Source organism: Triticum urartu, chromosome 6A (genome assembly GCF_056163025.1).
Source record: "Triticum urartu cultivar PI428250 chromosome 6A, HENAU_Tu73, whole genome shotgun sequence".
Lineage (NCBI taxonomy): Eukaryota > Viridiplantae > Streptophyta > Magnoliopsida > Poales > Poaceae > Triticum > Triticum urartu.
Window position 1 is genome coordinate 325,998,705 of NC_141878.1, and position 72,089 is coordinate 326,070,793.

The window sequence follows — 72,089 nt, forward strand, 5'->3', positions numbered from 1 at the left end:
GCACGATTGACCTGACCACGAGGGTCTATTTCCTGCAAGCAACGAAGAACAAGCAAGAAGTTGAAATTGCAATCTGGATATTGCGAATATAAGAGGAAAGCTTTATTGATGAAGGTGGGGTTCTGTGATGTCTTTGTCTGGTCGTTGAACACAAACGAAGTACGCGAAGTTGCAGCTATGCTGAACTTTTAATATAAACAAAACCCAAAGTCTAAACGACGCCCTCAGGGCTGTATATATGGAGGAAGAGGGGGGAATTTCGTGGCCCTTGGAGGAGGGGTCCGAAACTAACCCTATCTATTGTTTCCCCACACATACAGACTCTAAAAACAACCTATACTTAAGTATTTCAAAAATACATGGGCCTGGCCCAATAATAAGGTGACACAGCACCTAGAATAGCCTCTAGACGAAATTTATGAAGTAGCATCTTGTATATTTCATCCAAGGCTTCATGCACTCCTTATGGTGGCTTCAAAGTCCTGAAATCATCACTTGTAACTCCATTCTTGATCCCCTTGTGCATGCCATCATCTCCATGCTTGGTCTTGCTTAAGTGTTCATCCCTCTTATCCATGCCAGGCCCTTCATTTGTAAGCAAAACAAATGTATCCAATTTAGGCAGCATCATATTCTCATGAACATTATAATCATTACCAAGAAATGAAAGTACCTGATAATTTAATTGGCGTGCGCGAGCTCTAGTAATTGGGTCCAGTATGTATAGCATTAGGGGCTGTGGGTGTAACAATGGTATTGATGTCTTCATCAGTTATTGACCACGCCAGAGCATGATCAACCTGACCACGAGGGTCTATTTCCTGCAAGCAAAACGAAGAACCAGAAAGAAACTGAGATTGCAATTTGGATATTGCAAATATAAGATGAAAGCTTTATTGATCAAGGTGGGGTTCTGTGGCGTCTTGGTCTAGTCGTTGAACACAAACGAAGTATGTGAAGTTGCAGTTATGGCGAACTTTTAATGTAAACAAAACCCAAAGTCTAAACGACGCCCTAAGGGCTGTATATATGGAGGAAGAGGGGGGAATTTCGTGGCCCTTGGAGGAGGGGTCTGAAACCGACCCTAACACTTGTTTCCCCACACATACAGACTCTAAAAACAGCCTATACTCAAGTATTTCAAAATTACATGGGCTTGGCCCAATAATAAGGTGATGCAACACCTATAATAGCCTCTGGACAAAATTTATGAAGTGGCATCTTGTATATTTCGTCCAAGGCTTCACGCACTCATTATGGTGGCTTCAAAGTCCTGAAATCATCACTTGTAACTCCGTTCTTATTCCCCTTGCGCATGCCATCATCTCCATGCTTGAACTTGCTCCAAGGTTCATCTTTCTTGTCCAAGCTAGGCCCTTCAGTTGTAAGTAAAGCAAATGTATCCAATTTAGGCAACATCATATTCTCATGAACATTAGAATCGTTACCAAGAAACGGAAGTACCTGGTAATTTAATTGGCGTGTGCGAGCTCTAGTAATTGGCCCTGTATATGTATCAGTAGGGGCTGTGGGTGTAACTTTGTTAGTGATGTCCTCATTAGCTAGGCACTCCACGACGAGAACTCCGGCGGTCCAAGATCCGCCGGAGGTGGCCGGAGCTGCCGGGGCGAGCGCCGGGGCCACGCCCCTCCCTTTGCTCCATCGGGCGCTGATGGAGGAAGAAGGAGATGAAGGCCAGGCGGCCCCCACCTCCCATGGGACCACACGTCAGCCGCACGGGGTGTTGACCCCGGGCGCGGACATGGACAAGTTGACATGACTTTCGTGGAATACATTTTCCTCTGGTGAAAGCGTATGTTGCTGCTCCTCGAACGAAAATGTGCTTTCAGTTCTGGAAAGTGTATTTGCTGGTATGCGCTTTTTGTTTTTCCAGCCAGGGGCCTCTTTGTGAAGGTTCTTTTATAGATTGGTCCCTGCACTTCATCCACTCATATCTTTTTGCTCACAACTCCGATTCATGTGATTACAAATCCCACTTCTTCATCTCGTCGAGCCCGTTCTGTTGGTATCATTTTCATGATGTTGTCACATTCTGAAAATTCCTATTATGCTCTTGCCCTTATTCAGCCCCCTCCGGGAGAGAAAGATTTCCGGCGATTCTTTTCGTGAGCTTCTCGCACTTCTTCCCGGTGAATCTCTCCACCCTAGGAAAGCCACACCCTCCATTTGCATGATTGCAATGCAATGCCATGGTTTTAATTATTTAAACTTATTTAAAATATTGCATTAGCTATGTATGCTTTGTTCATGGAATTTCTTGGAGTTGTTTTGATCTTGCTATTGCCGTGATGTTGCTTGGACTTCTAGGACTAATATTTTGCAGTTTATGAGGATGACATGTTGCCATTGGATTATTAGTGGCTATTATGATTATTTTCATGATGGTATTTGATATTATGCTCTGGAGTATTATTTTGGATATGATGTTATCATGTGGATCTTAGGTTAATACTTTGATCTTGTTATTCGATTAGTAGTGTCATGTTTCTTGGATTCATCATGATCTTAGTTGATATGCTACCCTCGGAGTATTAGGTTATGACTATATATGGATTATTTGTTGGATATTGCTATGACTTGGATTACAGGTTGATAGATGATATTGAAGTATCAATTATCGCAGATCTATCGTGGGGATAAATTCTGTCATTTCGTTGGTCAAGTGCCACCGAACCAGGCTTTTCCAGTGCAACCACATTTGCCTCTATGGGAGGGCCCTAATATAGTCTATTGTTATGCCTCTCGCCAGTGCCTCCAACTAGGGAAGGTTATACGCGTGCGCTATCCTGATTAGGTAGGCCGATATAAGCCTTGTGTGTCCATAGTTTATAGGGCCCTTTGTCCCCGTTTGGGACCATTTTTGTTTTGCCACAATGGTGGCTGTTGGGGGTTAGGAGGTGACATCGAGGCCACCCAGGACTGATCCTCAAGGGGAGTTGGTCGGAGTGGCCGGGAGAGTGTCATTGCAGTAGACTGGTTTTGTCGGAACGCCGTTGGTTCACCCGAATGGGAGCACGAGGCCATGGGTTCTGTGATGTGTGTACAGTGTACTAACCTCTGCAGAGTGTGTGTTTAATCTATCGATAGCCGCGTCCTCGGTCATGGGCACAAGTTCGTACTATGTCACACCGTTCGATCAACACTCACATGACAGAATGACTTATAAGTGATTTATATGTTGATATATTTGAGAAGTACAATTTGGCAGAATGACGATGAGGATATTGGGATGATCTCGAGGATGATCATTCAGTTTGTGATGTGGTCACGCAATGATCACATGGAGGTATTGATCACGAGGTGATCGAGGTGATTTATTGCTTGGCCAGATAGCTAAGAGTGAGATGGTTCTTGAGATGGTGTTTCAACAGTAATTCTAGTAGTATCATATCATGCTTAGTTATTGCTTCCACATCATAGTATTTGTTAATAACTTAACCTATTAAATGCTATGTTATTTCTTGCCTTGATGCTTTTGGTTGTTGTGAGCTTGCAAGTACATTCAATGTACTGACCTGGCGTGTCATGCCAGATTGCAGGTGATGCCGTGATTGATTGTTTGTCGTGGTTTCCGTTTGTGTGAGCTAGATCGTGTCCCATCCAGAGTCCCTGCGGAGTGGAGTTCACCACCTTCGTCGTTGTTCCACTACTAGAACTAATTCCACTGATAGCATAGAGCTACCTTAGCAGGCGTAGTGTCGTCGTGCTGATGTGATCCTTTGTAATATTAGACCCTTCTACCTTATCCTTTGTAATAAGAGCTGATTTGTTCTATGCTGAGCAGTGTCGTATTCCAGAAGACTTACCTCGATCTCTGGGTTGGAATATGGGGTGTTCTGGTTCCTCTCAGCCGGGGTGCCACAAAACAGGTCTATTCTCCGGTAGGTTTTGAAGATTTTGAACCTCCAGAGTTGCTTGAACTTCTTTTCTGGAACTGTCTCTTCTTATGGAAATGTTGGAATCCCTTTGTGATCAGTGTGAGATCCTTGCCGAGTCGTTCTGGATCATCTGAATCTTCTTTGGCATTTCCATCAGAGGAGGAATCAGCCACAACCTTGAGAGCATGGTTTTTGCGTTGACAGATCTCTCTTTTATTATTCTTGTTCTTCGTGAGTGTTCAATCTTTCCATAACATCAGTAGAGTTGAGGCTCTTGAAATCGGGGCATTCACGAATCATCAGAACAAGCGTGTCAAATGATCTGTCAAGGGAGCGAAGCAGTTTCTTTACAACTTCATGGTCAGTGATTTATTTGGCGCCCAGTCCTTGAAGTTCATTTTCCATGTCACTGAGGCGATCAAAGGTTTGCTGACAATTTTCATTTCCAATGCACTTGAAGCGATTGAACTTCGCCTGACGAGTATCAATTCAAGCTTCCTTTTGAGTTGGCACTCCTTCATTGATCTTTTCGAGGACATCCCATAGTTCTTTTGCAGTCTCACACTGTCGGTACCGAAGGAATTGAGCTCGAGAGACATGGCCACCAATTTCATCTTTGGCTTGAGCGTCTAGCTGAATGAGCTTCTTTTCTTCATTGGTAGGTGCTTGAGGAATAAGAACTGTGAACCCATTGTGCACGACATTCCACATATCATCATCTATAGCTCGAAAACGGATCTTCATTTTCTCCTTCCAGAAGGGATAATCCGTCCCATCAAATATTGGAATCTTGAGATGCGACTTGTAGTTCACTGAAGACATACTTAAACTCCAAAGTCATTAGACTAAAATGAGCAGAGTCAAGGAGTACCTTGCTCTGATACCAATTGTAGGAATGAAGCATGTCTACCAAAGGGGGGCGGGGTGAATGGGAGTTTTAAATTTTCTTCGGAAAACTTAAATCTCTCAGAACCCAGAAGTGGAATAAACAACAGACAGACTAATAAGAACTACAACAAATGACCGAAGGGAAACTAAAGCATGCATTAAAGTAAAATACATGAATAAAATGCATTGAAGGTAAACTTGAGTAACAGAGGTAATCGAAGGTGCTCGATGGCGACAAGGTATTTGTTCGACCAGTTCGTCCTTCTGCACAAGGACTACATCTGATCGGAGGGGTTATGACTTAACACGGAAGATAAACTCTCTTCACCCTATTCTCCTCGACAATCAATTCGTCAACTAATGTCGATCACTTGTGGTAGATACTAGAAGGCGAAATCCAAACCTTTACAGACTTCTTCTTCGAGAACCACAATTACTCTTTGTCTCTGAAGAAATTGGCACCTAACCGTCTAAAGAGTTTGCAGCTCTCAAGAGTAATAGGCGAACCGTACTAAACTTAGATTCCAGTGATGCTGAACCACTATCTAATTCTTCGGCTCTAGGTTTTTTCTCTCAATGGATTTTAAACTCAAATCGCTCAGAGAGAGGGTTTCTCAACAATCTTCTCAGAAATCAAACGGAGCAGCCGCCAGACAAAGCCGGCGTGGGGTGGCTATTTATAGCTGCATCCAAGCTGTCGGGACCCCGATCCTAAGTTACACCGATCTAGCATGTAACACATCACATCACTTTGCGGCCTCACACACGGTATTCCCATGATTGCAGGCTTACCTAGGCCCGGACCATTTGCGCCTTTTGGCTCACGTATATGATTGTGTCGCTAGCATCCATATGACAGAAAACCCATGCCGACATGACTAGTCGTGAATCCAAGGTGGCACAAATTTACAGGGACATGCATACGTAGCCCAACAATGAACGTGCCGGTCATCAACATATGAACCCAAGTCGTAGCAAGCTACAAGGACTTAAAGGAACAACGTGTGACATTTCCCCGGAGGGATAGACACAAGAACAAAGAAGGATACATGCCGACCAACCTAAGTGTGTTCTAGAGCAATAGTGAACTACCATGGCTCAGTGGAAGCACTAGGAGACATTTCGCCATAAGGAAGGCTACCAAGAATAAACAACTAGGTGTCGGATCCCACACATACTAAGCATTTCAATAACATACACATAATATGCTCGATATGTGTAACTACAACATGGCATCACAACAAAACCATATGACTCAAAGTATTTATTCAGTAGGCTCCGAGGAGCCATATATTACAAACATGGGTCTCATGACCGAGCATTCAAGTCATACAAGCAACAAGCACAAGCGGAAGCATAAACATGTCTGAGTACAGACATATGAAAAGAGACAAGGCTAGAAAGCATGTCTATCTACAAGACCCTCCAAAGGAACCAGACCTCTGTCTGGGATTCCCAAGCTAATCATCGAAGCCCACGTGACACTACTAGTGAGACTGAAGTCTCTCTGCAAAACATAAATTAAGCAAACATGAGTACAAATGTACCCAACAAGACTTACATCAGAACTAGCTACATATGGGGTGGTGGAGTTTAACTGCAGCAAACCAACTTTGACTCGGTGGCTATCCTAAACTACGATTGCCAGTAACTTCTTTGAGGTGGCGCACCATAACGATACACCACTATGGATCCGCTCCCGTCTCCCTACGGGAAGGCCATCCATAGCACTCATGCTTATCTTGTGCATTTTAGAGTATCCACTTCCAGTAATCTATGAACAATGTAAGCGTTGTAAATAGTCCATATCCGCGGACGCGGCTATTCGAATAGATCATTTATAACCCTGCAGGGGTGTACTTCTTCACACAGGCTCTCACCACTTACCACCGTTTGCACGACTTGTACTCGGCAACCTTCAAGCGGAAGCCCAGCGCGGGTGTCAGCCATGACCTGACTAACCACACAAGTCTCTAGTCTAGGTTTATCGCCTATTTGAGTTCCATCCGCATGGAAGTCCGGCCGAGGTTTCCACTACGAACCCAAACGATGAGAGCAGGGTTACCAAGAGCACCATTTGTGTGTCATCCCGGTACACTGTGCCTCGTGTCTCTACCACATCATAGCCCACCCCTAGGGTCAGCGCTACGCACGACCTGCAACACATATCCTACAAACACCAGAAACTAGTTGCAACTCCTGGACAGAGATCAAGGTGATTAATAAGTCGAGAGAGTCAATTACGTATCCCAATGCGTGGTAGTAATTGTCTTGGATGACAAACTCGGAACTCAGTTCTTGAGGACGATTTCAATGAGACAACCCACCATGTACTCCTAGATGGCCCCTCATTGCTACCTTTACCAAATCATTTTCACACTCTTAAATCTCAACAACAGGACATGTTTACAACCATTCCAATCCATCCCAGTGAATTAGACCCGACACGACTCTAAGCATAGCAGGCATAAAAACAAGCATGAATGAGTAGGCACATCATGACTCAAACAACTCCTACTCAAGATAGTGGGTTTCATCTATTTACTGTGGCGAAGATAGGACATGCAAAGCAATGGGTTCAACTACCGCAACATGTAATAGTTGAATCGCTGTTGTCCTAATGCAATAAAAGAGATCAGGAGCGAGATAGTGGGATTGTATCAGAATGCCCAAAGGGGGTTTTCTTGCCTGGCACTTCTGAAGATAACACTGCTCTTCATCAGTGACAACGATCACAACGTCGAAAATATCGACTATCGAGAGGGAACAACATCGACTAGCAAAGAATGAACACAATCAATGCAATGCACATTCACATGAATGACATGTCATGTTAAGGTACTGAATTCACCTAATGCAATATTTAGCCGAGTTAATTGAAGTGGAATTCAAACAAGATCAAATTCTAACTCCAAATGTTATTTCATAAATTGCCCTAATCATCATTTGTCCTACTCAATGAGGTTAAGTTGTTCAAAAATGCATTAAAATGCCATAAACAGATTCTTCATATTTTTCTAATCATTTTTCATATATAAATTATTTCCATCTGACTTATGGTTGAACTACTATGAATTTTTGAAGTTTAAACCATTTTCTAGTTTTTTCTGGTCATTTAGAATTAAATCAAATCTAGTAAATGATTTACCGCATCATCATGACATCATGTGGATGTGAGCATGTCAATGGAGCGGCCCAGGTCAATCTGGCAGTGGGCCCCGTGTGTCAATCTCAAAGTGGCTAAACCAGTTCAATTAACCCTAAACTAAACTAATTAACAGGGGGTTGACTCACATGTCAAAGACTCGGTGAGGTCAAACCTAGGTCAAATGGGGTCAACCCTGCCGGAGTTGACCTGCGGCTCGTCACCGGTGAGGCCAGAGACGGCGGAGGGCTTCGTGATTGGCCTCCGTCGACCAAATGGAAGACGGGGAGCCATGGAGCTAGTGCTCGTTCGCGTCCAACGGAGCAGCCAGCAGCAACCAGGGCGGCATGTGGTAGCGGAGGTATGGACAATGGCGATGGCCGGAGCAATGGCGGCACGAGCGTGAGGGCTGCAGCGCGTTATCAAGTGAACAGAGGGTGCGTCGGGATCCTGGGGACCCGAAGAGCACGTGGGAGCTACTGGAGCAAGCAGAAGAGCTCTGGGGCGCGATGTTCGCCGGTCATGGCGATGGCCAGAGCTTAGTGCTCACGGGGACGACATCTAGGGCACGAGCATGAGAAAATGGGCAGGGGAAAGATCAGTAGCTCATGGCGAGGAGGATGGTGTAGACGGCAGGGCTAGGGAAGTGTTGGTTGTCGCGAATTGACGGTGAGGAGCTCCGGGCACCGGCGGCGAAGACGACGATGTTGGTGATGCGGCGGAGCCCTCCGACTCGTTTCCTTCCATGTGAAGACAAGGTGCTCGACGGCGGAGCTCCCGTACATAGAGAGAAGGCACAGGGGTGGCTGTGGTCACGACGGCTTTGGGCGGTGGTGGGTGGGCGCTCTCGGGCATCTCGGGGAAAAGGCTAGAGGAGGGGGAAGACGACCAAGGAGGGGGAGAATGGAAGAGGGCTCCAGGGCAACTCCACAACGCGGAATAGGGGTGAAGGAGGGCTTAACATAGCGAAGTAGGAGGTGGCGTGCTCGCCGTGTGCGCTGTCTCTCCCTCTGCCTACTAACAGAGGTTGAAGACAGCCGCTTCGCCCTGGTGGGCTGGGCCTTTGCTATAGTAGCAGGCCGCAGGTAAGTCATGTAAGGTTTTCCCTCTTTTCCATTTTAGTTTCTATTTTCTATTTTTGCTATTCTGTTTTGATTTAGTTCGAATACCAAACCATTTTTTTGCTTCTGAAAGTTATCATGTGGCTAGATATAATATATTTAGAGCCACTCACCATTTTTCAGAATTATTGGATTCATATACTAGTTATTATGAATATAAATCCAATTCAAATACCATAGGATTTAACTCAAAGGCACAAGATAAATACTTTTGAACCTCCAAAAATATTGCCAACTTTTTTCAAAGCTAAAAAGGAACATTTCCTTGGGAACATTTGAAGAAATTTTGGTTGATCATTTCAGAATATTTTCTGAGGCTTCTGGAAATTACTCATTTCAAATTTCTTTGAAACAAACATGATGCATGATGATCAACGATGCAACTAATTACAAGCAATTTCTAGGGATGTGACACTTCCTAGATGGGAAATGACCACTTTGGACATGAGGTCCAGCCAATGGCCAACCAACACACTCTCAATGGTCGGATTTTGTAGCAACAGTAACATTACTTGAGGAAGAAGTAATGCTAACTCCTCGGTCCGAGGCAAATCTCTCGCAGCGAAGAAGATCACAATCTCTTGCTGGCAAGTATTTGCTCAGAGCACAAAGAGATTTCTCTCACAAATTTCATAGGTTTGGGTTTAGCATCAGAGAATCAAAGCTTCAAAACGCTATACCCCTCTTAATAGCACGGTGGTCCTATGACTCAATGAAAGAAGAAGAACAAGGAAATAAATGCTACATCTTCACTTCATCTTCATTCTTCCTCGAACGGAGTTATTTGCTTTGAACAACCACCAAACCACTTGCTTAGACTTCATCAATTTTTAGGGGTCACTCTTGTTAGCTTTATCTTCGGTGATAACCTTCACTGCTGCGCAGGGAGATTATCTTCATCGTATTCATCAAACTCTTGATTACTCCAGGGACCTGTTACTCTATGTGCACTAGCAAACACATAAGTCCCAAACTGTTTATGTCAACCAACTCCAAAACATAAGGGGCATATCATTGCACCAACACATATAATTAAACATGTGAATTGACAAGAGTTGTGAAACACTTAGCTTTATTTCACTTATGCATAGGGTCTATTCCTGGCTTTGTACAAAGGATTACATGCTTTGCCAGGAAACTTGTACAAAAGGTGGTTGCCGGGCAGCCCGGCAACTTGCGCCTTACGGGTAAAACTTGCGAAGATGCTCAATATTCGATGAGTTATGCACTGGAGTGCCATCTTCGGTCTCTAGGTGGACTGCGCCAGGCCTAGTGACTCATATAATCCAGTAAGGGCCTTCCCACTTCGGCGTCAACTTGTTTGAATTCTTGGCGAACTGAACTAGCCGAAGAACAAGGTTGCCTTCCTGAAGGCTCCTAGCATTAACCTTGCGGGTGTGATAGCAGCACAAAGCTTGTTGGTATCGTACATCACGTATAACAGCCTCAAGACAATCTTCCTCAAGGAGCATGGCATCATCTTGACGCAGCTACTCTTTCTCAAGCTCATCATAACCGAGCACTCGAGGTGACCCGTATATGAGTTCCGTGGGGAGCACTGTTTCTGCTCCAAATACTAGGGAGAATGGTGTCTGGCTTGTGGCTCGATTTGGTGTCATCCTGATTGACCAAAGAATCGCCGACAACTCATCAATCCAGTGTGTTCCACAGTTTTGCATCTTGTCGAAGGTTCTTGTCTTGAGCCCATGCAACACTCCACCATTTGCCCTGTCGTCCTGGCCGTTGCTCCTTGGGTGAGCAACTAATGCAAAATAGATCTTGCTGCCAAGGTCGTGAAGGTACTGCATGAAGGTGCGGCTTGTGAACTGTGTGCCGTTGTTGGTGATGACCCTGTTGGGCACTCCAAAACGGCAAGCTAGTCCTTTGAAGAGCTTGATGGCTAACTGTGCAGCCACCTTCCTCACTGGCTCTACTTTTGGCCACTTTGTGAACTTGTCGATTGCAACGTACAAGTACTCAAAGCCCCTGACAACGTGTGGGAATGGGCCCAGTATGTCGAGCCCCAGACCATGAAGGGCCAGGAGAGAGGTATTGTTTGAAGAGTTTGAGCTGGCTGATGTGACTGCTTTGAATCAAACTGACATGCTTTACACTTGATTACTAGCTCAATTGCATCCTGGAATGCCGTGGGCTAAAAGAAACCTTGCTGCAAAGCTTTGCTGACAAGGGCCCTTGATCTTATGTGTGAGCCACATATCCTCCCCAGTTATCTTAGCCAACAACTTCTGTCCATCTTCCCAATAAATACCACTTCAATTTCGACTCATTTGGTCTCTTTATGTACAGGTCGTTGCCGACAAACTGATACATACTTGATTGACGGACTACTCTTTCAGCTTCATCTTGATCTACGAGAAGTTCTCTTGTCTGAAGGAATTTGACAATTCTCTTTGCCATGCCGGATCCTGCAACTCAATAACAAGGACTAAAGGCCTTTCTTCAGCTGCGGGAGCGCTTGTCTCGATGGCAAGAACCTGGTTCCTTCCACGAGCTTGCTGCTTACCGGCAAGCTTGTCATTGTCCCCGACAACATCCTTGCCAGTAGCTTCTGGGAGCTCGGCAGGAAAATACTTGTTGGAGTTCAACGTTCTTAACTTGTTCCGTCCAAGTAATGGTGTTAAGGATGGTTGAGTCAAGTGGAGCACAAAAGTTCCTTGTTCCACACGTAGCTTGAGCGTGTCATGCTTTGTTAGATCATCTGCAATGTTGTTCTCTACACGAGGAATGTGCTCTGTTTGCAATCCGTCAAAATGCTCTTCCAATTTTCTCACTTCATAAACATATGCCTCCATCAGTGGGTTCCGATAATCTTTATTGACTTGCTTCACAAGCAACTGTGAGTCGCCTCTGAAAATAAGATTTCTGATCCCAAGGTCTGCCGCTATCTTGGGACTGGCAAGCAGTCCTTCATACTCAGTAGTGTTTTTTGTTGCCTTCTCCCTGAAGAAGTGCATCTGAATCACATACTTGAGGTGCTCTCTGGTGGGTGCGACAAGAAGCACTCTAGCGCCAGCGCCTTGCAGCGAGAAGGCCCCATCATAGTACATAATCCAATCTTGATTTGTTTCCTTGCCGAGGAGAGAGGTTTCTGGAATTTCTTCGTCTAGTGTTGGCGTCCATTCTACAATGAACTCTGCCAAGGCTCTACCCTGAATTATTGATGTGCTTTCAAACTTGAGATCAAAGATTGACAATTCCAATGCCCACTCAACAATCGTGCCTGTTGCATCTGGATTTCTCAAAATTCTTTGCATCGGAAAGCGAGTGGCCACGGTGATGGTGTGCTTGAAAGTAGTGGCACAGCTTCCTTGACGCCATAAGGAGACCAGAAAGCAATTTCTGCATTCTAGAATATCTTATCTAGCCCCGTGGAGAAGGGAACTGACAAAATAGACTAGGCGCTGTACCAACTTCTTCTGCACAACTTGTTGCTCTGATTCATTTACTTGCTATGCGCTTGACTTGTCGGCACCAGGACTTGCTGGAGATGATTCAAACTTATCACTTAATGGGCTTGCATCCGCCGCTTCTTCACTTTCTGCTTCTCTCTCTGCCACCAGTGCAACACTGACCACTTGATTCGTTGCCGCCAAGTATAACAACAATAGCTCTTGTGGTCTTAGCGCAACCAGTGTTGGCACAGAGGAGAGTTACTTCTTCAAGTCTTGCATCGCTGCCTCCGCTTCCAGAGTCCATTTCATTGGACCCGCCTTCTCAAAATTTTGAAAACCGACAGGGCGCACTCAGCAGACTTGGAGATGAACCTCCTTAGTGGAGCAATGCAATCGGCGAGGCGACGCACATGCTTGACGTGCCTGGATGCTTCAATCTGCTCAATTGCTTTGATCTTGCCGAGATTGGCTTCAATTCTGCGTTGATAAACAAGGGACCCGAGAAGCTTGCCGGATGGAATAACAATCATAAACTTCTCAGGATTGAGCTTCAGGTTGATCCTACGTAGATTAGCAAATGTTTCTTCTAAGTCTTGTATTAATGTTGTCTTGTCCTTGGTTTTGACCACTACGTCGTCCATATATGCTTCCACATTTCTGTGTAGCTCAGGTTCAAAACCAATCTGGACCGCTCTTGCAAATGTTGAACCAGCACTCTTCAATCCGAAAGGCATACGTATCATGCAGTACGTGCCACATGGAGTGATGAATGTGGTCTTCTCTTCGTCTTCTTTTGACATGAATATCTGATGATACCCAGAGTAGGCATCAAGGAATGATAGCAGATCATATCCAGCATTGGAGTCAACAATTTGGTTGACGCGCGATCCTTCGAGCAAGCTTTATTGATGTCTACATAATCAATGCAAAGCCGCCACTTGCCGTTCAACTTGCGCACAACAACTGGATTAGCCAACCACGTGGGATGGAGTACACCTCTGACCAAACCTGCTACTTCCATCTTCTTGATCTATTTGGTAATGAATTGTTGCTGCTCCAAAGCCTGCTTCCTCACCTTTTGCTTGACGGGCCGCACGTGCGGACAAATGGCAAGGTGGTGCTCAATTACCTCCTTGGCAACACCGGGGATGTTAGATGGTTGCCATGCAAACACATCAACATTCGCCCGCAGGAAGGCAATGTGTGTGCTTTCCTATTTATCATCAAGGGTGGAACTTATGATGAAAGTTCCCCCAGAGTTGTCCTCCTTGGTGGACACCTTCTTGGTTTTTGGTGGAGCAATTTTGCTCTTCTTGCTCTTGCCGGCAGAGCTCTTTGGCACATCCTCGACGGGAGCGCAACACTCCGAAGAGGCGCGCTTGCGGGAGTTAGTGGTCATGCCGGTCTTCTTCCTCTTCTTCCCCCCAAGATCTTGGTTGGCAGGAGCAAGTGTGTCGTGGGAAACCACAGCCACCTATGGGGCAATGAGCCCCTTTGTGGTTCGGTAGGGGGATGGGCACATTGCACAAAGAGAAGAGAAGCATAACACAGCATGATAGAGATCACACAGGAAGTTTTACCCAGTTTGGGCCACCGCGAGGTGTAAAACCCTACTCCTGCTTCGGTGTATTAATGGTGGATTATGGTGGAAAACGCAATGCTCCTGCCCGGCAGGGTTGCCTCGGGGTGAGAGTGACTACGCGCGTATGAGTATGCGAGGGTCCGAATCCTTTCTACGGTTACCATGGGCCTCCTTTTATAGATCAAGGGGTCACCACAGTGGCAAATCAGTCATTACACACTGATTAGATAGCAAACATTGCTATCATACCTAACTCTACATGCGGACAGAGGATCACCCTGATCGCACCACTGCGGTAGGGTGTTTGCCATTGTTGGTCTCCACGACAATTCGCAACCTCAAGGTCACAAAGATGCTAGTGGACGGCGGGGTCGGGTTGAATCTGATTTCCCCAGCAGTTATCAGCAAGCTTCAGATAGGATAAGAAGAGCTAGAGGCCACCAACACCTTCCAAGGAGTTAATCCTGGCAGGAGTCATCCTAAGGGGAAGATTACGTTGCCGGTGACGTTTGGGGGAGAACTGAACTATCAGACCAAGAAGATTGAGTTTGATGTGGTTGATCTCTCCCTGCCGTACAATGGGATTCTTGGACGACCAGCCCTGGCCAAGTTCATGGCAGCATCCCACTATGCTTACAACACCCTAAAAATGTCTGGGCCACTAGGGGTCCTCACTATCTGTAACGCCCTCGATGCGGCTATATCTCCCACGTGTCGAAGCACGACTTAGAGGCATAACCGCATTGAAAGCAATGTCGCAAGTGAGGTAATCTTCACAACAATCCATGCAATGAATAAGGAAAAGAGGTACAATAGTTGGTTTACACTCGCCACGTCACACAATAGCATAAATATCATTACATTCATCCAGATACACTCAAGGTCCGACTATGGAACCAAAATAAAGATAAACCCCAAATGCAACAATGTCCCCGATCGCCCCAACTGGGCACCACTACTGATCGTCTGGAAAGGAAATGTAGTATCGTCTTGAGTCCTCATCGAACTACCACTTGAGCTCAGTCGAATCACCTGGAGCGGTATCATCGGTCCCTGCATCTGGTTTTGGAAGTAATCTGTGAGTCATGGGGGACTCAGCAATCTCACACCCTCGCGATCAAGACTATTTAACCTTATAGGAAGGGTAAAAGGTATGATGTGGAGCTGCAGCAAGCGACTAGCATATTTGGTGGCTAACATACGGAAATGAGAGCGAGAAGAGAAGGCAAAGGCACGGTCGAGAATCTATGATCAAGAAGTGATCCTAGAACAACCTATGTTCAAGCATAACCGGAGACCGTGTTCTCTTCCCGGACTCTGCCGAAAAGAGACCATCACGGCCACACACTCTGTTGATTCATTTTAATTAAGTTAAGTTTCGGGTTTTCTACAACCAGACATTAACAAATTCCCATCTGCCCATAACCGCGGGCACGGCTTTCGAAAGTTCAAATCCCTGCAGGGGTGTTCCAACTTAGCCCATCACAAGCTCTCACGACCAACGAAGGATATTCCTTCTCCCAAGACAATCCGATCAGACTCGGAATCCCGGTTACAAGACATCTCGACAATGGTAAAACTAAACCAGAAAAGCCACCCGAATGTGCCGACAAATCCCGATAGGAGCTGCACATATCTCATTCTCAGGGCACAACGGATGAGCAAGATGTCGGGTAGGCCAGCCCAGAGTTGCCCCTGGTAGCCCCGGACATCACTCAGTTTGGACCAACACTTAGAGAAGCACTGGCCCGGGGGCGGGGTTAAAATAAAGATGACCCTTGAGTCCACGAAACCCAAGGGAAAAAGGCTAGGTGGCGAATGGTAAAACAAATGTTGGGCATTGCTGGAGGAGTTTTATTCAAGGCGAACTGTCAAGGGGTTCCCATTATAACCCAACCGTGTAAGGAACACAAAATCAAGGAACATAACACCGGTATGACGGAAACTAGGGCGGCAAGAGTGGAACAAAACACCAGGCATAAGGTTGAGCCTTCCATCCTTTACCAAGTATATAGGTGCATTAAAAAAATAGACAAGATATAATAATTATATCCCAACAATAAACATGTTCCAACAAGGAACAAACTCCAATCTTCACCTACAACTAGCAACACTATAAGAGGGGCTGAGCAAAGCGGTAACAAAGCCAAACAATGGTTTGCTAGGACAAGGTGGGTTAGAGGTTTGACATGGCAATATGGGAGGCATGATAAGCAAGTGGTAGGTATTGTAGCATACGCATAGCAAAAGGGCGAGCATCTAGCAAGCTAAGATAGAAGTGATTTTGAGGGTATGGTCATCTTGCCTGCAAAGTTCTCCGAGTTGACTTGATCCTCGTAAACGTACTCAACAGGATCCTTGATCACGTACTCGTCTCCCATATCTACCCAAAGCAATAAACACAAGCAAAGGGAGAACAATCAACCACGTGCAATGCACAAACAACATGATGCAAAACATGTCATGATATGCGGGATGCGGTATGTGATGCATATGCATGATTTGGAAAGGAATGATTGAACCTGGCCTAAACTTGGAAATCCAAGAGTGCCACTCTAAAGAGTAGTTGATTTCGGTCGAAATCGATATAAAGATCACCGGAGTCGGATGCACGGTTTGGAAATGGCAAGCAAAACAAAAATGGCACAAGGCTGCGATTAACAGCATGAGGTCCTCTAAATGCATCAAGAACAACATGCTACAACACTCTAACATAGCAACAAAATACATGGCAGGATCCACTCATGATGCTTGACAAAAGATGAACACTGAGCTATGGCTAATTCACTCAATAACAGGTTCAAACAAGCATGGCTAAAGTGCAAAAGATTACAGGTTACAGACTTAGTGAAAATAACATGTCAGGAATTTAACATCAGGAAGCAATGTTTAGAGCAAGATAACTACATGCTACATGAACATATCATGACAAATCAAGGAACAACATGAAGCTACTCAAAGCATACAACAAAAGTCCCTTACTGACCATAAGCCAAAAGGGATCAGAAAATACAATGGCAACCACGTGAACATAGCAATTATCATTAACAGATTCAGACTTAGTGAAAAACTGGAACATGGCAAAACAGATATTAAGTAGGCATGTTTACGAGCTCGATGCACTCACCACAAAGCAAAGCATGACAAACTAAGCATACACCCAGCAAGTAGACATGGCATAGAAGCTAAACATGGCAAGAACAACAACATAGCATGCATTGATCAACTACAACAAGCTCGGCAAAAATGCTTAACATGTAAACATTCTGCCAGGAACATTTTATAGCAAAAGTAGAGCTCGATTGACTCAAGATAGGGTGCTCCATAAATGCAAACCAAAACATGGATGGATAGAGCACCGCAATATCTACAAAACATCCTTACTGATGATGCTCAAAAGAGGCATGGATCACTCGGTAGCAACATGAACACATGGCATAAAAATATTGACAGGGCAAAGACTTAGAATATTTCCAAGTCCCTGAAATTAGCAACATTGAGAGGGCTACTTTGCATGCTTGTGCTAGTCACCACAGAGATCACAAAAATACATGGCATACACCCCTGTAAAGATGGCATGGCATATTTCAAAAATCATGTAGAGCTCAAGATCATAGGAGGCACACAACAGTCATGGCAAAAATGACAAAAGTGCATTTGCTGATAAGAATCTGAAACTAACATAAACTAGCACTCTTCCAACAGCATTTAGGGCATCAAGATGAGCTCCAATGAACATGATGCAATAAGACAAAATGAAGTACTCGTCGAGACGAACATTTCGATATGCTACCCGCCCAAAACGGAGCCACGGTTGTGGAGAAATGATGCCATGAAAAGTGCATAAAAAATTAGGGTTAGGGCAGATTAGGTCAACCGAGATCCAGATAGGGATCGGGCGTGGACCTCGAGGATGGTCGGCACCGGAGTTACTGTAGCCGCCGGAGTTCGTCGCGACCGTAGGAGGACGCCGGAGAGGAGAGGCTCGCCGGACCCGAGGTGCGCCGGCGACGAGGAGGCTCCGGGCGACGGCGGAGGACTTGGCAGTGCCGGTGAGAGGCTAGATGGCGGCGAGGCGCCTCGGCCGGTGAGCAGCTCCGGCCGGCGCGGGTGGCGGCGCGGCGGAGGGAGAGAAGCAGCGCGGCGAGGAGCGGAGTCGGGCGGCGTTGGGCTCGGGGGCCCGACTCGGGCCGAGCGGTCCTCGGCGGCGGCGGTGGCCGGCCAGGGACACGTGGCACCGCGCGATTGGCGCGGAGGCGGCGGCGGACGCGTCCGGTCCGCTCTGGACGTGTCCGACGGCGCGGGGAGTGGAATTTTATGGTTTTGGACCCAGATTTGGACGGGGAGGCACATATATATAGGCATAGGGAGCTAGGAGACTCCAAATGAGGTGCGGTTTTCGACCACGCGATCGTGATCGAACGACCTAGATGATGGAAGGGGTTTTGGTGGGTTTTGGGACACTTTGGAGGGGTGTTGGGCTGCAACACACACGAGGCCTTTTCGGTCCCTCGGTTAACCGTTGGAGTATCAAACGAAGTCCAAATGGCATGAAACTTGACAGGCGGTCTACCGGTAGTAAACCAAGGCCGCATGACAAGTCTTAGTCCAATCCGAGAACGTTTGTTACCCGCACACGAAAAGAGGTAGAAAGGGACACCGGAGGACATAGGAGCGCCGGAATGCTAAACGGACAACGGGGAAAATGCTCGGATGCATGAGGCGAACACGTATGCAAATGCAATGCACATGATGACATGATATGAGATGCAAGACAAAGACAAAACAACACAAAGACGAAAACCCGACAACGAGGAAATAAAATAACTTAGTGCCGGAAATGGCAAGAGTTGGAATACAAATATGGCAGGTTACATACGGGGTGTTACAACACTCCACCACTACGAAAGGATCTCGTCCCAAGATCTAGGACTGGAAAAACTCCGGGTACTCAGAACAGAGGTGATCCTCGCATTCCCAGGTGGCTTCACGGTCGGAATGATGTGACCACTTGACTTTCAGGAATTTGATAGACTTGTTGCGAGTCTTGCGCTCAGTTTCTTCAAGAATAGCAACTGGGTGCTGATGATAAGACAAGTCTTCTTGGAGATCAATCTCTTCGAAGTTGATGGTGCGGTCAGGAGTCTTGAAACACTTGCGGAGTTGAGACACGTTAAAGACATTGTGCACGTTTGCAAAGTTGGACGAAAGCTAAAGTTGATAGGCGAGATCGCCTCTTTTGCCAATGATCTTGAAAGGACCCACGTATCTTGGGGCAAGCTTCCCTTTGATACCAAAGCGACGAGTACCTTTCATTGTAAAGACACGGAGGTAGACATGGTCTCCGATCTCGAAAGCCAAGTCATGATGCTTGCTATCATAGTAACTCTTCTGGCGCGATTGCACGGCTTTGAGATTTTCACGAATGACTTTGCACATTTCTTCAGCCTCTGTGATCAAGTCATTGCCAAGAAGTTGGCGTTCACCTGTCTCTGACCAGTTAAGAGGAGTACGACACTTCCTGCCATAGAGAATCTTGAATGGGGCCTTGCCCGAACTTGCTTGGAAGCTATTGTTGTAGGAGAACTCGGCATAAGGAAGACAATCTTCCCACTTCATACCAAAAGAAATGACACATGCCCTGAGCATATCTTCAAGAATTTGATTGACTCGCTCGACTTGGCCACTGGTTTGAGGATGAAAAGCTGTGCTGAAGCGAATGTTGGTGCCCATGGCCTTCTAAAAAGAATCCCAGAACTTAGAGGTGAAGATACTCCCACGATCTGAAGATATCAACTGCGGAATGCCGTGCAGCGAGACAATCCTGGAGGTATATAGCTCTGCCAACTGAGCTGCTGCGATAGATTCTTTGATAGGAAGAAAATGAGCCACTTTAGTGAGTTTGTCGATGACAACAAAGATAACATCATTGCCACGCTTGGACTTTGGAAATCCAGTCACGAAGTCCATCTCAATGTGGTCAAACTTCCATTCTGGAATGGCAAGAGGTTGGAGGAGACCAGCTGGTCGTTGGTGTTCTGCGTTCACTCTTCTGCAGACATCACATTCATTCATGAACTGAGCAATCTCGCGCTTCATTCGAGTCCACCAATATGACTGCTTGAGGTCATGGTACATCTTTGTACTTCCAGGGTGAATAGAGAGGAGTGAATTGTGAGCCTCGTTCATAATGACTTTACGAAGGTCACCTTTAAGCACAACAATGTGATCCTTGAAGAATAGAGTATCCTTGTCATCAAGACGATAGCACTTGTACTTGGGTTGACTCTTGGCAATCCCAATCTTCACCTTCTTCACCATAGCATCAAGAAGTTGAGCCTCACGAATATGATGTTCCAAAGTAGGAGAGACATGCAGGTTGGCAAGAAATCCTTGAGGAACAACTTGAAGATTAAGTTTGCGGAAAGCTTCACAAAGCTCTGGTTGATAAGGCTTGATAATCAGACTATTGCAGTAAGCCTTCCTGCTCAATGCGTCAGCAATTACATTGGCCTTGCCTAGAGTATATTCGATACTCGGATTATACTCTTGAATCATTTCGACCCAACAAGTCTGCCTGAGGTTGAGGTTTGGCTGAGTGAAGATATACTTGAGACTCTTGTGATCGGTGAAGATGTCCACTTTTCTTCCCAATAAGAGATGTCTCCAAGTTAAAAGAGCATGGACAACTGCCACCAACTCGAGGTCATGAGTGGGGTAGTTCTTTTCGTTGGGCTTCAACTGGCGAGAGGTATAGGCCACAACTTTCTTCTCTTGCATCAACACTGCACCAAGACCTTGAAGGGAAGCATCACAGAAGACCTCAAACGGTTTGGATTCATCAGGAGGAGTCAGAAATGGAGCAGTGACTAACTTCTCTTTCAGGGTGTTGAAAGCGATGTCACATTCAGGCGACCAGACGTACTTCACATGCTTCTAGAGAAGGTTGGAAAGAGGCTTCGCAATCTTAGAGAAGTTCTCAACGAACCTTCGACAATAACTTGCGAGCCCAAGGAAGCTGCAGAGTTGCTTCACATTCTGAGGTGGTTCCCAATTCACAATTGCAGACACCTTCTCAGGATTAATAGCTATGCCCTTGGTGGAGATGATATGCCCAAGGTAGAGAACCTCATCGAGCCAAAACTCGCACTTTGAAAACTTCGCATAGAACTGATGTTCTCTGAGTTTATCCAGCACCAATCTCAAGTGCTTGGCATGATCCTCCTTGTTCTTGGAAAAGACCAAAATGTCATCGAGGTAGACCAAGACGAAGTCATTTGTGTAGGCGTTGAAGATGAAGTTCATCATGCGAGAGAAAGTTGGAGGGGCATTGACGAGGCCGAAAGACATGACAGTGTATTCATATGAACCATAGCTTGTTCTGAATGCTGTCTTGGGGATATCTTCTTCACGAATGTGAATCTGATGATAGCCCATACGGAGATCAAGCTTGGAGAATACTTGAGCACCTTTGAGTTGTTCAAATAGCTCATTGATGTTGGGAAGTGGGTACTTGTTCTTTATTGTCTTCTTGTTCAATGGACGGTAGTCGACACAGAGTTGGTCCTTTACATCCTTCTTCTTGACGAAAAGAACACCACAACCCCATGGGGAAGAACTTGGTCGGATGAGACCCATACGCTCTTGAATATTGAGTTGCTTCTTCAGCTCCTTCAACTCTTCAGGTCCAAGCTTGTAAGGACGTTTGCAAATAGGTTCTGCGCCAGGCTCAAGATCGATGATGAATTCAACTGGCCGGTGCGGAGGCATTCCTGGAAGCTCTTCTGGAAAGACGTCTTGATATTCACAAATGACTGGAATCTGAGAGATGGCATCCAGCTCGCCCTTCTCATTGAGAGAAAACAGACGAATGGTATCATCACGAGCGGCAAAGACGATTACATCCTCAGACAAATGTGTCAATTGAATCTGCCTAGCAGCACAATCAAGCTGAGCCTTGTGCTTATAAAGCCAGTCCATTCCGAGAATAAGATCAATATCCGAGCTACCAAGGACCATTGGAGAAGAAAGAAACTTATAGTCACCCAACATGATAGAAACATCCGGAGCCATCATTTTGGTGTTCATGAAAGAACCCGGAGAAGAAACCGCTATCGGCTTAGGCAAATCAACAGTATGCAAATCATGCATGGATGAAAAAGGCTTCGATATGAATGACAAAGATGCACCAGTATCAAAAAGAACTCTTGCAGGGATATCGTTAACAGGAAGGTTACCTATAATCACATCTGACGAGTCCTCTGCCTGAGATGCGTTCATCATGTTGATCTTATCAGACTTGGGGTTATGCTTGACCACTGCAGTGCTAGCAGATCTCACATGAGGAGGAGGAGGAGGAGGAGGAAGACGCCTCTGATTGAAGCATTTGTTGGCATAGTGACCCTTCTGCTGACACTTGTTGCACGTGACCTCTGAAAGCGGACGGTGATACGGAGCACCTGATCTTGGAGCATGAGACGAAGTCTTGTTCTGAAAGCCAGAGTTGGGTGGGTGGGAAGATCCATTGCCACCTTTGCTCTTCTGCTGATAAGGCTGACAGAACAGAGGAGGAGGAGGCAACCAATACTTTTGCTGCTTAGTTGCCACTTGAGTTGAGGAAGAATGAGTTGCATCTCTGACTCGCTTCTTGGAAGCATCGCACTTGAGTTGAGCAGTCTCTTGTTTCAGTGCCATGTTGTAAAACTCATCGTACTTTTGAGGCTCAAAAAGCACAAGAGCAAGTTGGAGATCTTCTCTAAGGCCACCTCTGAACTGATAAATCATGCTCTTCTCGTCAGGGATGTCTTGCTTGGCGAAACGAGCGAGCTTCTGGAACATGATGTTATACTGGTAAACAGACAAGCTGCGTTGCTTCAGGTTGCGGAATTCCTCACGCTTGCTCTCAACAACACTCTGAAGAATGTGGTGAGTTTTGAAGTCTTGACGGAATTCATCCCAAGTAATCACACGGCCTCCTCTGGAATCTTTGTATTGCTGATACCACTCAGCAGCTTGGTCTTTGAGTTGGAAAGAAGCAAACTTGACAAAGTCCTCAGGCCTGACGTTGCTGCACTCAAAATGCTTGCAGATATCCAGAAGCCAATCATCAGCGTCTGTTCCTTCGACAGAGTTACTGAAGGTCTTTGGCTGGTTAGCGAGGAACTGGTTGAGTGTAGCAAACTGATTCTGATTGTTGCCATGACCTTGGTTCCCTTGGTTGCGCTCTTGCAAAATTTGCATGATCAGCTGCGTGTTTGCATTGGTAGCGGCCATCACAGCTTGCCATGCCTCCGGAGGTGGAGGTGGTGGTGGCGGACCAGGATTCGAACGCGTTGGGGGAGCCATCCTGAAGAGGGTGACATCCGTTAGCATCTTGACAGACATATATTCAAGCTGAATCAAATGGATTGAATTCGCAACATATAGTCTTAACATCCGAACAAAATGAACGAATGCATTCCAATTGAAATGGTCACACTTCCATAAATTGAGAAGCCACTTAGATAGAGGCAGAAGAATAAAATAACAAGGTATGGACAAGAAGAAATACTTGGTAAGGATTACCCAATCACAAACCAAATATCCACGGAAGAAATACTAGAGCTACAAGAATTCCCACCTATGAAACTCCCGAACCTTTCCGGTTATGCAATCAGGTGTTGGGGATACAGGGGAAGCATAATATCTCACCAAAAGCTAGCAAATCCTACATCCAGCTGTATCCATCCTTCAACACATGACCAAGAAACCTTCGGAAATCATTTACCTCAACCTTCAAAAATCATCCGTTATACGAGTTATGGCAATACTCCCGAACTCCCGCCCCAGTACTGGGTGGTGTCGAGGTTATCTCACCAACAACTGCATAAAAGAGATTTTCGATGTCGGCGAAACTCAGGTATTCCAGAATTGCAATGATAAAATTGTGACGACAACACCTCGGAGCTCAACTCCCCGGGACACTGCCACAACCCCTAAATGTCAGGAGGCACCAAGAACAATGTTCTCGTCACAAAACCATCGAAATGATTCCAAGATACCCGCGTGATCCTAAATTTTTTTTAGTGAAATTAGAGAAGACAAGAGTCAAAACTCTATGTCAGGATGCCTCAACAGAGCGACGAAGGGACTGAGGAGTAAAAAGAATCCTACTCTCTGATATATATAATCCTAAATAACTTAAAACATTTTTCTAGACTCAACAACGCCAACGATTCGATCAACCATGGGGCTCCTAAGGTCGGGGAAGGCTCTGATTACCAACTTGTAATGCCCTCGATGCGGCTATATCTCCCACGTGTCGAAGCACGACACAGAGGCATAACCGCATTGAAAGCAATGTCGCAAGTGAGGTAATCTTCACAACAACCCATGTAATGAATAAGGAAAAGAGGTACAATAGTTGGCTTGCACTCGCCACATCACACAATAGCATAAATATCATTACATTCATCCAGATACACTCAAGGTCCGACTACGGAACCAAAATAAAGATAAACCCCAAATGCAACAATGTCCCCGATCGCCCCAACTAGGCTCCACTACTGATCGTCTGGAAAGGAAACGTAGTATCGTCCTGAGTCCTCATCGAACTCCCACTTGAGCTCAGTCGAATCACCTGGAGCGGTATCATCGGTCCCTGCATCTGGTTTTGGAAGTAATCTGTGAGTCATGGGGGACTCAGCAATCTCACACCCTCGCGATCAAGACTATTTAACCTTATAGGAAGGGTAAAAGGTATGATGTGGAGCTGCAGCAAGCGACTAGCATATTTGGTGGCTAACATACGCAAATGAGAGCGAGAAGAGAAGGCAAAGGCACGGTCGAGAATCTATGATCAAGAAGTGATCCTAGAACAACCTACATTCAAGCATAACCCGAGACCGTGTTCTCTTCCCGAACTCCGCCGAAAAGAGACCATCACGGCCACACACTCTGTTGATTCATTTTAAATAAGTTAAGTTTTAGGTTTTCTACAACCGGACATTAACAAATTCCCATCTACCCATAACCGCGGGCACGGCTTTTGAAAGTTCAAATCCCTGCAGGGGTGTTCCAACTTAGCCCATCACAAGCTCTCGCGACCAACGAAGGATATACCTTCTCCCAAGACAATCCGATCAGACTAGGAGTCCCGGTTACAAGACATCTCGACAATGGTAAAACTAAACCAGCAAAGCCACCCGAATGTGCCGACAAATCCCGATAGGAGCTGCACATATCTCGTTCTCAGGGCACAACGGATGAGCAAGACGTCGGGTAGGCCAGCCCAGAGTTGCCCCTGGTAGCCCCGGACATCGCTCAGTTTGGACCAACACTTAGAGAAGCACTGGCCCGGGGGGGTTAAAATAAAGATGACCCTTGAGTCCGCGAAACCCAAGGGAAAAAGGCTAGGTGGCGAATGGTAAAACAAATGTTGGGCATTGCTGGAGCAGTTTTATTCAAGGTGAACTGTCAAGGGGTTCCCATTATAACCCAACCGTGTAAGGAACGCAAAATCAAGGAACATAACACCGGTATGACGGAAACTAGGGCGGCAAGAGTGGAACAAAACACCAGGCATAAGGCTGAGCCTTCCATCCTTTACCAGGTATATAGGTGCATTAAAAAATAGACAAGATATAATAATGATATCCCAACAATAAACATGTTCCAACAAGGAACAAACTCCAATCTTCACCTACAACTAGCAACGCTATAAGAGGGGCTGAGCAAAGAGGTAACAAAGCCAAACAACGGTTTGCTAGGACAAGGTGGGTTAGAGGTTTGACATGGCAATATGGGAGGCATGATAAGCAAGTGGTAGGTATCGTAGCATACGCATAGCAAAAGGGCAAGCATCTAGCAAGCTAAGATAGAAGTGATTTCGAGGGTATGGTCATCTTGCCTGCAAAGTTCTCCAAGTTGACTTGATCCTCGTAAACGTACTCAACAGGATCCTCGATCAGGTACTCGTCTCCCGTCTCTACCCAAAGCAAGAAACACAAGCAAAGGGAGAACAATCAACCACGTGCAATGCACAAACAACATGATGCAAAACATGTCATGATATGCGGATGCGGTATGTGATGCATATGCATGATTTGGAAAGGAATGATTGAACCTGGCCTAAACATGGAAATCCAAGAGTGCCACTCGAAAGAGTAGTTGATTTCGGTCGAAATCGATATAAAGATCACTGGAATCGGATGCACGGTTTGGAAATGGCAAGCCAAACAAAAATGGCACAAGGCTGCGATTAACAGCACGAGGCCCTCTAAATGCATCAAGAACAACATGCTACAGCACTCTAACATAGCAACAAAATACATGGCAGGATCCACTCATGATGCTTGACAAAAGATGAACACTGAGCTACGGCTAATTCACTCAATAACAGGTTCAAACAAGCATGGCAAAAGTGCAAAAGATTACAGGTTACAGACTTAGTGAAAATAACATGTCAGGAATTTAACATCAGGAAGCAATGTTTAGAGCAAGATAACTACATGCTACAGGAACATATCATCGCAAATCAAGGAACGACATGAAGCTACTCAAAGCATACAACAAAAGTCCCTTACTGACCATAAGCCAAAAGGGATCATAAAATACAATGGCAACCACGTGAACATAGCAATTATCGTTAACAGATTCAGACTTAGTGAAAAACTGGAACATGGCAAAACAGATATTAAGTAGGCATGTTTACGAGCTTGATGCACTCACCACAAAGCAAAGCATGACAAACTAAGCATACACCCAGAAAGTAGACATGGCATAGAAGCTAAACATGGCAAGAACAACAACATAACATGCATTGATCAACTACAACAAGCTCGGCAAAAATGCTTAACATGTAAACATTCTGCCAGGAACATTTTATAGCAAAAGTAGAGCTCGATTGACTCAAGATAGGGTGCTCCATAAATGCAAACCAAAACATGGATGGATAGAGCACCACAATATCTACAAAAAATCCTTACTGATGATGCTCAAAAGAGGCATGGATCACTCGGTAGCAACATGAACACATGGCATAAAAATATTGACAGGGCAAAGACTTAGAATATTTCTAAGTCCCTGAAATTAGCAACATTGAGAGGGCTACTTTGCATGCTTGTGCTAGTCACCACAGAGATCACAAAAATACATGGCATACACCCCTGTAAAGATGGCATGGCATATTTCAAAACTCATGTAGAGCTCAAGATCATAGGAGGCACACAACAGTCATGGCAAAAATGACAAAAGTGCATTTGCTGATAAGAATCTGAAACTAACAGAAACTAGCACTCTTCCAACAACATTTAGGGCATCAAGATGAGCTCAAATGAACATGATGCAATGAGAAGAAATGAAGTACTCGTCGAGACGAACATTTCGATATGCTACACGCCCAAAACGGAGCCACGGTTGTGGAGAAATGATGCGATGAAAAGTGCATAAAAATTAGGGTTAGGGCAGATTAGGTCAACCGAGATCCAAATCCAGATCGGGATCGGGCGTGGACCTCGAGGATGGTCGGCACCGGAGTTATTGTAGCCGCCGGAGTTCATCGTGGCCGTAGGAGGATGCCAGAGAGGAGGGGCTCGCCGGACCCGGGGTGCGCCGGCGACGAGGAGGCTCCAGGCGGCGGCGGAGGACTTGGCAGCGCCTGCGAGAGGCGAGATGGCGGCGAGGCGCCTCGGCCGGTGAGCAGCTCCGGCCGGCGCGGGTGGCGGCGCGGCGGAGGGAGAGAAGCGGCACGGCGAGGAGCGGAGTCTGGCGGCGTCGCGGGAGGCGTTGGGCTCGGGGGCCCGACTCAGGCCGAGCGGTCCTCGGCGGCGGCGGCGGCCGGCCAGGGACACGTGGCACCGCGCGATTGGCGCGGAGGCGGCGGCGGACGCGTCCGGTCTGCTCCGGACGTGTCCGGCGGCGCGGGGAGCGGAATTTTAGGGTTTTGGACCCGGATTTGGACGGGGAGGCACATATATATAGGCATAGGGAGCTAGGAGACTCCAAATGAGTGCGGTTTTCGGCCACGCGATCATGATCGAATGGCCTAGATGATGGAAGGAGTTTTGGTGGGTTTTGGGACACTTTGGAGGGGTGTTGGGCTGCAACACACACGAGGCCTTTTCGGTCCCTCGGTTAATCATTGCAGAATCAAACGAAGTCCAAATGGAACGAAACTTGACATGCGGTCTACTGGTAGTAAACCAAGGCCGCATGACAAGTCTCAGTCCAATCCGAGAACGTTTGATACCCGCACATGAAAAGAGGTTGAAAGGGACACCGGAGGACATAGGAGCGCCGGAATGCAAAACGGACAATGGGGAAAAATGCTGGGATGCATGAGACGAACACATATGCAAATGCAATGCACATGATGACATGATATGAGATGCAAGACAAAGACAAAACAACACGAAGACGAAAACCCGACAACGAGGAAATAAAATAACTTAGTGTCGGAAATGGCAAGAGTTGGAATACAAATATGGCAGGTTACATACGGGGTGTTACACTATCCCATCTGATGAGAAGGATGCAATTATCTATGTGGACAAGATGTATCGGGATGCAGTTGCAGCGGAAGCGGCAGCAGCGGCAGTCCCCGCCAAGGAAAGCAAAGGAAAGAAGAGGGATTGTAGGACCTACAACAAGGAGTCCGGGAAGCATGCCCCCTCCGAGTGCACGGCACCCATTGACGACGTGCCGGAGTGTTCCAACAGCAAGAGATCCAAGGTTAATGCACCCCAAGTGAAGAAGGTCCCGGTAGGGCTGGCTGGCGTTGATGGTACTTTCACTATCAACGCCACCCTTGATGACAAATAGGAAAGTGCGCTTGTTGCCTTCCTGCGGGAGAATATCGATGTGTTTGCTTGGCAACCATCTGATATCCCATGTGTTCCCAGGGAGGTAATTGAGCACCACCTTGCTGTGTGCCCACATGCCCGACCCGTCAAGCTGAAAGTATGAAAGCAGGCCTTGGAGAGGCAGTAGTTCATTGCTGAAGAGATCAAGAAATTGGAGGTAGCTGGTTTGGTTAGAGGAGTACTGCATCCTACATGGTTGGCAAATCCAGCAGTGGTCCGGAAGGCTAATGGGAAGTGGTGGCTTTGCATCGATTTCACATACCTCAACAAGGCTTGCCCGAAGGACCCATTTCCCTTACCACGCATCGACCAGATCATGGATTCTACTTCGGGGTGTGATTTTCTCTCCTTTCTGGACGCATACTCCGGATATCATCAGATCTTCATATCCAAGGAAGATGAAGAGAAGACGTCGTTCATTACTCCATGTGGTACGTACTGCTTTGTCCGCATGCCGTTCGGATTAAAGAGTGTCGGGTCCACTTTTGCAAGGGCAGTCCAGATCGGTTTTGAGCCACAGTTGCACAGAAATATAGAAGCCTATATGGATGATATCATGGTCAAAACCAAGGATAAGACCACCCTTGTCCAGGATTTGGAAGAGACATTTGCTAATCTACGCAAGATCAATCCGAAGCTTAATCCGGAGAAGTGTGTATTCGGTGTTCCCTCCGGCAAGCTACTTGAGTTCTTCGTGTCCCATCGGGAGATCGAAGCCAACCCCGACAAGATCAAGGCCATTGAGCAGATCGAAGCGCCAAGGACAATTAAGGATGTGAGGCGCTTGACGGGATGCATTGCCACGTTGAGCAGAGTCATCTGCAAGTCTGCCGAGCGTGCCCTGCCATTCTTCAAGGTTTTGAAGAAGGCAGGGCCTATGAAGTGGACCCCGGAAGCAGATGCAACTCTGCAAGAGTTAAAAGCCTACCTATCGTCCGTACCCACCTTGGTTGCACCCAAACCCAAGAACCATTGTTGCTATACTTGGCGGAAACCAACCAGGTGGTCAGTGCAGCCTTGGTAGCACAGTTAGAGGTGGATGAGACAGAAACTGAACAGAGAACAACAGAGTCAGAGAAGGATCAGGACAGCAGTGAGCACGGCAACGAAAACAACCCCAGGGAGACGGCAAGGAAGAAAATGGTGCAGCGCCCGGTGTACTTCTTCCGCTCCTTGTTACAGGGGGCTAGATCGAGGTACTCTGGCATGCAAAAGTTGATCTTTGGTCTTATTATGGCCTCAAGGAAACTGCACTACTACTTCCAAGCCCATGAGATCACGGTTGTTACTCATTTTCCGTTACAAAGGATACTCCGAAACCCTGAGGCAACTGGCAGAATAGTGGAATGAGCTTTGGAGCTGTCCAGCTTTGCTTTGAAGTTTGAGAGCACTTCAACTATTCAGAGCAGGGCATTGGCAGAGTTCATTGTAGAACAGACGCCAACCCCTGATGAGGAAAGGACAGAGACAGCCATCCCCGGCAAGGAATCACCCCAAGAGTGGATCATGTATTTTAATGGTGCTTTTACCCTACAAGATGCAGGGGCTGGCGTGCTTCTTGTTGCCCCCTCTGGGGAGCACTTGAAGTACGTCGTTCAGATGCACTTTGCCCGGGAAGAATCCACCAACAATACAACAGAGTATGAAGGGCTCCTTGCCGGGTTCAGGATTGAAGCAGAATTTGGAATTAAGAAGTTGATCATTCGAGGAGATTCACAGCTTATGGTGATACAAGTCAACAAGGATTACCAAAGCCCATTGATGGAAGCATACTTCGAGGAAGTAAGGAGATTGGAGGAGCACTTTGACGGGTTGCAAACAAAGCATGTATCCCATGTGGAAAACAGCATAGCTGATCATCTGTCAAAGTGTGCTGCGCAGAAGCTTCCTGTGGAACCAGGAACTTTTGTTCTCCATCTCTCTCAACCTGCCGTATCACCAGCCACAATGGCCCGAAAGAAGAGAAAGTTGGACTACGGTAATCCTCTCTCGGTAGAGCCATCCTCTCCCGGCAGAGACCCTGCCGGAAACAACTCCTCACAGCCTGCCGGACCACCTCCTCCAGCCGGGCCTATGGACCCCGCGAACGAGGCTGGTGCTCCCGCAGTGGAGGAGGTGCCGCCAATCCTCGTTGCCAAGCCCCAGGCTCCAACTTGGGCAAGGCACATTGTCCACTTCCTCCAAACCGGAGAACTCCCCGGCAACCAAGATGAAGATGAAAGAGTAGCCTGGAGGGCCAATATGTATCAGTTTGTCGACGACACTCTATACAGAAGGAGGCCCAATGGTGTGAAATTGAAGTGTGTTTGCTGGGAGGATGGAAAGGAACTGTTGGCTGAGATTCACAGAGGAATGTGCGGCTCCCGCATTGGATGAAGGGCATTAGTTGGGAAATCATTCTGGCAACGATTCTATTGGCCCACAACCCTCCAAGATGCGGTTGAGTTAGTCAAGAAATGTGAAGCCTGTTAGTTCCATTCCAAGAAAATACACTTGCCTGCCCAAGCTCCTTAGACAATCCCTCTATCATGGCCATTTTTGGTCTGGGGATTCGATATCCTCGGCCCCTTCCCCCGAGCATGTGGGGCTTTGAATTCTTGTTCGTTGCCATCGACAAGTTTACAAAGTGGCCAGAAGTGACTACTGTGAGAAAGGTGACTGCTCAATCAGCTATCAAGTTCTTGAAAGAATTGGTGTGTCGTTTCGGAGTTCCGGCAAGGATCATCACGGACAATGGCACCCAATTCACGAGCCACGCCTTCATGCAATACGTTCATACCCTCGGATGCAAAATCTCATTCGCTTCTGTGGCACACCCCTGGAGCAATGGACATGCTGAGAGGGTGAAGACTGAAGTGCTTCGTGGACTCAAGACACGAACTTTTGATATGCTACAAAATCACGGCAGGCGGTGGATCAAGGAGCTGCCGGTAGTTATCTGGTCCCTCAGAACGACACCTAACTGAGCTACCGGGCAGACTCCCTTCTCCCTGGTCTACAGGGCAGAAGTAGTTATCCCCACGGAACTCATTTATGGGTCCCCTCGAGTACTTGCCTATGATGAAGTAGCGCAAGATCAACACTAGCGTGATGACGCAGTGCTACTCGAGGAAAACCGTCTCCGGGCTACTACACGTGCTGCACGCTACCAGCAAGCCCTGCGTCACTATCATAGCCGCAGGGTTCATGCCCGGTGTTTTGAGGAAGGTGACCTTGTCCTTAGGCGCGTTCATTCCACCAAGGGTACAAACAAGCTATCACCAAAGTGGGAAGGCCCTTACTAGGTGGTACGAGTCACCAGACCTGGCGCAGTCTGTCTGGAGACCAGGGATGGCACACAGTTGCAAAACTCGTGGAATATTGAGCATCTCCGTAAGTACTACCCGTAAGGTGTGAGGCTGTCGGGCACGGCCCGGCTGGCACCCTTTTGTAGAGGCCTTGCCTCAGTTGCATGTAACCCCTTGTACAAAGCCGGGGCGATGACCCCGTGCAAGAGAAAATAAAGAAGCACTGTGGAGGCCCCCGATCAAGATCGCATGCATGCATGAGCACACCCAGATCACTGCATAAGCATTTCATGAGCATTTGCATATGCATATAGATAGGATTGCATCCTGCATTCATTCCCATCTACATGGAGTTGCAGGTTCTTGCCGTGAACTTGACCCCGACAAGGAACGAGAAGATTACACGACATAGTGATACCCGGCAAGCCAAATAGATAAGTTTACCTCTTGTCCATTAGTGTTCTGTAAGCTATAACTTGTGCATAGAGAAACCTCACCACTCTCTTGGAACCAGGATGCTCCCATCCTTGGCTCGAACGCCGCTTCAGCCTGGATGGTTGCAGTGGCCCTTGGTAAAAAGGGAGTGGGCGGGGGGCTGGCACCTCAGTCAGTTCCCCAGCAGACATGGTTCTCCGGCAGACGAAAAGGGTGCCGACAGGATATCCTGCCAGGGAAAGCTCATTTAATTACAGTAAAGAGGCACTCCACCTCTGCATGGACATATACATGCACGGGTTCCTGGCAAGGTTTATCTCTTTCATTGACATGTAGCTACAAGTACAAGTGTTACAGAACACAAAGATGGACTCGAAAGATTACATTATTTGAATTAAAATTTGGCTATTGCCTACAAGTTTATGATTGAAAAAAGATAAGTACCCAGTGACCCCTCTTTTCATTTCTCTGCTCCTCCTCCCCCAGGATATTGGAACGAGAGGGAAAGGAGAATAAAAGGAGCGCATGGGAGAAGGAGGCGAGGAGGGGACCGGTGGGGAGGTCACCCACTGTGATCCGAAGGTGGTGTGCACCCAGGAGCTGCACAAGGTGACGAGCAAGGCCCGTCACCCCTCCTAAAAAGAAGAAATGGTAGTGACATTGCCCACAACGGACATGCAGCGCTACCATCGCTTTGGCGGACTAGGAGGGGGCGTCTTGTTTGATGTCGGCCCATGACTCCGCTCCAAAGGGGGCCCGAGCCGCGTCGTGCACCACCTTGGCGGGCAGGAAGACGCGCCTCTCGTCGACGTCGGCCCCAAGACCTCCGGGAGGGGCAGTGCTGGGATTCCTAATGATCTCCAGCCCCTCCTCCCGGACAAGCATCGAAGATACCAAAAGACTCGCCACGCCAAGGACCACGCTCACTCCCCAAGCATCAGCACAAGCATAAGGCAACGATAACCCCAAACAGGAGCTCGGAAGCTGGCCCCGGGCTTCCTTCTCCAACATGACCAGCAGAAACAGAAGATGAGGAGAGAAGGACTACGAAGGTGGGTGACTCCTCCCTCCTCTGCCCTCCCTTTTATAGGCCGTATGGGGAAGGGCAGCGGCTTCATCCACGGGTGATCACCGCCCTCCTCCGCCAATTCAAGATGGGCGGGACCTTTCCAAGGTACTCTCCCACGCCACGCACCTCCATTACCTACGCTGCGCGATGCATGTTGCATACTGATAACCCACAAGTATAGGGAATCGCAACAACTTTCAAGGGTAGAGTATTCAACCCAAATTTATTGATTAGACACAAGGGGAGCCAAAGAATATTCTCAAGTATTAGCAGCTGAGTTGTTAATTCAACCACACCTGGAAACTTAGTATCTGCAGTAAAGTGTTTAGTAGCAAAATAATATGATAGTGGTGGTAGCAGCAGCAAAAGTAAAGACAGCAAAAGTAATGTTTTTGGTATTTTGTAGTGATTGTAACAGTAGCAGCGGAAAAGTAAATAAGCGAGAACCAGTATATGGAAAACTCATAGGCACCGGGTCAATGATGGATAATTATGCCATATGTGGTTCATCATGTAACAGTCATAACATAGGGTGACACAGAACTAGCTCCAATTCATCAATGTAATGTAGGCATGTATTCCGTATATAGTCATACATGCTTATGGAAAAGAACTTGCATGACATCTTTTGTCCTACCCTCCTGTGGCAACGGGGTCCTATTGGAAACTAAGGGATATTAAGGCCTCCTTTCAATAGAGAACCGGAACAAAGCATTAGCACATAGTGAATACATGAACTCCTCAAACTATGGTCATCACCGGGAGTGGTCCCGATTATTGTCACTTCGGGGTTGCCGGGTCATAACACATAGTAGGTGACTATAGACTTGCAAGATAGGATCAAGAACTCACATATATTCATGAAAACATAATAGGTTCAGATCTGAAATCATGGCACTCGGGCCCTAGTGACAAGCATTAAGCATAGCAAAGTCATAGCAACATCAATCTCAGAACATAATGGATACTAGGGATCAAACCCTAACAAAACTAACTCGATTACATGATAAATCTCATCCAACCCATCACCGTCCAGCAAGCCTACGATGGAATTACTCACGCACGGCGGTGAGCATCATGAAATTGGTGATGGAGGATGGTTGATGATGACGACGGCGACGAATACCCCTCTCCGGAGCCCTGAACGGACTCCAGATCAGCCCTCCCGAGAGGTTTTAGGGCTTGGTGGAGGCTCCGTATCGTAAAACGCGATGATTTCTTCTCCCTGATTTTTTTTCTCTCCGAAAGCAAATATATAGAGTTGGAGTTGGCGTCGGAGGGTTTCCATGGGGCCCACGAGGTAGGGGGCGCGCCCTAGGGGGGGCGCCCCCACCCTCGTGAGAAGGGTGTGGGCCCCCTGGTCTTCATATTTGGTGAGGATTTTTTATTGTTTTTTCTAAGATGTTCCATGGAGTTTCAGGTCATTCCGAGAATATTTGTTTTCTGCACATAAAACAGCACCATGGCAATTCTGCTGAAAACAGCGTTAGTCCGGGTTAGTTCCATTCAAATCATACAAGTCAGAGTCCAAAACAAGGGCAAAAGTTTTTGGAAAAGTAGATACGCCGGAGACGTATCAACTCCCCTAAGCTTAAACCCTTGCTTGTCCTCAAGCAATTCAGTTGACAAACTGAAAGAAAGAAAGAAAAACTTTTACAAACTCTGTTTGCTCTTGTTGTTGTAACGATGTCAAGCTAGCATTCAAGTTTTCATCATAGATCATAACTAACCACATTTGCAATAATTCTCAGTTCTCATAATTACTCGTATCAATAGCATAATCAACTAGCGAGTCATAATAATAAATCTCGGATGACAACACTTCCTCAAAACAATCATAATATGATATAACAAGATGGTATCTCGCTAGCCCTTTCTGAGACCGCAAAACATAAATGCAGAGCACCTTTAAAGATCAAGGACTGACTAGACATTGTAATTCATGGTAAAAGAGATCCAATCATAGTCATACCCAATATAAATTAACAGTGATGAATGCAAGTGACGGTTGTGCTCTCCAGCTAGTGCTTTTTAATAAGAGGGTGATGACTCAACACAAAAGTAAATGGATAGGCCCTTCGTAGAGGGATGCAGGGATTTGTAGAGGTTCTAGAGCTCGGTTTTGAAATAGAGATAAATTGTATTTTGAGCGGTATACTTTCATTGTCAACGTAACAACTAAGAGATGGCGATATCTTCCATGCTAAACACATTATAGGCGGTTCCCAAATAGAATGGTAAAGTTTATACTCCCCCTCCACCAACAAGCATTAATCCATGGCTTGCTCGAAACAACGAGTGCTTCCAACATACATCAGGTCCCAGGGGGAGTTTTGTTTGCAATTAATTTTGATTTAGTTTGCATAAAGCATGGGACTGGGCATCCCGGTGACCAGCCATTTTCTTGTGAGTGAGGAGCGGAGTCCACTCCTCTTGAGAATAACCTGCCTAACACGGAAGATAAGGACAGCCTTGGTTGATACATGAGCTATTCGAGCATACAAAACAGAATGTTTATTTGAAGGTTTAGAGTTTGGCACATACAAATTTACTTGGAACGGCAGGTAGATACCGCATATAGGAAGGTATGGTGGACTCATCTGGAATAACTTGGGGTTTAAGGGATTGGATGCACAAGCAGTATTCCCGCTTAGTACAGGTGAAGGCTAGCAAAAGACTGGGAAACGACCAACTAGAGAGCAACAACAGCCATGCACATGCATTAAAATTAATAAACATTGGTTGCAAGCATGAGTAGGATATAATCTACCACTGACATAAATATCGTGAAGGCTATGTTGATTTTGTTTCAACTACATGCGTGAACATGTGCCAAGTCAAGTCACTTAAATCATTCAAAGGAGGATACCACCCCATCATACCACATCATAATCATCTCAATAGCATATTGGCACACAAGGTAAATCATTATAACTCATAGCTAATCAAGCATGGCACAAGCAACTATGATCTCTAATTGTCATTGCAAACATGTTTATTCATAATAAGTTGAATCAAGAATGAGGGACTCATCATATTTACAAAAACAAAAGAGGTCGAGTTCATACCAGCTTTTCTCATCTCAGTCAGTCCATCATATATCATCATAATTGCCTTTCACTTGCACGACGGAATGGTGTGAATAATAATAAGAGTGCACGTGCATTGGACTAAGCTGGAATCTACGAGCATTCAATAAACAGGAGAAGGCAAGGCAATATGGGCTCTTGGTTAAATCAACAATAATGCATATAAGAGCCACTTCAACAATTTAATTATGGTCTTCTCCTACTGACCCCCAAATAAAAGAAAAGAAATAAAACTATTTACACGGGAAAGCTCCCAACAAGCAAAAGAACAGTGGGAAATATTTTTGGGTTTTCTTTCTAATTATTACTACTACAGCAGAAAAATAAACTACTACTAATTTTTTGGTTTTTCTTAAGGTTTAACAAACACACAAGAAGAAAACAGGAAAAAGAAAATAAACTAGCATGGATATTACAGTGAAAGAGTATGAGCACCGACATCTAGCAATGAGTGTGTGTGAACATAAATGTAATGTCGGTGAGAAATACGTACTCCCCCAAGCTTAGGCTTTTGGCCTAAGTTGGTCTATGGCCACGGCTGGCCTGCCGGATATCCATAATAATAGTTGTTGGGGTCGTACTGTGATGAGGAGGAATAGTTGGGATCATACTGTGATGAAGAAGAAGACTCTGACTGCCACTGGCTGACAGTCATCTCTGGATCCCAAGAATAAACAGATTGTCGTGGAGGCTCATCTTGTGGTTCCTGTTCCGGGGCTGGTGCAGGATTCTTGTAAGCTTGCACGGCAGCCCACGTAACGAGGTAGGGTCCTACAAAATTAAATAAAGAGGGAGCAAACAGGATAATAGTCTCAGATGATGTTTGTTAAAGAACAATTGATACTTAAGCTCTCCTGCCCTATTCTTAACAATAAAATCATGTGCCACCATACTTTTATGATCTAGATAAACATGGGGCAGCACCTTTTCTTCCTTCTCAGCATGCCTAATAGGTATGTTAAAATGTGCAGCTATGCGTGTGGCATAGATGCCTCCAATGATGGGACCCTTAGTACGGTTCATACTTAACCGTCTAGCAATAATACCACCCATACTAAAAGTGTTATCACACTATAAACCGTGGTGCAGAATAATTATATCAGGGATACTAAGGTTTCCACTGTTTCCGCGTCCAATTAAACAACGACTAGCAAATAATGCAAAGTAACATAAAACAGGAAAATGTATGCTAGTGATTCGTGCATCGGAAACCTTTCTAGTTTCTCCTACAGTGATAATATCAATAAACCCAGCCACATCATCATGATGTGGTTCTTCTGTCTTGCCCTCAAAAGGGATTAAACAAATCCGACAGAAATCATAAAGTGACATCTCCTTATGCTCATCATATAAATGAAACTCCACCGTAGGTGGTGAGTTCCTAGAATGAAAATGAAAGTTTTGCACAAAGGTATTTGTGAGTAAGAGATACTGATCGCATTGGTCGTGAAGGAAAGGGGTGAGGCCTGCATTGTGAGCCAATTCATGAAAAATCTTCATAGATACCGACTGCTCTCAAGAAATCTTCAGAACGCCATTCACACGCCCGAATCTCTGCGGTGCACGGCAAATTATACTTAGGCTTCGGTGCCTTTTCCTTCGAGCTTTGGCTCGACGAGCCCCTCAAAAATCTCCTCATTATTTTTCTAAAACAATCTGAAATTTTTAGTAACTTCAAACAAAAATGAACCAACTTCAATAATATTGATAGCAACTACTCCTACAAGTGCCTAGAGCCTAAATCAAGCATTAGAACTACTTGGAACCATATAAATTTGACATGCAAGCTCAAGAACATGGTCACCTATGCAGCACAAATTTGCAAAGAATAGAGCACTAGAACAAAAACTAATTGGACCAATGGAGGAGTCACATACCAAGGAACAATCTCCCCAAGCAGTTTTGCGAGAGGTGCTTTGAGCAAGGAGATCGAAAATCACAGCAAAAGTGGCTGGAAGTCGTGCTTGAGTTGGTTTTTCGGGTCTGTGTGAGATAGAGGAAGAAGATGGGTGCTGGGATAACTAGAGGAGGGCCACCATGGGCCCACGAGGCAGGGGGCGCCCACCACCCTCGTGACCAGGTGGCAGCTCCTCCCGCGGTAATTTTTCCACAGTAAATCCTCAAATATTCCCGAAAAAATTATATTAAATTGGCATGGCATTCTGAGGATTTTTATTTTCGGGATATTTTTATATTGCACGGATAAGTCAGGAAACAGACTGAGAATACTATTTTTACTTTATTTAATATAAATAAAAGAAAGTAAAAGTGGGGTGCAGAAGTTTGTGCTTCTAGTTTCATCCATCTCGTGCTCATCAAAAAGAATCCACTAACAAGGTTGATCAAGTCTTGTTAACAAACTCATTTCGATAATCATGAAATCGGAGAAATTTCGAATAGCACTAAGTTACCTCAACGGGGATATGCACATCCCCAATAACAAGTATATCATATTTCTTCTTTAATGTAGGGAGAGGAAATTCAAAACCTCCAAATATAATCGATGGAATTTTTCCAATAGAGTTGATACTATGAACTTGAGGTTGTTTCCTCAGAAAGTGTACCGTATGCTCATTACCATTAACATGAAAAGTGACATTGCCTTTGTTGCAATCAATAACAGCCCCTGCAGTATTAAGAAAAGGTCTTCCAAGAATAATAGACATACTATCATCCTCGGGAATATCAAGAATAACAAAGTCCGTTAAAATAGTAACGTTTGCAACCTCAACAGGCACATCCTCACGAATACCGATAGGTATAGCAGTTGATTTGTTAGCCATTTGCAAAGATATTTCAGTAGGTGTCAACTTATTCAAGTTAAGTCTACGATATAAAGAGAGAGGCATAACACTAACACCGGCTCCAAGATCACATAAAGCAGTTTTAATATAATTTCTTTTAATGGAGCAAGATATAGTAGGTACTCCGGGGTTTCCAAGTATCTTTGGTATTCCACCCTTAAAAGTATAATTAGCAAGCATGGTGGAAATTTCAGCTTCCGGTATCTTTCTTCTATTAGTAATGATATCCTTCATATATTTAGCATAAGGATATGTTTTGAGCACATCAGTTAATCTCATACGCAAAAAGATAGGCCTAATCATTTTAGCAAAGTGCTCAAAATCCTCATCATCCTTTTTCTTGGATGGTTTCGGAGGAAAAGGCATGGGTTTATGAACCCAAGGTTCCCTTTCTTTACCATGTTTCCTAGCAACAAAGTCTCTTTTATCATAACGTTGATTCTTTGATTGTGGGTTATCAAGATCAACAGCAGGTTCAATTTCTACATCATTATCATTACTAGGTTGAGCATCATCATGAACATCATCATTAATATTTTTACTAGGTTCATGTTCATTACCAGATTGTGTTTCAGCATCAGACATAGAAATATCATTTGGATTATCAGGTGGTTCAGCAATAGGTTCACTAGAAGTTTGCACAGTTCTATCTTTTTTCTTCTTCTTCTTTTTAGAAGAACTAGGAACATCAATATTATTTCTTTGAGAATCTTGCTCGATTCTCTTAGGGTGGCCTTCAGGACGCAAAGGTTCCTGAGTCATTCTACCAGTTCTAGTAGCCACTCTAACAACATAATCATTTTTCTTACTATTCATTTCATCAAGCACTTCTTTTTGAGCCTTAAGTACTTGTTCTACTTGAGTGGTAACCATAGAAGCATGTTTGCTAACAAGTTTAAGTTCACCTTTAATATTAGCCATATAATCACCCAAGCGTCTAATCATATAAGCATTTTCTTTTAATTGTCTACCAAAATAAGCATTTAAGTCGTCTTGCTTAAACATAAAGTTATCAAACTCATCCAAGCACTGACTAGCAATTTTAGTAGGAGGGACTTCAGCTTTATCATATCAATAGAGAGAATTTACCTTGACTACCTGTCTCGGGATATCGGGATCAGGAGGTTCTTCAGTAAATAAAGAATTAAGATCATATGTTTCTTCAACAGGCGGTGAATTTTTAAGACCATGTATTTCTTCAATAGGAGGTAAATTCTAACGTCTTCAGCTTTAATACCTTTTTCTTTCATAGATTTCTTTGCCTCTTGCATATCTTCGGGACTGAGAAATAGAACACCTCTGTTCTTCAGAGTTGGTTTAAGAATAGGTTCAGTAATTGGAGCAGGAGATGGCTCAGGAGGTGGCTCAGGAGGTGCCCAATTATTTTCATTTGTCAACATATTATTCAATAGAATTTCAGCTTCATCCGGTGTTCTTTCCCTGAAAAGAGAACCAGCACAACTATCCAGGTAATCTCTGGAAGCATCGGTTAGTCCATTATAAAAGATATCAAGTATTTCAGGTTTCTTAAGAGGATGATCAGGCAAAGCATTAAGTAACTTGAGAAGCCTCCCCCAAGCTTGTGGGAGACTCTGTTCTTTAATTTGCACGAAGTTGTATATTTCCCTCAAAGCAGCTTGTTTCTTATGAGTAGGGAAGTATTTAGCAGAGAAGTAATAAATCATATCCTGGGGACTACGCACACAACCAGGATCAAGAGAATTAAACCATATCTTAGCATCACCCTTTAATGAGAACGGAAATATTTTGAGTATATAGAAGTAACGCGATCTCTCATCATTAGTAAACAGGGCAGCTATATCATTTAACTTTGTAAGATGTGCCACAATAGTTTCAGATTCATAGCCATAAAACGGATCAGATTCAACCAAAGTAATTATATCAGGATCAACAGAGAATTCATAATCCTTATCAGGAACGCATATAGGTGAAGTAGCAAAAGCAGGGTCGGGTTTCATTTTATCACTAAGTGATTCTTTGTTCCATTTAATTAATAACCTCTTAAGCTCATATATATCTTTGCAAGCTAAAATAGTGGCAGAAGATTCGGCGGACCAGCTCAAATGTGCAGCAACCGCTGGCATCCTCCCAATGCTCTATTCACCCGTCATCGGCAATGTCCAAGTTACCAAGACCCTCATTGACGACGGCACAGGACTCAGTGTCCTGTCCATCGAGATGTTCGACAGCCTCCAAGTACCATATGATCATCTCCAGCCCACCAAGCCTTTCTCAGGAGTGACAGATAGCTCCACCACCCTTATAGGGCAAGTTCGCCTCCCTGTCACCTTCGGGCAGCGTGACAACTACCACACCGAGCTCGTCGACTTCGATGTTTCCCACATCCGCCTGCCGTATAATGCCATCCTCGGGTATCCAACACTGGCCAAATTCATGGCAGTAACCCACCATGGCTACAACGTCCTCAAGATGCCGGGAAGCGGCGGAATCATCACAGTCCCTTGCGAAGAAAGAGACGCGGTGTGCTCCCGCGAGTGTGCCTTCCAAGCTGCATCGATCGAAGACCCTGATGGCACGGGTGCGCAGTACCCTCCTGAGGCCAACCCCAAGAAGAAGAAGAAGCTGCACCGCCCTGGGACTCAAGGGAGCGGCACCTACAGCGGCGCCACTTCAGGATCTGCGCCAGCGCCTGGGGCGCCTCCCTCCCTCGCATAGGGAGACGCGCCCGGTGCCCTCCTTGGGCAGAGCTCGGCGGCTCTCTTCTGGAGGGCCTCGGACCTGGCCAACATCACGAGGGAGGCCCTCGGGCACCACATGGAGGCGTGCTTCGCGGCCCATTTCCCTCAGGAGGACACTGGGCGAGGAGCGCCCGGCGTTCAGGAGTTCATCACCAAGGCATCTCAGGAGCTTCAGGAAGCAAGAGCGATACGCGGCAACCGCCACCCACCTAGTGTTGCTCCCCACCCAAGTGAGGGTGGTGAGCTGCGCATCTGCGTCGACATCCCAGGGCTCAACAGGGCCGCATCTCAGGAGCGCTTCTGGCCTTCGCGTGCTGGCCGGTGTGAGGGCCCCCCTCACAGCTACATTCGCGTGCTGTTCGGCCTGCCGAGCGTGGCTGCCGCCTTCCAGCGCAGTCTGCGGAGCATCCTGGCAGGTCAGGAGGCCAGGCACCCCGCGGTCCTGACGGAGATGGACACGGTCCTCCGGAGGCCACCCGAGCCTCCAGAGCCTCCCGAGGCTCAAGGTCTCGGCGGCTCGTGAGAAGCATCTTCTTTGCTACGTGTCTTTAGCTACCCCGACACTGCTTCGGCAACCAAACCAGGTGACATTTTTCCAAGTTCATTCTACTGGGAGCGCCCCCTGGGCTGCATCATCCGCAAACCGTGTGGGTCCATCCCTGCGGGATGTATCCTCTTGCATCTTTAGTTCATTCTGCTGGGAGCGCCCCTCGGGCTGCATCAACCCCAGGCCGCTCGGGTCCAACCCAGTGGCATGTATTGTTCTCGCTTTTACCTAAGCTAGTTGCTTTTTATGCATAATCTATCTATGGTTATCAACTGCTTGATTGTCACCCACCAAGGGAGCCGCGTGCAATTGTCTTTCTTTAGGATCCTTGGCATAAGAATGCTAGGGATGGTGTTTGTGCTCAGGCCCGTCCCTGTAGCATCGATAAATCCAACGGCTGAGCTCTGTCTGGCGGGTCGACCCCATTCACGTCACCTCCTGGGGTCGTTGGTTCTTGACCTTCTCGCGCGATAGCCACAGGAAATCCACTCGGTGCAGGTCGTCTAACCATCTCGCAGGAACGCCGCAGCCATAAAAAACCAAGAGCAGGCGCAACCCACCTTGAGGTAGGGCCTCGGGAGTCCCGCACTGGCTCACGAGTGCCCAGATACACCTCGTCTAGCCCTACCGTGCAAGCCACATGTCAGGGTGGGACTGTACACGCCCTGGGGGCTCTCCGCAGTAGGGAATCCCCTCCTACGTACCAGTGGAAGCACCATGCTCCGCGCTGGCAGTCGACATTGCCGAGGAGCGGCTATGCCCATGCAAGTGAGGAAGCGCCATGGTCCGTCCTGGTGATAAACAACTGAGGGCAGCCTCACGGCCGTATCAACCTCAGGGAGCCCCCAAGCTCCGTGTCCGGCCTCATCTCAACACCTCCCCTCGGAAGAGTCGCGCGAGGGGACTGGGCACGGGGGCTGCGCTCGGGTCACGCCCAAGCGTACGTCACCTTGCCATGTCCCTCGAACATGGTCGTCGCACGCCCTCCCAAGCGGAGCCAAGGTACGAAGGTCATTTGAACGTCAAGGGGACTCCTGAGCATCGTGACTCAGGAGCCTAACTGACCACTTAGCCCCTCACTCCTTGGTTCATCCTGGTGATCCGGTCGGCTCAATGGCGGCTAAGGTATGCGCGTGATAGGGCCCTGCTGACGTAGAACACTAGACCTACTCCCGGATCTCCTTTCTATAAGCTATTTGCGCATCAAGGGGGACTCCTGAGCATCGGGACTCAGGATCCTAACTGATCACGTATCCCCTCAGTCCTTGGTCCGTCCTGGTGACCCGGTCGGCCCAATGGCGGCTGAGGTATGCGCGGGGTCGGGCCCTGCCGACATAGAACATAAAGCAAATAGAAAGGAAGTCACAGAATTTCAGAGCAAATATTTCAAGACATATTGTTACCCTGATATCAAACGCGATTTTAACGCCTCCACGAGGAATGGTGCATATTGCAGAAGTTAAAACAGGAAAGGAGCCACCAGCAGTGTCGTGGTTTTGTCACGGCAAATGTCCTAGAGAAAGGACTTAGTCGTGGAGCCATCGCAACGGGTTAGCTTGAAGGGGTTAAAGCGGACACAGGGACGCAAGAGAGTTTATACTAGTTCGGCCCCTTCGATGAAGGTAAAAGCCTACGTCTAGTTGTGATGGAATTGATGGGGTTTCGATGACTAGGGAGCAAACAAGCTTCGCCTAAGTCTCGAGTTGTTGTCTGTTGTCCTTGAACCGCCGCTGGGTCGTCCCCTTATATACACGGGTGACGCCCGTCGATTCACAGAGTCCCAATACCGGCTCATAGATGTGTCCGGTTTGGTCTCTACTTATTCCTAACTTACAATACAAGTTACATACCAACACCGGTTTACGGCTACAGGCCTTGAACCGACTATGGGCCTTGAGCCCTCATCTGCCTTCTTGGGTTTTAACATAGTTAACTACTGACGAAGTTAACCCGGCCCAGATAGGCCGGTTTACGCCCAGTAGTGATATCCCCAACATTAGGCCCCAGATTGATTTGAACAGGTTCATGTCAATCCTTAGCAAAAATCTTCATCTTCAACATCTTCTTGTAGTTTGTTGAACCGCCATGATGTCATCTTCTCCAGTCGTTGTAAACCGGCGTGACGTCACCTGTTATAAAGAACCTTATCCATGATACCTTTTTTGTTTAATAGGTCTGCGACAATTGAGGCGACAGCTTCGTTTCCAAACCCACGGTCCCTCGATTTTCGCGCCTGACACATGTCCCTTGCCTTATATATAGGACCGAAGGGTCATTTCTTTTTCCCCTTCGTGCCCTTCTGCTTCGTCTTCCCCGCGTCGTCCAGCTTCGGAGCTCCGCCGCCGTCGACGACCTCTGCTCCAACCTTGGCCGCTGCATCACCCTGATTGTACCAGAGCATCGCGGCGACCTTCTGTTTCTTCCTCGGCTCCGGTGAGTTCTTCACCTTTTCCTCCGTAGATCCGTTCTAGGGTTTCCAAGTTCTTCAGTGTTCATCGTCTGCTTCGTACTCATATGATAGATCTTTTAGACGAGTCTGTGAATCTTTGCTTTTGTGTAGCGGTAGTTTTTACCCTCTGTTTTCACTTTTGCATATTAAGACCATAGATCTTATCCATAGTGATGGCTCATTGATTCGGCACTGCTCCTTTTGGGCCTTGAATTTTTATCTCTTTTATGAACATGTTCCAGATCCAACGCTGTAGTATAATCTTGTGAAACCTGTTCTTGCATACTTACTCATCTGCAATCTCGACTGTTTTAATGTTTAGACCAAGCGGTTTAACTTTGTAGAAAAAACTGCCAAACCGGTATATACCATTAGTCCCCTTGTTGAACCGCCAGATGTTGTTGCTTCATAAAACTCCGGTTTAGATAGAGCTGTCTCCGGTTTAACATTGTACATACCAGTGTACTTTAATCAATGCATTCTTGAACCAGAATCACCTATCTTGTAGATTTCATCATGGCCAAGCAAGTATATGAGTGCAACTGGGTTCCTTCTCGCGTCACAGAGACTCAACTGAACGATTTAGTCCTGATCGGCGCCTTAGGCAGCAAAGATACCATCCATTGGAGGGTCCCTGGCAAAGAATGCCCTCCCACACCTCAAGAAGGAGAGGTCATCGTTTTCGTAGATCACTTAGCCCGGGGTTTTAAGCCGCCCGGTTCTAAATTTTACCGGGACGTTTTAGCCAATTTTCAACTCCGCCCACAAGACACTGGCCCCAACTCTGTTACAAACATGTGTCACTTCCAAGTGCTCTGTGAGGTGTTCTTTCAAGAGGAGCCCACAATTGAGTTGTTCAGAGACTGTTTCCATCTAAACCGCCGTACTGAGTTTACTGACGGTTCCAATACGGAATTGGGTGGTGTGGCGATTCAGAAAAGGAAAGAGGTCACATACCCTCACGCCAAACTGCACAGCCACCCCAAAGAGTGGAATCAAACATGGTTCTATTGCAAAGACACCTCCCCTGCTGGTGAAAATCCTTTGCCTGGCTTTTGTCCGAAGCGGCTTAGCAATACACACCCCTTTCCACAAAGGTTGACTGCCAAAGAGAGAAGCAAATACGCTCCTCAACTGTCCAAGCTCAGAGCCTTTATGGCCAACGGTTTAACAGGGGTTGATCTCGCTCGCTGTTGGATATCGTGGAGCATACTGCCCCTTAGTCAGCGCTCCGGTTTGATGTGCGAGTATACTGGCAGTGTTGATGACCCACTACGACATGCTAACATCCAGCTCACCGACGAAGAAATCACAGAGGCTGTGAATAAAATGTTGAATGAACCGGAACACGTCTGTGCTCGAACCAGCCTGCTTCCCTTCTGTGCCACCAACAAACCGCCAGCTGTAAGAGTTTGATTTTTCTTTTTACTGAACCTGTTATTGATATATATGGTCATTGTTTAATATCAATGTCTGTTTAAACAGGGTAATGATCTGTTTTGGAGCAAGAAACTTCCACAGGAGAAGCCAGAAAAAACAGACAAACCGGAACGACCAACCCGGCCAAAGACTAAAGTCGTGAAACGGCCTGCTCATAAGAAGAAAACCACTGCATCTTCTGATCTGGCCCCTGATGATGATGTGGGTAATCCGGACCTTGAGGTAGAGCTTGACTCACTTGGCTTATTTTTCATGCGCCTTATTGATGATGATATTTGTCAGGATGATGCCAAAGCCAGCCATGTTGATGCTGCAGAGGTAATTACTCTCTCTTCCGATTCAGACCCTTTGCCTTCACTAAAAATCCGTCAGGCAAACCGGAAGGTTAAATTTTCTCATCCTCTTGCTTACTTGGATCCCAAATTTCTTATGAAGACCCAACGGCACGAAGCTCGCCGCACAACCCGGCACAGCGGCCAGGTAGTTACCTCCGCCGGTTTACCGAACAGTCCGGTTCGGAAACGCCGTTCAGAGGTCTCTAATTTTCTTATCAGTGCTTGTCCTAAAGAGGGCTGTTTTCGTCAACCTCTTAATCCATCTGACTCCGATTATCAGGTTACTTCCCACTCATCCTCTGGCGAGTCATCGGCTACTCAGCTACCACCGCTCAAAACGGTGTTTGGGTAAGCTATACTTATCACAATATTTCCGGTACATCACCTTGGAACATATGCTGTATTTGACTTTGTTATTCCTTTGAGGGCCAAGCCTAGGCCAAGCAAGAAAGCTCGCCTGGATAAAGCGGCCGAGGAGGATGCCGTCCCTGAACCGGGTAAAACACCAGATCTTGAAGCGGCTATTCCTGAAGATATACCCAATGATCCACCACAGCAAGATGATGATTTTATTGCTGAAGAAAGGCCTATTGATACCTCAAGTCCTGTCAACCAGCCCACAAGCCCCATCCGGTTTGGAAGATCCACCAGTCCATCCCAGCTTGCTGACAAACCGACTGCGCCAGTGCAAACCGGTGATGCTAAGGATGATGAAGTTGTAATTACTGGCATTGGCCGTACAGAGCCCAGCAACCCTGTTGTTTTATCCAAGCATACCGCCAAAGAAGAATTTGCTGCCATGGGCGAAGGCAAGTGGAATGTTGACTTGGCAACCTATGCTGCTCTGAATGCCCAAGATCTTCATTCTGGCTACCTGAACCGGCTGTATACCAGCCGTGATTATGAAGCTGGTCTGGTGAATATGATGAAAGAGAAATTTGAGGTAACTTTCATGTACTTTTTCCTGTTTGGATATTTCAATCTTGTTAACTCTCCTAGCCCCCAAGGGCCGGTTTAGAATCTTCATCCAAACCGGGACTTGCTAATATAAATCCCAATGCTTCGGAATTCGCTGATGTAGCCCCCAAGGGCCGGTTCAACTTAGTGTAGTTAAACCGGGACTTTAAGTAATTGAGATCGCAGCATCAGAATTTATTCGAGCAAATAGCCATTAGCCCCCAAGTGCCAAGTTGAATACTTGTATTGATCTTGGGACTTTATAATCGAGTGAAATATGAAAATCAAATAGGCATTAGCCCCCAAGCGCCAAGTGCATAACTTGTTATGTGGTTGGTGCTTCAATTCTTGCACTGCTTGCTGAATCATATAACTGTCTGTATGCAGGCTGAGCTGAAGACAAAAGAAAACCAAGTCGCCGATCTCCAAGAAAATCTGAAGTCTCAACAAGCTGAAACCTCCAAAGCAAAAGAGGAATTAACCAGTGCTTTAAGCGCCATGGAACAGCTTAAGGAGGGCTTCAAGAAAGAGCGGGCGGATTGGGCCACTGAAAAAATCCGCTTTAACCAAACAAGCAGAAGATGTCGAGGCTGCACTGAAACCGGTGGTGGACGAACTGACCAGCATAAAGCGGCATGTGCATGCCATGACCGCTGCTATCTTTGGTAAGATGGTTTGATTTCTGGATTGATTCGGCCGTCTTATAGAGCTGCCGGTTTGTTAACCCTTTGTAATATTTCAGGGACACGCATTGGTCACTTGGGGTCAGATGTGCGGAAGAAATTGAAAGCCGCCTACACATTGATCGAACAACTGTACACTGGTGCACAGCGGATCATCTGTACTGCATCCCACAACAATCCGGTGCCCACTTTGATACAGGACACTCTGAAGAGACTGTCGATGCTTCCTGCCCGGGTTGAAGAGCTAAAGAAATCTGCTGCTCAAACCGGTGCGATTAACGCCTTAATCCAGGCAAAAGCTTGGGTGCCGGATTTTGATCATGTTGAAGCGGCTCAGGGCTATCCCAGCTTGAAGGAAGACGGGTCAGAGTTTAGTGAAGCGGATCTGCGAGCAATAAACCGGGAGGTGCGTCCGCTAGCTTGTCAATTGGTTGAAGAAGCAGACTTGTCTCATTATCAAGCCCAATATGACAACCAAAACAAGCGAGTAGCTGCACCAATTCCTGAAGCGGAAAATCTTATCCCTCCAATCCGTAAGCATACTTATGCTCCTGATATTGAACCGTTGTTGCTGATCCATGATGAAGCTGTCTTTCGAGCATTAATGGGAATCGACTGGACAACTGTTGATTTCCAGCCGCTGGGTAGAGAAGCTGAAGTTGAAGCGGCACGGGATGACCCACAACCATCAGGCCAGGCTGGTGACCAAGCTTGAACCGGAATCCGGTTTAAACTGCTTCTCCTTTGCGAAAAAACAATGATCTTATTTTGGGCACCGTGTTGCCTTGTAATAGGCTAGCCGATACTCTTGATTTTGATATGCCTTCGTGCATAATTACTGCAACTTGTTCTTCCTTTGGGTGATGAACTTTCCAAAGTATTTTCTGCAATACAAAAAATCTTAAAGTGCCACCGCGGTTGTACCGTTAGGCGGAGTATGATGTCTGCATATATGAAACCAAAATATCTGAAATTTAAGCATATGATCAAATCTTTGGGATACATAATACCTGCCATCGTTGGGCATGAGGTTGGCTTGGCCAATCTTGAAGCGGAGGGTTATAAACCCACACTGTTGGAGGAAATAGCAGCTCTTGTATATATATAATGCCAGTTTACCATGTAAACCATGCGGGTTATAACAAAACACCGTGTTACTCCGTAATAGGATGTTAATAAAAAATCAAACCGGGCAAATAGTCTCCGGATTAAAAATGGACCGTGTTCCATCAATTGACAGTTTGAACCGGCTGAAAACTTTGTCGGTTTTAAAAACGTCACAAAAAGAAAGAAATATCTATCAAAGAAAATTGTGAAGCAAAAGGCAATGATAAAACCGTTTGCAAAAGGAGGCTTTATTTGAGCTGATCAGATGGCGTTACCATGGTCGGACACGACCAAGCTCCCGATAGGTGTAGCTATGGTTCAAGTCAGCCAGGTCCCCAAATGAAACCGGGGCATTTATGCCGATCAAGAGGCGTGGCAATGGTTCGGGTTCGACCAAGCCCCCAAGTGATTCTGTGGCCTTAGGCCGATCAAGAGGCGTGACTGGTTCAGACGTGACCAAGTCCCCAAGTGATCTGGTGGCTTTCTCCTATCAAGAGGTGTTGCATTGGTTCGGACACGACCAAGCCCCCAAGTGATATAACATGATGCTTTGAAAAGCTAACTCAAGGGGTAAACCGGAGGCCGCTTTAGAACAACTCCGTGTAACCACACATGATGTAAAAGAACAGATACCCCGCTTTAGCTGAGGTTCCGGTTTATTATATTTAATCATAATATATACATTGTCGTAATATGTACATAAGTAGAGCCAATGGCTCAGGTATAGTAAGGCCGAAGATGAGCTATGTTCCATGGCCTGTTGGTCTCCTCCTCTGATGTACGTGAGTCTTTATGCTCTCGAATATCGATCAGACAGTATGACCCGTTGTGCAGATTCTTGCTCACCACGAAAGGTCCCTCCCAAGGTGGGGATAGCTTATGCATATCAGTCTGATCTTGGATGAGCCGAAGCACCAAATCTCCTTCCTGAAAGGTTCTGGTTCTGACTCGGCGACTGTGATAACGACGAAGATCCTGTTGGTAAATCGCCGAGCGGGCGGCTGCTATGTCACGTTCTTCATCCAACAGGTCCAAAGCGTCTTGCCGTGCTATCTTGTTTTCCGCTTCAACATAAGCCGCCACACGAGGTGAGTCATGACGGATATCACTTGGGAGAACCGCCTCTGCTCCGTAGACCATGAAGAACGGTGTGTATCCTGTTGCTCTGTTGGGTGTGGTATTGATGCTCCATAACACAGATGGTAACTCTTCTACCCAACAACCCGGTGTTCTCTGCAAAGGAACCATAAGCCGGGGCTTGATGCCTCTCAAGATCTCTTGATTAGCCCTTTCCGCTTGACCATTGGACTGTGGGTGTGCTACGGATGAAACGTCAAGCCGGATGTGCTCCCGTTCACAGAACTCCTTCATGGCACCCTTGGACAAATTGGTACCATTATCTGTGATGATACTGTGTGGAAAGCCAAACCGGAAAATCACTTTTTTGATGAACTAAACCGATGTGGCCGCATCACACTTGCTAACAGGTTCTGCCTCCACCCACTTTGTAAACTTGTCAACCGCCACCAGGAGGTGGGTCTTCTTATCCTTGGCCTTTTGAAAGGCCCAACCATATCCAGCCCCCAAGTCGCAAACGGCCAAGTAATTGGAATCATTCTCAATTCTTGAGTCGGCACATGAGCACGTCTTGAAAACTTTTGGCAACCGTCACATCGTCGGACCAGATCCTCCGCATCAGCATGAGCAGTTAACCAATAGAAGCCATGGCGAAACGCTTAGCCACCAAAGATTTTGAACCGGCGTGGTGACCACAATCTCCTTCGTGGATTTCACGCAAAATTTCACAGCCTTCTTCAGGAGACACACAGCGTTGAAACGCCCCTGATACACTGCAATGATGCAACTCGCCATTGACAATAGTCATGGACTTGGACCGCCGGATTATCTGTCGGGCCAGAGTCTCATCCTCTGGTAACTTGCCCCGGTTCATGTACGCCATGTAAGGAAGCGTCCAATCCGGAATGACATGAAGAGCTGCCACCAATTGAGCCTCCGGATCAGGAATAGCCAAATCCGCTTCACCGGGGAGCTTGACCGACGGGTTGTGCAGCACATCCAGAAAAACATTGGGCGGGACCGGTTTGCGCTGAGAGCCCAGCCGGCTTAAAGCGTCCGCCGCTTCATTCTTCCGTCGGTCGACATGGTCCACCTGATAGCCTTTAAGGTGACCTGCAACAATATCCACCTCATGACGATATGCTGCCATGAGTGGGTCCTTGGAATCCCAAGTGCCAGATACTTGTTGAGCCATGAGGTCCGAGTCATCGAAGCACTTAACTCGACTTAGATTCATCTCCTTAGCCATCCGGAGACCGTGGAGCAAGGCTTCATTACTCAGCTGCATTGTTAGTACAAGGGAACATTAAGCGGAGAACATAACAAAACTTATCACCTTGTGGGGAAGTTAATACGACTCCAGCCCCCGAGCCTTCCAATTGCCCGGATCCGTCAAAATGGATGGTCCAATATGTGTGATCCGGCTTTTCTTCAGGTGCTTGCAGTTCTGTCCAATCATTGATGAAATCAACAAGTACTTGAGACTTGACCGCCGTACGAGGCGCATACTTCAACCCGTGCGGCCCAAGCTCTATAGCCCACTTGGCAATCCGGCCAGTCGCTTCCCGGTTCTGGATGATATCCCCCAAGGGAGCAGAACTGACCACCATAATGGGGTGCCCTTGGAAGTATTGCTTAAGCTTCCGGCTTGCCATAAAAACTCCATATACCAGCTTCTGCCAATGCGGATACCTTTGCTTGGACTCAATGAGTACCTTGCTGATATAATAGACCGGACGTTGAACCGGATACTCCTTGCCTGCCTCTTTTCGCTCCACCACAATAGCCACACTGACCGCACGAGCATTAGCAGCAACATATAGTAGCAACGGCTCCTTGTCAATGGGAGCGGCAAGCCCAGGCGGATTGGCCAATTGCCGCTTTAAGTCCTCAAATGCTTTATCAACAGCAGAACTCCAGACGAATTGATCCGTCTTCTTCAACATCTGATACAAAGGGATTGCCTTCTCACCAAGGCGGCTGATAAACCGGCTTAACGCGGCAATCCGGCCTGCCAGGCGTTGAACATCATTCATACGCTTCGGTTTAGCCAGGGAGGTGATGGCTGTGATCTTCTCCGGATTAGCCTCGATTCCCCTGTTGGACACCAGAAAACCCAATAACTTGCCTGCCGGTACACCAAAGACACACTTGGCCGGATTAAGCATCATCTTGTACGTCCTCGGGTTATCAAAGGTTTCCTTCAAGTCGTCCACCAGAGTCTCCTTCTCCCTTGACTTAACCACAATATCATCCACGTAAGCATGTACATTACGGCCAATCTGCTTGTGAAGACAATTTTGTACACACCGTTGATAAGTTGCCTGGGCACTCTTGAGCCCAAAGGGCATAGACACATAGCAGAAGGCTCCAAAGGGAGTTATGAATGCCGTCTTCTCCTGGTCCTTAACTGCCATTTTGATCTGATGATAGCCAGAATATGCATCCAAAAAACTTAAACGCTCACAACCCGCTGTAGCATCAATAATTTGATCAATACGGGAGAGGGCAAAAGGATCTGCTGGACAAGCCTTATTAAGATCTATGTAATCCACACACATGCGCCAGGTGCCGTTTTTCTTAAGGACCAGCACCGGATTGGCAAGCCACTCAGGGTGGAAAACTTCAACAATAAAGCCAGCTGCTAAGAGCCTGGCTACCTCTTCTCCAATCGCCTTGCGTCTTTCTTCGTTAAACCGGCGGAGGAACTGTTTCACCGGATTGTATTTAGGATCCACATTAAGGGTGTGCTCAGCGAGTTGCCTCGGTACACCTGGCATGTCAGAGGGCTTCCATGCAAAAATGTCCCGATTCTCATGGATGAACTCGATGAGCGCGCTTTCCTATTTCGGATCCAAGTTGGCACTGATGCTGAACTGCTTGGACGAATCGCCAGGCACGAAGTCAACAAGCTTAGTTTCAGCTGCCGATTTGAACTTCAGGGTCGGATCATGCTCTGTAGTTGGCTTCTTTGATGGAGTCATGTCCGCCGGATCAACATTGTCCTTATAATACTTCAGCTCCTCGGTGGCACAAACCGACTCTGCATAGGCCGCATCTCCTTCCTCGCACTCCAAAGTGATTTTACGGCTTCCGTGAACCGTTATTGTCCCCTTGTGACCCGGCATCTTGAGCTGCAAATACACATAACAGGGCCGTGCCATAAACTTGGCGTAGGCCGGTCGCCCAAACAAGGCATGATATGGACTTTGGATTTTTACCACTTCAAACGTCAATGTCTCTGACCTGGAATCATGATCATCTCCGAAAGCCACTTCCAGAGTTATCTTACCAACAGGATATGCTGACTTGCCAGGTACCACACCATGGAACACCATATTGGACGGTTTGAGATGTTTATCTGTTAGTCCCATACGACGGAAGGTCTCATAGTACAAGATATTGATGCTGCTCCCTCCATCCATGAGCACCTTGGTAAACTTGTATCCTCCCACCTGAGGCGCCACCACCAGAGCCAACTGACCCGGATTATCAACCTGGGGAGGGTGATCCTCTCTGCTCCATATGATTGGCTGTTCAGACCAGCGTAGATAACGGGGCATGGCCGGTTCAATAGAGTTGACTGCCCGCCTCTGGACCTTCCGGTCTCGCTTGTCCAAGCTAGTGGTGAAGACATGGTACTGCCCACTATTCAACTGCTTTGGGTTGCTCTGGTAACCGGACTGTTGCTGCTGCTGGTTGTAACCGCCCTGGTTGTTCTGATTATTTTGATTGTTATGTCCGCCCGGATTACCATTAAATCCTGAACCGGAATTTCCTCCACCGTATCCCGGCCCGGATCCTGAACCGCCGCCAGAGCTGTGATCATACCGGAAAGCATTAGAATTCTTGAACTCCTGCATAATGAAGCAATCCTTCCAAAGGTGGTTTGCTGGCACCTCCTTCGTCCCATGCTTTGGGCAGGGCTGGTTCAGTAGATAATTTAGGCGGTCCGGGTTAGGGTTGGGCGCCCCACTGCGATTCGGCGGTTTACCCTTGCGTCGCTGGCCCTTGTCCTGTGCGTTGGTATTAGCCACAAAGTCCATGTTGCCATCCGCTTTACACTTGCCTCCGCTACCATTGCATGCCGAGTGATGCTGCTGACCCTTGGAGTTGTTGTTCCTTTTTCCCTTCCCTGCCTTGTCATCATCAGATTCGGGATCCTTGTTACTATCAGAATCAGCATACTTTACCAAAGCAGCCATGAGGGTCCCATGTCAGTGCAATGGCACTTCATCCGTCCCAACTTCAGCTTTAGGGGCCCAAACCGGCAGTTGCCTTCTAGGGTTATGACTGCAGTGTCAGCATTGATGCGGTCTGATGAATGCAACACTTGTGAGACCCGGCGCACCCAATGAGTCGTCGATTCTCCTTCCTCCTGGACGCAGGCAGCTAAGTCCACTATCAACATAGGCTGCTTACATGTATCCTTGAAGTTACTGATAAACCGGGCTCGTAATTGGGCCCATGAGCTGATAGAATTGGCCGGTAAGCTTTTTAGCCAAGTGCGGGCCATTCCTTCGAGCATCATGGTGAAGTATTTCGCACATTCCGCATCATCCACATCAAGCATCTCCATGGCCATCTCATAGCTCTCCACCCATGTCTCTGGAGGTTGATCCGCCGTGTAATTTGGTACCTTGCGCGGGCCTTTGAAATCCTTGGGCAGGCGCACATTGCGTAAAGAGGGGACAAGGCAAGGCACCCCCAAAGAACTAGAAGTAACACCAGGTTCAACCGAGATAGTTGGACGAACCGGCATAAGCTGCCGAGCCTGATACTGTGCGGCTAACTCGGCCTCCCTGCACGCTCGAGCCCGGTCCACCACTTCCTGAGCGTTATCAGCACCACCCGCTGGGTTGTTGCCACGGGGTGCTCCACGTCGTTCATTACTTGATACTGCCGGTTCATCCATATGCCTGCTATAGCTCTGGCTTGGACGAGGGGTCGAGTGGATCCGGTCGCGGCTGTACGAGTATGCTTCCTGTTGGACCAAAGCTGTCCTAAGAAGCTCCTTGACCCGTCGCGTCTCTACCGCCTGCGGCGAGTCACCTTCAATTGGAATGGCCTCCAGCCGTGCAGCAGCGGCAACGAGATTGTCCATTGGGTTGGAGTAGTGACCCGGAGGTGTTGAAACAGCCTGAGGTATAACAGTGTTTCGACGAGGCAGATCCATCAGACGGGGCTGAACCGGCGGGCCGGTCCCAGGAGCTTCTGCCCGGTTTACCTCCAGCGGATTACCGGTTCCTGCTCCTGGGGTGTTGAAAAGGTCTCTGGCCTCGAAAACCAAAGGCAAACGGGATCGGTACTTCCTCTTCATGACTTCATGCGACGCGTTCTGGTCCAACATGAGCCTGTAGGCTTGTGCGTCTAAAGCGGCCCGCTCCGTGGTCATCCTGGCATACTCAGCTACCAGGTCCGCCTTGGCCTGGGTGATTTGTTCCCTCACCTTTGCAATCTCCGCGTTGTGGACTTCCTGATCCGCCGGGTTAGCTTCTGCCATAAGCACAACCAATGCATCAAATAGATCTGATAGAACTTGAGCCGGCGGGCGTACAGAGCCTCCTGCCCCGGCAGCCGTCACCGCTACTGAACCGGAGGTTACTGGCGCAGCGTTCGAAGAATGAAGCGCTGCTTGTGTGCCGTCCATGAATATTCCAACTCGGTTGGGTAGATCAGAGGGGTTCGGAATACTATCGCCATCGAAACAGCCCCCAATTCGGCCATCTTGTAGCTGATATAGAGATTCGGTTTCTCCGGTTGATGACTCGTCGCCGGAATAAACGACGGTCTCGCCGCGAGATTCTGATCCATCCTCATAGCTTCCTCCATGGATGACTCCCACCAAGGCACGCTTCACGGCCGGTTTAACCCGGGCGGATCGCGCACGCTGAGCCGTTTCGACGGGGTCGGTGCAGATGTCCGGCTCAAGGCCCGGTTCACCGATCTTGCCGATGAAGACGTGTATGCCACCAAAGGGGACCCGGTACCCGTACTCAACTGAGCCGGCCTCGGGGCCCCAGCCTGCATCGTTGATGTAGAGCTTGCCGCGACGACTCTTATCATCCGGCCCACAGCGTAGCCCTCGAGTCCTTCAAAGCGGCCCTCCAAGAACTTGAAACCATCGTGCGATAGCCCCACGGTGGGCGCCAACTGTTGTGGTTTTGTCACGGCAGATGTCCTAGAGAAAGGACTTAGTCGTGGAGCCATCGCAACGGGTTAGCTTGAAGGGGTTAAAGCGGACACAGGGACGCAAGAGAGTTTATACTAGTTCGGCCCCTTCGATGAAGGTAAAAGCCTACGTCTAGTTGTGATGGAATTGATGGGGTTTCGATGACTAGGGAGCAAACAAGCTTCGCCTAAGTCTCGAGTTGTTGTCTGTTGTCCTTGAACCGCCGTCGGGCCGTCCCCTTATATACACGGGTGACGCCCGTCGATTCACAGAGTCCCAATACCGGCTCATAGATGTGTCCGGTTTGGTCTCTACTTATTCCTAACTTACAATACAAGTTACATACCAACGCCGGTTTACGGCTACAGGCCTTGAACCGACTATGGGCCTTGAGCCCTCATCTGCCTTCTTGGGTTTTAACATAGTTAACTACTGACGAAGTTAACCCGGCCCAGATAGGCCGGTTTACGCCCAGTAGTGATATCCCCAACAAGCAGGTTGCCTCATCATCCCTGGACACCGTCGTCGCCTGCAAGGGATTCCTCTCCTCCAACGGCGTCGCCTTCACCTGCACCACCAGCCGGAGTTGCGGGATCGGTAGCACCGCCGGTCGGCGGTGCGGGAGCGAAGGCGTGGAACCTCTTCAGCAGGGCCTCCACTGACCCTTCACAGCTACAGTAGCGGCCTCGTAATGCTCGTCTTTCACATGCTCCAGTAGCTCGTCAAGGCAGGCAGCGGGATCGCGAAGGTGGAGGTGGCTAAAGACGCGCGTCACCGTAGCTAAGGAGAGAACGTGGGGTTCTCCCTCCGCCATGGGACCGATGCCGCTCATGACGTCCTCAAGCGCATCAACCAGAAAAGGAACCAGCTAGTTGGGGCCCTCGTCATCAGCAACCAGCGGCTCCTCCAAGCCCTTCTCATAGAGCGACTTCATCGCCGTTCGAGCCTTCTCTTCAAGGAGCTCGAAGGCCGCACGGTCCTCAGTCAGGACCTTCGCCTTGGCGTCAAGCTCGGCCTTCTCCGCCTTCAGCTTCTGCTCCAGCTCTTCCAGCCGGTCGCGCTTCGTGGCCTGCGCCTTCGCCAAGTGCTCCAGTTCGGCGTCGTGATCCTTGACGGCGTCCTCTCGGGCTTTCATCTTCTCCTCCTCCGCCTTGCGGTCTCGGGCTTCCTTCACGTGCCCCCTCTGCACGATCTCCAGCTCGTCCACCAGCGATCCTGGGTGGCTTCAGCATCCTTCAGCCCCACCTCACGGGCGGCCACAGCTTGGGCAACGGCCTCCCTGTCCTTCCCGAAGTCAGCAGCAACTTGGCTCAGTGCCACCCGGACGGATGCGTCGGAATGCAGCCAGCCGGAAACCAGTTCCAGGCGTCCGGCCACCAGGCAACGGTCGGAGCCCTGAAGGTCTTCTTGCAGCAGGGCCATCACAGAAAGAGCCTGCTCCAGGACGTCAGGAGAGGCGTGATATGTCTCCAACGTATCTATAATTTTTGATTGTTTCATGCTATAATATTATCAACCTTGGATGTTTTATATGCATTTATATGCTATTTTATATGATTTTTGGGACTAACCTATTAACCCAGAACCCAGTGCCAGTTTCCGTTTTTCCCTTGTTTCAGTGTTTCACAGAGAAAGAATATCAAACGGAGTCCAAACGGAATGAAACCTTCGGAAAAGTTATTTTTGGAAAGAAAGCAATATAGGAGACTTGGAGTGCATGTCAGGGGATCAACAAGGAGAGCACGAGGCAAGGGGGCACACCCACCCCCCTGGGCGCACCCTCCACCCTCGTGGTCCCCTCGTGGCTCCACTGATGTATTTCTTCCGCCTATATATATCCATATACCCTAAAACTATCGACGATGAGAATATATCGGGAGTTTCGCCGTCAGAAGCCTCCGTAGCCATCGAAAGCCAATCTAGACCCGTTCCGGCACCCTGCCGGAGGGGGAATCCCTCTCCGGTGGCCATCTTCATCATCCCGATGCTCTCCATGACAAGGAGGGAGTAGTTCTCCCTCAGGGCTGACGGTATGTACGAGTAGCTATGTGTTTGATCTCTCTCTCTCTCTCTCTCTCTCTCTCGTGTTCTTGAGGTGATACGATCTTGATGTATCGCGAGCTTTGCTATTATAGTTGTATCTTATAATGTTTCTCCCCCTCTACTCTCTTGTAATGGATTGAGTTTTCCCTTTGAAGTTATCTTATCGGATTGAGTCTTTAAGGATTTGAGAACACTTGATGTATGTCTTGCGTGGGATACCCGTGGTGACAATGGGGTATTCTATTGATCCACTTGATGTATGTTTTGGTGATCAACTTGCGGGTTCCACCCATGAACCTATGCATAGGGGTTGGCACACATTTTCGTCTTGACTCTCCGGTAGAAACTTTGGGGCACTCTTTGAGGTTCTATGTGTTGGTTGAATAGATGAATATGAGATTGTGTGATGCATATCGTATAATCATACCCACGGATACTTGAGGTGACATTGGAGTATCTAGGTGACATTAGGGTTTTGGTTGATCTGTGTCTTAAGGTGTTATTCTAGTACGAACTCTAGGGCTGTTTGTGACACTTATAGGAATAGCCCAACGGATTGATTGGAAAGAATAACTTTGAGGTGGTTTCGTACCCTACCATAATCTCTTCGTTTGTTCTCCGGTATTAGTGACTTTGGAGTGACTCTTTGTTGCATGTTGAGGGATAGTTATATGATCAAATTATGTTATTATTGTTGAGAGGACTTGCACTAGTGAAAGTATGAACCCTAGGCCTTGTTTCAACGCGTTGCAATACCGTTTACGCTCACTTTTATCATTAGTTACCTTGCTGTTTTTATATTTTCAGATTACAAAAACCTATATCTACTAACCATATTGCACTTGTATCACCATCTCTTCGCCGAACTAGTGCACCTATACAATTTACTATTGTATTGGGTGTGTTGGGGACACAAGAGACTCTTTGTTATTTGGTTGCAGGGTTGCTTGAGAGAGACCATCTTCATCCTAAGCCTCCTACGGATTGATAAACCTTAGGTCATCCACTTGAGGGAAATTTGCTACTGTCCTATAAACCTCTGCACTTGGAGGCCCAACAACGTCTACAAGAAGAAGGTTGTGTAGTAGACATCAAGCTCTTTTCTGGCGCCTTTGCCGGGGAGGTTAGCGCTTGAAGATATATCTTTAGATCTTGCAATCGAATATTTTTGTTTCTTGTTTTATCACTAGTTTAGTTTATAAAAGAAGATTATAAAAAAATATGGAATTATGGGTACCTCATATGCTTCATCTTTTTAATATCTATCGTCAGTATAAGGATTCCGATAATTGTGGTCAAGTGCTAGAAGAAGAATGCATTAGAATGTTTGGCACTAAATTTTGAATGATGAGCATGATTGCAATGTTGTTAGTATGAATTCCTTGAATATCCATGATGCTAATGATATGCAAAGCCACAAGCTTGGGGAAGCTATGTTTGATGAAGATGATATTTTTTGTCCCCCAAGTTTTGATGAGCAAATTTATTATGATGAAAGCATGCCTCCTATTTATGATGATTATATTGATGAAAGTTGTTTCGGAGAGGTCATGACTTTATTTAGTGATGAATCCACTATTTCGGAAGAGGTCCAATTGATTATGAGAACAAAGTTGCTATCTATGATGATTATTGTGATGACATGTATGCTATAAAGAACAATGATATCCATGAAACTTGTCATCATGATTTTAGTTTTCAATTGGATTATGCCTCACATGATAATTATTTTGTTGGGTTTGCTCCCACTATTATTCATGAGAAGAATTTTGCTTGTGTGGAGAGTAATAAAATGTATGCTTGTAGATCATGAAAAGAATGCTTTAGGTGCTGGTTATATTGTTGAATTCATTCATGATGCTACTGAAAATTATTATGAGGGAGGAATATATACTTGTAGGAATTGCAATAATATCAAATTTCCTCCCTATGTGCTTAAAGTTTCAAAGTTATGCTTGTTTTGCCTTCCTATGCTAGTTGGTTATCGTCCCCATAAATTTTTTGCTCACAAAATTCCTATGCATAGGAAGTGGGTTAGACTTAAATGCTATTCATATTCTTCATGATGCTCTCTTTATGTTTCAATTCTTATCCTTTATGTGAGCATCATTGAAATCATCATGCCTAGCTAGGGGTGTTAAACGTTAGCGCTTGTTGGGAGGTAACCCAATTTTATTTTTGTTCCTTGCATTTTGTTCCTGTTTAGTAATAAATAATTCATCTAGCCTCTGTTTAGATGTGGTTTTATATTTTAATTAGTGTTTGTGCCAAGTAGAACATTTGGGAAGACTTGGGGAAAGTCTTTGCGATCATGCTGTAAAAAACAGAAACTTTAGCGCTCACGAGATTTGCTGCCATTTTTTATTAGAGAGTGATATTTAGTTAATTATTTTTGCAGATGATTAATAGATAAATTCCTCACGTCCAGAAATTTATTTTAGAATTTTTGGGGTTTCATAAGTATATTTTTGATCCAGATTACTGTAGACTGTTCTGTTTTTGACAGATTCTATTTTCTATGTGTTGTTTGCTTATTTTGGTGAATCTATGAGTAGTATCGGAGGGTATGAACCATAGAGGAGTTGGAATACAGTAGATATTAAACCAATATGAATTTATAATGAGTTCACAACAGTACCTAAGTGGTGATTTATTTTCTTATACTAACGGAGCTTACGAGTTTTCTGTTAAGTTTTGTGTTGTGAAGTTTTCAAGTTTTGGGTAAAGATTCGACGGACTATGGAATAAGGAGTGGAAAGAGCCTAAGCTTGGGGATGCCCAAGGCACACCAAGGTAATATTAAAGGACAACCAAGAGCCTAAGCTTGGGGATGCCCTGGAAGGCATCCCCTCTTTCGTCTTAGTTCATAGGTAACTTTACTTGGAGCTATATTTTTATTTACCACATGATATGTGTTTTGCTTGGAGCGTCATTTTATTTTATTTAGTTTTGCTTGATGTTTGAATAAAATACCAAGATCCGAAATTCTTAAATGTTAGAGAGTCTTCACATAGTTTCATAATTATTCGACTACTCATTGATCTTCACTTATATCTTTTGGAGTAGTTTGTCATTTGCTCTAGGGCTTCACTTATATCTTTCTAGAGCACGGTGGTGGTTTTATTTTATAGAAATAGATGAACTCTCGTGGCTCACTTATATTATTTTGAGAGTCTTTTAGAACAGCATGATAATTTGCTTTGGTTATGAAACTAGTGCTAATATGATGGGCATCCAAGAGGGATATAATAAAAACTTTCATATAAGTGCATTGAATACTAAGAGAAGTTTGATACTTGATGATTGTTTTGAGATATGGATATAGTGATATCAAAGTTGTGCTAGTTGGGTAGTTGTGAATTTGAGAAATACTTGTGTTGAAGTTTGCAAGTCCCGTAGCATGCACGTATGGTAAACGTTATGTAACAAATTTGAAACATGAGGTGTTATTTGATCGTCTTCCTTATGAGTGGCGGTCAGGGATGAGCGATGGTCTTTTCCTACCAATCTATCCCCCTAGGAGCATGCGCGTAATGCTTGGTTTTTGATGACTTGTAGATTTTTGCAATAAGTATGTGAGTTCTTTATGACTAATGTTGAGTCCATGGATTATACGCACTCTCACCCTTCCATCATTGCTAGCCTCTTCGGTACCGTGCATTGCCCTTTCTCACCTTGAGAGTTGGTGCAAACTTCGCCGGTGCATACAAACCCCGTGATATGATACGCTCTATCACACATAAACCTCCTTATATCTTCCTCAAAACAGCCACCATACCTACCTATTATGGCATTTCCATAGCCATTCCGAGATATATTGCCATGCAACTTTCCACCGTTCCGTTTATTACGACACGCATCATCATTGTCATATTGCTTTGCATGATCATGTAGTCGACATCGTATTTGTGGCAAAGCCACCGTTCATATTTTTTCATACATGTCACTCTTGATTCATTGCTATCCCGGTATACCGCCGTAGGCATTCATATAGAGTCGTACTTTGTTCTAGTATCGAGTTGTAATCATTGAGATGTAAATAAATAGATGTGTGATGATCATCATTCATAGAGCATTGTCCCAAAAAAAGGCAAAAAAAGAAAGTCCAAATAAAAAAAGGTGAAAGGCCAAATAAAAAAATAAAAAAATAAAAGGGACAATGCTACTATCCTTTTTCTACACTTGTGCTTCAAAGTAGCACCATGATCTTTATGATAGAGAGTCTATTGTTTTGTCACTTCCATATACTAGTGGGAATTTTTCATTATAGAACTTGGCTTGTATATTCCAACAATGGGCCACCTCAAGTGCCCTAGGTCTTCGTGAGCAAGCAAGTTGGATGCACACCCACTTAGTTTCTTTTGTTGAGCTTTCATACATTTATAGCTCTAGTGCATCCGTTGCATGTCAATCCCTACTCCTTTCATTGACATCACTTGATGGGAATCTCCCTAGACCATTGATTAGCCGCGTTGATGTGAGACTTTCTCCTTTTTGTCTTCTCCACATAACCCCCATCATTATATTCTATTCCACCCATAGTGCTATATCCATGGCTCATGCTCATGTATTGCATGAAAGTTGAAAAAAGTTTGAGATTACTAAAGTATGAAACAATTGCTTGGCTTGTCATCAGGGTTGTGCATGATGAGAGCATTCTTGTGTGATGAAAATGGAGCATGACCAAACTATATTATTTTATAGGGATGAACTTTCTTTGGCCATGTTATTTTGAGAAGACATGATTGCTTAGTTAGTATGCTTAAAGTATTATTATTTTTATGTCAATATTAAACTTTTGTCTTGAATCTTATGGATCTGAATATTCTTGCTACAATAAAGAGAAATAGATGATGAATATGTTAGGTAGCATTCCACATCAAAAATTCTGTTTTTATCATTTACCTACTCGAGGACGAGCAGGAATTAAGCTTGGGGATGCTGATACGTCTCCAACATATCTATAATTTTTTATTGTTCCATGCTATTATATTATCAACCTTGGATGTTTTATATGCATTTATATGCTATTTTATAAGATTTTTAGGACTAACCTATTAACCCAGAGCCCAGTGCCAGTTTCTGTTTTTTCCCTTGTTTCAGTGTTTCACAGAAAAGGAATATCAAACGGAGTCCAAACAGAATGAAACCTTCAGAAAAGTTATTTTTGGAAAGAAAGCAATACAGGAGACTTGGAGTGCACGTCAGGGGATCAACGAGGAGAGCACGAGGCAGGGGGCGCGCCCACCCCCCTGGGCGCGCCCTCCACCCTCGTGGGCCCCTCGTGGCTCCCCTGATGTATTTCTTCCGCCTATATATATCCATATACCCTAAAACTATCGAAGACGAGAATAGATTGGGAGTTCCGCCGCCAGAAGCCTCCGTAGCCATCGAAAGCCAATTTAGACCCGTTCTGACACCCTGTCGGAGGGGGAATTCCTCTCCGGTGGCCATCTTCATCATCCCAGTGCTCTCCATGACGAGGAGGGAGTAGTTCTCCCTCGGGGCTGAGGGTATGTACCAGTAGCTATGTGTTTGATCTCTCTCTCGCTTGTGTTCTTGAGATGATATGATCTTGATGTATCGCGAGCTTTGCTATTATAGTTGGATCTTATAATGTTTCTCCCCCTCTACTCTCTTGTAATGGATTGAGTTTTCCCTTTGAAGTTATCTTATCGGATTGAGTCTTTAAGGATTTGAGAACACTTGATGTATGTCTTGCGTGGGATACCCATGGTGACAATGGGGTATTCTATTGATCCACTTGATGTATGTTTTGGTGATCAACTTGCGGGTTCCACCCATGTACCAATGCATAGGGGTTGGCACACGTTTTCATCTTGACTCTCCGGTAGAAACTTTGGGGCACTCTTTGAGGTTCTATGTGTTGGTTGAATAGATGAATCTGAGATTGTGTGATGCATATCGTATAATCATACCCACGGATACTTGAGGTGACATTGAAGTATCTAGGGGACATTAGGGTTTTGGTTGATCTGTGTCTTAAGGTGTTATTCTAGTACGAACTCTAGGGCTGTTTGTGACACTTATAGGAATAGCCCAACGGATTGATTGGAAAGAATAACTTTGAGGTGGTTTCGTACCCTACCATAATCTCTTCGTTTGTTCTCCGGTATTAGTGACTTTGGAGTGACTCTTTGTTGCATGTTGAGGGATAGTTATATGATCAAATTATGTTATTATTGTTGAGAGGACTTGCACTAGTGAAAGTATGAACCCTAGGCCTTGTTTCAACGCGTTGCAATACCGTTTACGCTCACTTTTATCATTAGTTACCTTGCTGTTTTTATATTTTCAGATTACAAAAACCTATATCTACTAACCATATTGCACTTGTATCACCATCTCTTCGCCGAACTAGTGCACCTATACAATTTACCATTGTATTGGGTGTGTTGGGGACACAAGAGACTCTTTGTTATTTGGTTGCAGGGTTGCTTGAGAGAGACCATCTTCATCCTACGGCTCCTACGGATTGATAAACCTTAGGTCATCCACTTGAGGGAAATTTTCTACTATCCTACAAACCTCTGCACTTGGAGGCCCAACAAAGTCTAAAAGAAGAAGGTTGTGTAGTAGACATCAAGGCGGAGGAACCTGGGATCAGCAGCGCATCAGAAGGGGGAAGAGGCGACGTCATCACCATGGCCTGGGAGGCCAGAGGCTCCTGAGCCTCGGGGAACCCAACACCCGAGCCGCACGTTGGCACCTCCAGAGCCAGCGGGGCCTCGGGGGCTAACTCCTCCCGAGGATGCTCCACCCAGCCTCGTGAAGATGATCGGGCTGGAGAAGCACGAGCGCCATCTCCACCTCTACTCATGGAGAGGGGTGCGGCCGTAGGAGGCGATCTGGGCTCAAGCAGCACCACCTCGCCCTCCCTTCTCCTCTTCGCCGCAGGCGTCGGCCTAGTTGCCCAACAAAGAAGAAGAATCAAGGACAAGCACCAGAAGCAAGAACAAGGCAGGGCGAGAACACTTACTGGTCCACCGCGTCATAGTCCCTCCGCTTTGGGAGCTTGAAGCCGGAGAGCTTCGCGGCCCAGGCGCGGGCGCGCCAGCTCCAGGAGCAGAAGCAGGGGCAGCAGCTGGGCCGGAAGCAGCTCCAGGCGGCGGTGAGGCGGGAACGTCGTCCCGGGAAAGCAGCGCCAACCTACCCTTCTTCGGAACTACAGGCGGCTCCCCCTTCTCTGGGAGGATGTCGGCCTTGCCATCATCGTTAGGCAGGAGGCGGAGGATGTCAGCCTTGCGCAAGGGGAGGTCTCCCCCGTCTCCTCGGGGGCTGCCTCTGAGTCGCGCTCCTCGTCCTCCTCCTCCTCTTCGTCCCTGCGGGAATCAGCAGAAGACACGTCCACCGTCGCCGTCACCACAGGAACTTCAGAAGGCGCTGGCGGAACTAGGCCGCGCCCGTCAAAGGTGGGCATGGAGGCTACAGCCTCCGCCCCGTCCTTCCGGAGAAACAACGAAGTGTGGGGATTCGGCAGATACTCTTGGTCGTCTCCGACCAGGAGATGAAGGGCCACGACCAGCTCCTCGTCGGACAAGGCCTCCGGACTCAAGCACAGCTTGTCTTCTCCATCCACAAGCATCCACAAGGGGCGCATGCGTGCCTGGAGAGGAGCCACCCGCAGCGCCAAGAATTCCCTCAGGAGCATAGTCCCCGTCAGCTTCACCGCCCTCGCGTTGCCGGGCCTCAGGTCGGCATTCATCTTCTCCAGCACCAGCTTCGCCCGGTCGTCGGTAACTTCGCGCAGGACCACCCCTCATCAGGCCGGGGCATCCCCGTCGGCAGCTTCAGCCGTGGGTGGACACACTTGGCATCCATCATAACCCACTTGCTCCTGAAGCCATTGGCCTTCTTCCCGGTCTTGGAAATCGCATTAACCTTGCCGGCTGCGATGAAGTTGGTGCATCCCGTGGTGTGGCCGTCGTCAATCCTGAGGTAGAAGAAGTGGCGCAGCAGTGCCACAGACGGCATCACCCCGACGTACGCCTCACAATAAAAGGCAAAGATGGACAAGAGAAGAACGGAGTTGGGATGGAGATGAAGAGCCTATAACCCGTAGTGATGGAGGACCGCATAGAAGAAGTCGGAGAAGGGGGGAATGAGGCCGGCGACGATGCTGCTCATGAAGAAGGGGTAGAAGGAGCTCTTCGAAGCCTCGGGCATGGTGGAGCCAGCTCGAAGCTCAGTCTCACCCTTTTCGTTGTTCTCCCCTACCATCAGCAAGCGCGTGACGGCAAGGTTCTTCGCCGAGACATTGGGCGCCTCCAGAGCCGGCTCGTACCAGGCAGGCAACGAATCAACCTTGGGCTGTTGGGGCGCCATTGGTCGGAAGCTCAGAAGGAGATCAGAGCAGATCTGGAGATTTTGGAAGCGAGGAGCGAGATAGGGGATCTGGAGCAAGGCAAAGGAAGGCAATGAAGGCAACCATTCCCCGCACCGGCCTTTTGTCAGTCGGGCAGTTGTCGAGGCTGCGTGGGGAAGCGGAGACGCCCATGTCCAATCAATCGCCATGCGCCAGCCGTAGCCGCAGGCTGATGGGGCCCGCGGCGCTCCGTCCTTGCCCTTTGGCTTCGCCTCGAAGCCAAGCCCGAGCGCGCCATGGGCCCGGGGGCTACTGTCGGTGTTCTGGGAACTTGCCTGCCTAAGGCCCATCTTCACCAGCAAACATTAAAGACCCTTGCGAGGGGTCAAGCCTTGCGAGGCAGACGACGCAAGATATCTCCAGGGGCGGCCTCACCAGGCTGGCTTGCGATGGGCGGAGAGATCAAGGCAAGGAGCACCTCACGAGGTTTTTGTGATGCAAGCCATGACGACTGGTGCCAGGCAGGCGCCAGCGCATAGTGTCCTCATTTCCTCTTTGGTGCTAAAGGGGCAAGCGCAGACGAGGAGTCCCGAGGCATCATGCAAAGGTTTCCATATCGGTGCAACAAGACCAAGACCAGCAGGATGGCAGGACAGAGGTCACCATGGAGCCCAAGACGGCGTCTCCACAAGAGCCTTTGGCAGGCGAAGACTACTTTTGTCAGGATAGCTTGTACTAGTTGTCTCCCTTCGAATTTGGCCGTTGTGGGTTCCCTTCCCGCTCAATATTTGGGAAGAGGACCAGGGCCTCTATAAATAGGACTAGCCACCACCATAGGGGGACATCTCATCTTGGACGCATCTCATCTCGAAGACATCTCATCTTGGACTTGATCCATTCAACAAAGGCCACTAGACAAGCTCACCGAGCTCAAGAACACCTCTCCTCGCGAGGCTGTTCTTCCTTTGTAACTGTTCATCCTCAGCCTAAGAGGCAATCCACCACACCACACTGGAGTAGGGTATGACACCACAATGGTGGCCCGAACCAGTATAAATCTTGTGTCTCATGTTCTTTGGGTTCATCGAGCTAGGCCATGAGATCATAGAGTGTGCGAGCTAGAGAGGGGGAGAGATCTTTGTGCGCACCCTAGTGTTCGAACCTCAAGGGTTTTGCCGGAACTCGAAATCCGACACCACTCACCTCCAGAAAAAATCACTCTAGCTCTCTCTCTCATGTTCTTGCTCCTAGAGCATAGATTTTCGATCTCTTTGCTCGGAGCTCCGTTTCTGAAACCGATTTGGGGGATTGCTACTTGGTATGTGACTCCTCCATTGCTCCAATTAGTCCTTGCTTTAGTGGTTTATATTTTGAGTAGTTAGCTACTCTTGGTGCTACTGAAAATGAGCTTGCATGTTGAATTCTTTGAGTTCCAAGTAGTTTGAATGCTTGATATAGCCTCTAGACATCCATATGAGTAGTTGCTATCAATCTTGTGAAGTTTTGTTGACATCATTTTGTGGCCCAAAAATTTCAGAAATTTCAGAAATTTGCACCTCTTTAGGAGGAGTTCTTCGAGGAGGAGGTCCTCGGAGGCATGGTCGAGTGAGAGCTCGATACGACGTTCCTATGTTGAGCCAAGGGCAAGATCAATATGGGATGCCAATACCAAATCATGCCTCTGACCGTGTGACGAGTTCATGATAGGTGCGGGTATTAAAGAAGAATTTGATCAGTATGTTCATAACACTGAGCTCGCTCCCTTCATCTCACATAAGTGTACTCAGTACTACAATCTTACCCACTCGTTCACCAAAAAAAATTAATTATCATTCTCGTGAATCTAGAGTCTCATTTTGCCTCTATGATAGAACCTTTAGTATCCCTTTAGAAGAATTTTGTGATGCATGCAAAATTCCTTACTGAGGTTCGCAGGACGAATCACCAAAATTAGAATATGAGATGTTCCTGAGTAGCCTCTGTTGTGGTGAGCATAGAGGAGTTGCACAAGCTAGAATAAAAAGTACACAATTCCCATCCATCCGTTACTTTGCACCTTTTAATGGCGAATGCATCGTGGGTAAACAAGATTGCAATGCACTCTGCGCCCCGAACTTGTGCCTCATACACACTGCTTTAACAGGCACTAAACGATATAATCTTGGAGCAATTGTTGCACGGAGGCTGCAACACAATGCTGATAGCGGTCATTTATATGGAGGAATTTATGCCTCCCGCTTGCACCTTTGCCTAATGATCCCATTTTACCTAATAGATATTTATATTTTGATGCAATGCAACATCATAAGTTCATTAAGTATGCAGCCACGAATTACAATTATAACTTGGTGTTCGATAAAAAAACCTATTGTACCTCTTATTTTGACTGCACCTACTCTCTTTGATTACCAGAGTAAAGGAAGATACTACATCTATGAGAGAGAGAGGCGCGTGAGCACAACACAGCAGTAGAGGCTTCTCGCCTGGCTAAGGAGGCCGTACCGAGAGCCTCCATGAGCTATCAATCAGACTATTACACAGGTTACGGATGGTGATTTCCAAGCTAGGCGAAAGCCTATGCTTGGGGGAATATGTATTCCCCACCAACATTACATTCATGTTCACATGTTTCATTCCAGTTGTCTGTGTTCATACTTTTTCATTGTATAATCCATGTTATTTTTATTTTCTCGCTTTCTTCTGTGTGTTTCAAAATCTTTGAAAAAATTGAAAAATATTCTTGCTTCTTTTTGATTTTTCTTTCTAGTCTAAATTAGTTGTAGTATTAAAAGAAAACCCAGAAAGATTCCCCATTTCTTCTTTTGCTTGTTGGGAGCTTTCCCGTGTAAATAGTTTTTCTCGTTTTTGTTTTTCCTTCTTTGATTTGCTTTCTTAAAAAATCAAAAACTCCAAAAATACTTTAATGTGTTTCTCTGAAATTCTTTTCTTTGGTTGACTCATACTGAGGAGAAGACCACGATGAACATATGCATTATTGTTGAGCTCACAAAGAGCCCATATTATTTTGTCTTCTCCTTTGAATAAAATGTTGCATCTTCAAGCTTAGTCCACGACACTCTTGCACTATTATTATTTTCATATCATTCAGTTGTGCAAATGAAAGGCAATAATGATGATATTTGATGAAGTGACCATGGCAAGGAAAAGCGAGTATGAACTCAACTTGGTTTTGTCTTGTAAATATGTTTAACTCACTATCCATGATTCAACATATTTTGATTAAACATGGTTATGATGACAATTAGAGATTATAGTTGCTCATGCCATTCTTAAGTAGCTAGGAGTGGATAATGATTTATTTTAGATATCAACATGCATTAAAATGATAATATGGTATCCTCCTATGAATTTTTCGAGTGGCTTGACTTGGCACATGTTCACACATGTAGTTGATTCGAAACCAACATAGCCTCCACAATATTTATGTTCATTGTTGTCGGCGTTCTGGGAATGGGGGTCCCTAGACTTGCCGTCCTGCGGCCCACAGCGTGGCTCCATCAGCGGCCCTGTACGGCCCATCTTCGCCGCAAACACTCACGACCCTCACGAGGGGTCGAGCCTCGCGAGGCGGACGACGCAAGACCTCCTCAGGGGCAAGCCTCACCAGGCTGGCTCGTGAGGGGCGGAGAGATCAAGGCAAGGGACACCTCGCGAGGTTCCTGTGATGCAAGCCATGACGACTGGAGCCAGGCGGGCGCCAGCGCGCAGTGTCCTCGTTTCCTCTTTGGTGCTAAAGAGGCAAGCGTAGGCGAGGAGTTCCGAGGCATTAGGCAAAGGTTTCCACATCGGTGCAACAAGACCAAGACCAGCAGGACCGCAAGACAGAGGTCACCGTGGAGCCAGCGGGGCCTCGGGGGCTGACTCCTCCCGAGGATGCTCCACCCAGCCTCGCGAAGATGATTGGGCTGGAGAAGCACGAGCGCCATCTCCACCTCTACTCATGGAGAGGGGTGCGGCCGCAGGAGGCGATCTGGGCTCAAGCAGCACCACCTCGCCCTCCCTTCTCCTCTTCGCCGCAGGCGTCGGCCTAGTTGCCCAACAAAGAAGAAGAGTCAAGGACAAGCACCAAAAGCAAGAACAAGGCAGGGCGAGAACACTTACTGGTCCACCGCGGCATAGTCCCTCCGCTTCGGGAGCTTGAAGCCGGAGAGCTTCCCGGCCCGAGCCACGGGCGCGCCAGCTCCAGGAGCAGAAGCAGGGGCAGCAGCTGAGCCGGAAGCAGCTCCAGGCGGCGGTGAGGCAGGAACGTCGTCCCGGGAAAGCAGCGCAGACCTACCCTTCGTCGGAACCACGGGCGGCTCCCCCTTCTCCAGGGGGATGTCGCCCTTGCCATCGTCGTCAGGCAGGAGGCGGAGGATGTCGGCCTTGCGCAAGGAGGTCTCCGCCATCTCCTTGGGGGCTGCCTCTGAGTCGCGCTCCTCGTCCTCCTCCTCCTCTTCGTCCCTGCGGGAATCAGCAGAAGACACATCCACTGTCGCCGTCACCACAGGAACTTCAGAAGCCGCTGGCGGCACTAGGCCGGCCCGTCAAAGGTGGGCATGGAGGCTACGGCCTCCGCCCCGTCCTTCCGGAGAAACCAGGAAGTGTGGGGATTCGGCAGATACTCTGGGTCGTCTCCGACCAGGAGACGGAGGGCCACA